General features: G+C 48.3%; 1 protein-coding gene across 1 annotated transcript; it reads right to left on the reverse strand.

Moving 5' to 3' along the window:
• Positions 1 to 15281: 15281 nt before the first annotated feature.
• LOC119397884 (uncharacterized) lies at positions 15282 to 37823 on the reverse strand. The gene is made up of 5 exons (XM_037665203.2): positions 37653 to 37823; positions 34416 to 34567; positions 33672 to 33739; positions 23230 to 23313; positions 15282 to 15421 (listed from the first exon to the last, which is right to left on the reverse strand). Exons 1-5 carry the CDS (start codon positions 37767 to 37769, stop codon positions 15282 to 15284), a joined length of 561 nt encoding a protein of 186 aa, XP_037521131.1. The 5' UTR covers positions 37770 to 37823.
• Between the last annotated feature and the right edge of the window lie 34266 nt (positions 37824 to 72089).

Consider the following 72089-nt stretch of genomic DNA (forward strand, 5'->3'; position numbering starts at 1 on the left):
AGGCACCTCTTGGCCTATGTTGAGGTTGACCCACTTAGCTGCCGCCGCTCCTCTGACGAAGGTCAAGTCAGGAGAAGTGTCCCTGCTAGCCGACGTACCACATCTAGTGCGGAATTACGGGTCGGTGACAAGCATCTGGTCCCGGTTGAGCGCCTCTCTCCAGAGATCCTCCCCCTTGTGTGTATCATATGGATAGCCCCAGGTGTGATACGGAGCATTAAAGTCGCCAGCAATGACCAGCGGGTAGTCTCTGGCGAGCTGTGATGCCCTGGAGACGAGGGTCTTAAAGCGCTGCCTCAAGTCTTTTGGGCTGCTGTAGACATTCAAGATGAAGATGCTCCCCCTACTCACGGGTCCAGGAATGATTTCTATCATTATGTATTCGATTTTACTTGAAGCCACTTGCAGGTCGTGGGTGATATGTGTCAGCCTCTTGCTTATGAAGACACCGACGCCTCTTCTTTCATCGTGCTTTGCAACAGATCGGTAGCCGCGTAGACCTACGCTTTCGGTTAGTGTTTCTTGCAGGAGTACCACGTGTGGTTTCTCCTCGTGTGTGCAAATAAATTGCTGCAAGGGGGCCCTCTTGTGGAAAAACCCCCTGCAGTTCCATTGCCATATTCTAAAACAATTAGTTTGCGTGGCCATCATGTGGCTGTTGCTGAATTGGTTCACTGACCATCTCGAAAGCCCTCACGTTAAATAACGACCGGGCGTCACACAATATGAATTACGTAACTAGTGGGTCGTTTAAAGCGTCCAACCCATTACAAAGGGCTCAGGCATAATTCTTCAACGTCATCAACCACCACAATAACAAAGTACACATAATGCCTCACAGATGGTGGTACCTCGCTTCTCCGCAGAATAACGAATAATGTCGTGGTGGGTGCTTCCCAACTTCCAAAAATGTCACAGTTTCGCCGCAACGGCGAAGCAATGAATGCGATAGCAATAAATTGTAATGTAACGTGAAGAACGGAAAGCAGCTCGAAATTTCCAGCGCGTCACTCGAGCCCAAAGGAAGCACGTAAAGAACGCACACAGGACGAGCGCGAACTAATGTGTCACAGCTCGACACTTGAAGCGCACTGCTCAAACATAAAGCAGGAGGCACGAAACGAACGAACAGGTACACACAAGACGAGCGCGAACTAATTGTAACAGTTGTTGCTTATTTCTGTTTGAACAGCGCGCTCCTTTCGCAAACGCGGCCGCTGCAGCGAGCGAAGCGAAGCACCCCACCGGCCGACCCTTTTTAAGCGCACGAAATCACACGAAAGATAAGCGCACGAAAGCGACCACGCACTGTAGAGCGAAGAGCAACGGCGTTCGCAAAAGCGCGGCGACGATCTGTGAAGGGCGCCTCACGCGCGCACGTCGCGCCATCTATGTGGCCACTAAGAAAGCATGCTGAATTACATGGTGTATATAAATAGCTCGCCGTTAGCAGGTTGAAAGACGGTGCTGTCGTGGCCTAACGTCTGACGCGGCGGGCTGCAAAGCGAGAGGTCGCCCGTTCGATTCCACGCGTCGGAAAGAATTTCTGAATGACTTTTCTTTGTGGCTTTTCTATATATATATACATACTTATACATATACGGTGAATGACGGCGACGGGGACGGACATTTTCCAGCCGAGACTGTCCATACAATTCTATCGCAATAAAATTATGATTTGTGGCGTAGTGGGTACGTTGCTAATGAACTTCTATTAGCAGCCACAAGAGAGTTTATAACGGGCTCTACAAATGTCGCTCTTCCAGCTTTCGCTGCGACTGTGCTGCGCTTTCCGCGCAGGCCTGGCGTTTGTTTCCTCTGGCGCAAGCTTTTCTTGATTTCATTGTTTCAATAGTTCAGCAGCTTTCTTCTTGACGCTGTGTAAGTTGACCTCAGAACGTCTCAAGCACTTCCCTGTCGCCGTGACGCCTTGTCAATATACATGGCATTTGGGAGAACAACAAAGATACCTTATTTATCCGCCTGCACAACACGAAGATTGTTGTCAAGGAAATATTTGGCAGTCCTCCCTTGCGTTTGGTCCAGTCCTCGCACGCACTGATGGCTGGTAACCGCGTCGACACATTCAGTCACACATCTGTCTTGTTCTTTTTCAGCTGCATGTCTTGCATGTCCCTTGCAAACGTCAGTTTGTCAACGGTGTTAGCTGGAGGCTCCGCGCTGAACTTTGGTCCTAAATTCAATATCTCCTCTTGGATTTTTTCTAACACCACATCGCCTAGTACCAGAAGTTGTCCATCAGGACTCGTTTTCTTCTTATGTTTCTTCGGTAGATAATGACGCGCGTTGTTCCATAGCAATTCAGTCAGATGGTCGTTTGCATACACCATTCTCGGAAGTTTTTTTTACGTTCAGTTGTCCATGATGCTTGTAATGCAAGCTAGCTGCAATAAGCTGCAGTCCCTTGATGTCAACTTGAACTTCCAACCGGGTCACATTTGTTGGGCTTATTCGCCTCGTGCAGAGAAAGCACTTTTAAGCTATGTGAACAATGCTTTTGCATCCCAAATTGGCCGGCTGAAGGATGCTGGGTACCCTCACTCCATTTCGCAAGCATCTTGCGGGCGAATTCTGAAGAGTTTTAAACTTGACAAGCAACCAGCAAGAGAAACCGACAGGCATATTGGTTCCTTTTGAAAAGTGTGTGTAATTCTGTACGCACATGGCCTTTCCCATCGATTAAAAAAGTTGCATGCAAATATGATGTAAAGGTGATATTTTCGGCAAAAAACAAAAACTGCAGTGTGTGCTCCAGAGTAAAGAAAAAATATGAAATCGAGCAAAGTAGGAAAGACTGCAACATAGCACACAAAAACAAGTATGTGGAATGCAACAATGAGATCGAATATAGGATTCCCATGACGTGTGGGCATGTATATGTAGGTCAAACGGGCAGCTGTGTGAACACCAGATTAAGGGAGCCCATGAGAAGTTTGAAAGGACGTCCTAACACACACCTGGCCCTTCACTGCAACGAATGCGAGTGCACACCTCTCGTTGAAAACACTTACACTGTTTATAAACATGATAACCAAACATCGAGGGAAATCGTAGAAGCTATTTTTTTATTTCACAGCACAATCACCACTGTGTAAGTCATCCTTCCGTTTCCGCATCTGACAAAGAGACATCACTGTTATGTGCTTTTTTACAGCGAAAGCTGTTATGAGATCATTTCACCGGCCGTTTTCGGCGCCGTAGTTGTCCGCCGCCGCCGCCGCCGGGGTCCGTAACCAGTATCGCTCGAAATAAGAAAAAAAAAATTGGCCGCGTATCTGCGTGCTTCGCTGCAAATGTCGTCTAAAGACGATAGAAGAGGCGCTGCGTGAGATATGGACGCCATCTAGCAATACGTCGAGAAACACGAGTGCAGTGTTGCGGGCTGCTTTGCAAAAAGGTCCTATACAGGCTTCATGTCGGGAAGGAACCACATTAGCACATGCAATATAGCGTGGTAGAAGAGTAAAATAAGCACCAAGCGTCGCACAACGCGAATTCTATAACCAGGCGTCACACAATGCGAATTGCGCAACGAGTAGGTTGTTGAATGCTTCCAACCCATTACAAAGGGCTCTGCCATAATTCTTAATCGTCATCAGGCACAGCATCAACAAAGTGCGCATAATGCTTTACATGCGTTTAGCAGGTACCAACGCTTTCCGTAGAATGACGAAAAATGACACAGTGCCTGCTGCCCTACTTCTCAAAAATTACAATGATTTATAGCGCAGTGGGTTCCTCGCAAGTGCACTTGTATTGGTTGCCAAGGAAGCCCATAAGCGCGTGATTCATTTCTTCGGGGTCTCAGTAAAGTTCTTCGTCCCCCCCCCCACGTCGCTCTCCCACGTCAACGTATGTTATAAAGCATGACGGGAGAGGGAAATAGCGACCGGGCGACACCCAATGAAAATTACATAACTGGTGGGCCGTTTAAAGATTCCAACCCATTACAAAGGGCTGAGCCATAATTCTTCATCGTCATCAGTCGTCGCGTCAACAAAGTGCACATAATGCCTTACAGACGTGTAGCTGGCGTCTCGCTTCTCCGCAGAATGACGAATAATAGCTTAGTAGGTGCTTCCCAACTTCGCAAAAATTGTGATTTATGGCGTAGTGGGTACCTTTCTAGTGTACTTGTATTGTAGCCCCAAGAGTGCTTAACGGGCTCTAGAAACGCCGCTCTTCCAGCTTTCGCTGTGACTGTGCTGCGGTTTCAGCGCAGGCCTGGCGTTTTTTTGTGATCGTTTAGCCATTTTCACAAGTGTCACTATGCGCGCTGATATGTTCATGTACTTTGCGCATTTCTGTTAGAAGAAGTCTGAGTTTTCTTCAATAAAAGTAGTTGTTAGGAAGCGATTGTTCGGTGTGTATCTCTTCTTAGTCCCTGTGTTTCTTTCGCGCTTCTCAAGGATGAACCGTTTCGAACTAGGCCAAATAGATGTGTAACCTTGGTGCGACCCATACTGTGGCGCTATTGCGGCAACACGCTCAACTAGGCGGCTCCCGACTCGTTTGGGACGCTCAGCAGGCCACACATGTTCTTAATCGACCAGCTGTGGTCCATCTGTGATCATTCTTACTTCGCGGTTGTCCTTTGTGTGCTCTTTTCGCGAGTCATATGCGCTTGAGCGGCGTGCGGCAAGCATTGAGCTGCTTGCCGTTCTTCGTGTGAAATTCTAATTGGCTGCTATCGCAATCATTGCTTCGCCCTTGCGGTGAGACTGTGACTATTCATATCCAGACTCTCCATAAGGATTAATAGGAAAAAGAAGCGGCGGCGCGCCGCAATTTTGGGGTGGCGGCGTGGTCACTCTTGGGACTTTGGTAGCGGCTCAGAGCGGCGTGAGCATAAAGGCACGTGCACACTGGCAGAAAGCATGCCGCGGCGCCGCCTCTAATCGGCAAGCAGCGGCATGCTGTCAATATTGCCAGCGCGAGAGTCGCGAGACATGAATGGAAATGCCGAGGCGCGCACGCCCGAAGGCTCGCTGCCGTATCGGGGTTTCTTCACGACGGCCGGAGAGAGGAGGCGTGGGTGAGGGGAACAATGTCCAGTTGCTATGACGATGCCCATGTGAGGAGGAAGAGATGGAAAAGCATGCGCTGATTGGTGGTTTGCTTGCGCGGCAGCCGGTGGCAGCGGCAAAAATGGGTCAGGGAGCGATTCTGTCGGCGGGAGTTATATTTTGACGCTACACAGGCGAAAGAGAGAAAAGCGGCTTCTCGCGAGTGGTACGGAGCGCGCGGCGCCGCGGCGCACATATCTAAGTGGTGGTCTACGGAAATTTAGACCATCTGGTGCACTTTAACTTGCACTAACATTGCAAAGGACACAGGTATCTAGCATTTCGCCTGCACCGAAACATGACCGCCGCCGCCGGGATCGAACCCGCGACCCTCGGGTCGACAGTCGTCCACTGTAGCCACTGTTCGACTGCGGCAAACCACATTCCAAGCACTACATGTGTGGCTTTGTTTCCAGCCGACGTACACTTTTCAGTGGTTACCCACGTATTTCACGTGAAACTATCTCCTAGAGGTGATGCACTTACCGCAATTGCCTGCGTTTCGTGGATATCCCTGAAAGGCAGCGGCGCTACTGAATCTTTGCCTGCAGGAGAAACTTCCAGTAGTGCAGCAGCCTTTCAGGGACGTTTAATCCGGCTTTGAAAATAGCACATCGGTTACAAAGAACGCAAGAGTATCCTTGCCCCATTCCTTCTGGTACAGAGTGGTGGTGCCGAGGTTCAGGACTGTTTTCAATAAAGTTATTCAATCAATCAAAGTATGAACGATACTCGCATGAAAGCATTTATTTCTTCCAAATTATTCCTTACGTGTACTGTGCACTGTGGACAAGAACTGCTTAAGGGCCTCAACGTCGAGGGAGGTTGCGTATAAGATTCTTGAAGCAGACACTTCTCTCTTCCGGAAAAGGTAATGGGTTGTTCTGAAACGAGTATCGATTAGAGCAGTTTTAGGAAGGTGAGCATGCCACACATTGAAACAGTTCGATGATATAACAGAACATTCCAGGCTTGTGCGGTCAAAAGACCAATGGGCAGCGATGAATTTCGCATCATGCCCGGATGCACAGAACGACCGCAATGTTCATTATTTCAAATCAATGACTGAAAATGAATACTTGCATCTTGTATTCCACAGCTTTCTGTATATTTTGCTGTAGCAGCCTTCTCAAAGCAACCCTCGCACCCTTTTTGAATATTGCCTGAAAACGTTGCCGATCTCTCGTTAAAGATTCGCGTAACTTCAGCGCAATGATAATGCGCAACATCGAATTTACCGTGTCTTGTCAAAAGCAGTGGAACATTGCTTTTGTCTCTTCTGCGAGTTAGGCGCAACCATGAGCGAGCCGACGGGCAATGCTGAACGTTACTTAAGGCGCTGCGTCGGCATCGCGGTCGCCCACGGGGTGTCACAGCCTACCTGCGCCACACGATTACCAGAAGTACCTTGCAGCACTATGGAAGCTGCAGGGCTTGTTAGCCCAGAGGCTCGCCTGCTTTTTTGATGTTTGCTCCCTGCAGTTAATATAGCACTCAAAACCTTCTTCGGAAACGCCACCTCACCGTTTCTTTAGTGCTTAGTAACCCACTTCTACAAGGCGCGTTCGCTGGCGTTTGCGGGGGGGAACGTGGTTCCTTTTATAACAGCCTTCATACTGGTGCTTTCATCGACTTCCCTTTTGACCGCAGCAAAACCTTTCTCGTTCACTAGAAACAAATGCATTTCGAGGTACTAACCTTGCGTCTTTCAAAAAATACTCAATCTTTGACCTGTAGCGCTCTGGTGATTCACTAGACGCGCTTTCCGCGACCTTTACGTACCGTTCTTGAGCGGAACGGTAAATTATTCACGCAGTAAGCAGATATAGGCATTCAGGGCGTTTCGCATTATCAGCGCATCACCGGCGTTAATGCTGTGACGCCATCTGCTCAGTTGAGATCAAACCACTTTTACGGCTCGGAACCACCTCAGTAGTCCTAGCAGCATCAAAAGAAAAAAATTATCTAAATAACTGCGACATAATATGCCTGATAATTTTCCCTCAGCGTTAGATGGGACTAAGCGATGACAGATTATACCACTTATTTCATGGTGTGCGGGCAGAGTGCCAGTAAAAATGATGAATTCGGACGGAAGCGGATGGTATGGCTGTATGGGGCTGCCATGTTGATGTATACCATCGCTGTTAGCGTGGCTGTTACGGTTACCAGCTGGTAATCGCTGCAATATTTGAAGAAACGCGGGGTGCATACTAGGGGGGCCTAACGTACCAGGTATCTCTGTAATGCGCCATGCAAGAAGCACAGCTAAAACACTTGTATCTCCTCATAGCTTGGGCAGTGATGCAAGGTAGTTGTGAGATGAGATGGAGAATAGGGGAATGTGACTCCGCACTGAAATCCACTAACGTATAAATAGAATCTGGGCAGCTGGACGCCACCCTAGCGCGCCTCGCCTTACCCCTGGTCTCACCTACCCTTTACCTCTGTTTTCAAAAATGTTAATTTACCCTCTCCTTCCTGAAATTGAAGTAATGACCAATGCGGTGAAAGAAAATATTTGAACATGCTCAAGGCCATGACGCACCGCTACGGAAAATTCGGACGGTACATCCTCCCCTTGTCATACCTATTCTGTCGTGAAAATACTTTTAAGGATATGGTAAACCTCTCTGGAGACATGCCATCTTGTGCGAACCCCTGTATGACGTCAAATCTCTTGTTCGTTGCAGTGAGGGTGTATACCTCTACCCCGTAATGGTTTGGTTTCCGTTGGCTAAAAACGAAATGCCATGCCCCGAAACCACCAACACGTGCTCGCGAGCTCGCGTGCCTCTCTGCTTTACTCGCGGAGAAGTTTTCTTGACAATGAAGCGAAGGCTACAGAACCTAATCGCGCGTATCCTACGACCAATGAATGTAGTTCCCCAATTGCGCTGTATTTTATAAAATATAGATATAAAAGATACTCCTTTATTTTCTACAGGGAGCTGTTTGAGACAGGACGCAGCTCGCATCAGTAAGATAATTTTATTTTGTTTCAATTTATACGTTGTCACTTTGCGTTTTTGCACGCGACAGGAAGTCGCGCATTTTACGTGTACCTCCAACGCTAAGCGGCGTCTGCGTCGATATCAAACGCTGAGTGCGTGCAGCCATCACTTTCTACAGCGGTGCCAAACGCGCGCCATACGGGACTACTTCGCGTAGGAGTATATCTGCAGAAGCTCCGCCCTCGTGGCTTCCCCTTCATTGCGAAGAAAGGAAGGAAGAAATACAAAACGGAGAAGGCAGGGAGGTTAACCAGACAGAGTTCGGTTGGCTACCCTACGCCGGGGAAAAGGGAAGGGGAGTGGAAAGATGGGAGTGGAAAGTTGTCCGCGAGTATAGCAGATGCGCGCGTTCCTTGCGTTTACACCTCGGATGCTCAGGAAGGGCATTCGAATATGGGAACAGAGCAGCCGACGAACTCGTTGGCTGTAGACTCGTACAGAACAGGAACGCCACAAATAAATTTCCACCTCTGGGTGGTGTAGGGGACATTTAATAATTGCAGGCACACGGCATATCGTTCTTTGCAATCAGGCATACAACAAAGAGCTCAGTATTCGTTTCAATAAAGAAAACCACAAAACTAGCAACTTGTTCAGTTTATTCTCAGACTGCAATGGGTAGACCACGGAGAAATAAGACACCAAAAGAACAGTGTCAATACAATGCTCTACGAAAGGAACTAATTCTTCGTGCTGAAGATGGTCGCGGAACCAATAACGGCCTACCACAGCTACCGCAAAGCGATTAATAATGCCATTACACTAGAGTGATAATAATACTGTCACGTGGTCGTGACGTCGACGAAGACAGCAGTCCGCACGTCCGAGATGAAACTGTTTATTTGGCCGAACTTGTGGCCGGGAAACTGAAGGTCAAACTACAGCAATACACTGATAGCGTCGAACAGAGCGTCGACCGTCGATCAACTGACAAGCGGTGAAGCGCGTCGGCATTTAAACACGTGCCGTCGAATATTCCAGCGTTATCGCTGGCTGTCCTGCAAATTCTAGAATAAGCTCGAGTGTGCGCGTCTTGCGCGCAATCTTAACAAAACAATCTACAATGATCGGGAAGCTTCGCGAACAATGTGGCGCGGTTTGCGCTGAGCGTTGCTGACAGTCTTGGGGGGTGTAGCTTCAGCTCATGAAACATAAGACACGCGGCAATGCCCCCCTCTGAAAAAGCATCGTCCCGATGCTTAAAAACAGAACATGAATACATGCAATACTAAAGAAAACTAATAAAGAAAGCAGACATTAGTGTCCTCTGGTGCGGTAACGTGCATAGTACGGTTTAAGGTGCACCACATGCACGACCTCGGGTCGAGCTCGGCGCCTCTGAGTGTTCGTGATGCCGTCGGGGACAACCTCGTAGTCGAGTGCGCCGAGACGTCGAAGTACCCTGTACGGTCCGAAGTATCGTCGCAGAAGCTTCTCGCTCAGTCCGCGTCGTCGTAGTGGTGTCCAGACCCAGACACGGTCGCCGGGCTGTTACTCCACGGAGCGTCGTCGAAGATAGTAGCGACGGCTGTCGGTGTTCTGCTGGGTCTTGATGAGCAGGCGGGCGAGGCGTCGAGCTTCTTCGGCTCGTTGTAAGTAAGCGGCGGCGTCGACATTTTCTTCGTCGGTGACGTTCGGTAGCATGGCGTCGAGCGTCGTCGCCGGGTTCCTTCCGTAGACCAACTTGTACGGGGTCATCTGCGTCGTTTCTTGGACGGCCGTGTTGTAAGCGAAGGTCACGTACGGAAGGACGGCGTCCCACGTCTTGTGCTCAACGTCGTCGTACATGGCCAGCATGTCGGCGATGGTCTTATTTAGACGCTCGGTGAGGCCATTGGTCTGCGGGTGGTAGGCGGTGGTGCGACGGTGGCTCGTCTCGCTGTATTTGAAGATCGCCTGAGTGAGGTCCGCAGTAAATGCGGTACCTCTGTCTGTGATGAGGACCTCTGGGGCGCCATGACGCAATACGATGTTCTCCACGAAGAACTTGGCTACCTCGGCCGCACTGCCTTTGGGCAAGGCCTTTGTCTCGGCGTAGCGGGTGAGGTAGTCAGTTGCTACGACGATCCACTTGTTGCCGGAAGTCGACGTCGGGAACGGCCCCAGTAGGTCCATCCCGATTAGCTGGAACGGCCGGTGAGGTGGTTCGATTGGCTGCAGAAGTCCCGCTGGCCTAGTCGGCGGTGTCTTCCGTCGCCGGCAATCTCGGCAAGTCTTAACGTAGTGGGTGACGTCGGCAGCAAGGCGTGGCCAGTAGTATTTTTCTTGTATTCTGGCGAGTGTGCGGGAAACACCGAGGTGTCCAGCCGTCGGGTCGTCGTGTAGGGCCTGGAGGACTTCTAGTCGCAATGATGAGGGCACGACAAGAAGGCAGTCGGCTCGAAGAGGCGAGAAGTTCTTCTTCAGGAGAACGCCGTTCCGCAAGAAAAACGACGGCAGTCCTCGCTTGAATACCTTCGGAACATCGGCGGTCTTGCACTCGAGGTACTCCATGAGGCCCCCAACTTCCGCGTCGGCTCGTTGCCTTTCGGCGAAGTCATCGGCACTTATAGTTCCGAGGAAGCAGTCATCGTCGTCGTCTTGCGGCGGCGCGTCGACGGGGGCACGAGACAGGCAATCGGCGTCAGAGTGTTTTCGTCCGGACTTGTACACGACGGTAATGTCGAATTCTTGCAGTCGTAGGCTCCACCGTGCGAGGCGACCTGAAGGGTCCTTCAAGTTAGCTAGCCAACACAAGGCGTGGTGGTCGCTCACAACTTTGAAGGGCCGGCCGTAGAGATAGGGGCGAAACTTCGATGTAGCCCAGATTATGGCCAGGCACTCCTTTTCTGTTGTGGAATAGTTGATTTCTGCCTTTGATAGCGACCGGCTAGCATAACTGATGACCCTTCCCAGCCCGTCAGTCTTCTGCACGAGGACGGCGCCGAGCCCAACGCAGCTTGCGTCGGTGTGGATTTCCGTATCGGCGTCTTCGTCGAAATGCGCTAGTATCGGAGGCATCTGAAGGCGTCGTTTAAGTTCTTGAAAGGCTTTGATTTGCGCCGTTTCCCACTTGAATGGCACGTCGGTCTTCGTGAGGTGCGTTAGTGGCTCGGCTATTCGTGAAAATTCCTTGACGAAGCGTCTGTAGTAGGCGCACAAGCCGAGAAAACGGCGTACGGCCTTCTTATCGGTGGGTGGCGGGAAGGCAGCGATGGCAGCTGTTTTGCGCGGGTCCGGGCGAACACCATCTTTGGAGATCACGTGACCCAAAAACAAGAGCTCCTCGTACGCGAAGCGGCACTTTTCAGGCTTCAGGGTGAGTCCGGAGGTCCTGACTGCTTGAAGTACAGCTTCAAGGCGCCGAAGGTGTTCGTCGAAGTTTGAAGAAAACACAACGACGTCGTCCAGGTACACGAGGCACGTCTGCCACTTCAAGCCGGCCAGTACTGTATCCATAAAGCGTTGAAATGTCGCCAGTGCCGAGCAAAGACCAAAGGGCAAGACTTTGAACTCGAACAGGCCGTCTGGTGTTATAAAGGCAGTCTTTTCTCGGTCTCTCTCGTCGACTTCGATTTGCCAGTAACCGGTCTTCAGGTCCATCGACGAAAAGTACTTTGCGTTGTGTAATCGATCCAGGGCGTCGTCTATCCGGGGAAGGGGATACACGTCCTTCTTCGTCACTTTGTTCAGGCGATGATAATCGACGCAAAAACGTAGAGTTCCATCCTTCTTCTTCACTAGCACCACGGGGGATGCCCACGGACTCTTCGACGGCTGGATGATGTCGTCGCGTAGCATTTCGTCGACCTGTTTCTTAACAGCCTCGCGTTCTCGCGTCGAAACTCGGTACGGGCTCTGACGGATGGGTCGGGCACCTTCTTCTGTTATGATGCGATGTTTCGCGACTGGGGTCTGTCGAATTTTTGACGACGACGAAAAGCAGTCCTTGAATTGCAGGAGCAGGGCTTGAAGCTGGTCTTGCTTGTGCTTCGGGAGGCTCGGGTTGACGTCGAAATCTGTTTGGGGATCTCGATCCTTCGAAGCAGGTTCGGTAGCATCGAAGAAGGCGAAAGCATTGCTGGCGTTCACGAAGTCGTCGATGTAGGCGACCGTCGTACCAATGTTCAGGTGCCTATATTCGTGGCTGAAGTTTGTCAGCACTACCTTTCCTTTGCCATCGCGCAGCTCGGCTATGCCTCTTGCGACGCAAATCTGACGGTTCAGAAGCAGGTGCTGATCGCCCTCGACGACGCCTTCCAGGTCTGCTGATTTCTGAGTGCCGACGGAAATGATGACGCTGGAGCGAGGGGGAATGGTGACCTGGTCTTCCAGCACATTCAAGGCGTGTTTTTCTGGCGGCGTGTACGGCGGTAGTGCTTTTTCTGTGGATAGTGTTATCGACTTGGATCTCAGATCGATGACTGCACCATGAAGGCTTAAGAAGTCCATACCAAGAATGACCTCTCTCGAGCAACGCTGCAGGACTACGAAGTTCGCGGGATAAATCCGGTTGTTAATGGTGAGTCTCGCTGTGCAGATTCCCTTCGGTGTTACTAGATGACCTCCGGCTGTCCGGATTTCGGGGCCTTCCCAGGCTGTCCTAACTTTCTTCAGCTTCGCGGCGAACGGTCCACTGATGACAGAACAGTCGGCTCCGGTGTCGACGAGAGCTGTGACGCTGTGGCCGTCGATAAGGACGTCGAGGTCGCTAGTTCGTCGTCTTGCATTGCAGTTAGGTCGTGGCGTCGGGTCACGGCTACGTCGGTTTGTTCCGCTGCCTCCCCGTTGCGTTGTCAGGTCGACTTCGGTCCGCGAGGCGTCGTCGTCAGGGCTCTGTCTGGTTCGCGTCGGGTCTTCAAGGTTTCGTCGTGGCGTCGTCGTCGGCGGCGGAGGATCTTCGATGTTTCGTCGTACAGCAACCGCACCTCCATCGGTTGCTGCCCTTAGTTTTCCGGATACGGGCTAGGCGACCGGCCCCGGAATGGGCCAGTGTACTGGCGGCGTTGGGGAGAGGCGTAGCGGCCTGGCGACGGCGATCGGGAAGGTCCTCGGGGGGTCCACTGCGCTCCTGCCAGATAGTCGGCGATGTCACGTGGTCGTTCACCCTGCTGTGGACGCGGCGCGTCGATGGCGAACCCGCGCAGTCCTATCCGTCGATACTGGCAGCGGCGGTAGGTGTGGCCGGCTTCTCCGCAGTGGTAGCAGAGTGGACGATGGTCGGGGGCGCGCCAAACGTCGGTCTTCCTCGGCATGTATCGCTGGCCGGTTGGCGGGCAGTATGGCGTCGGTGGTGGCGGCGGTGGTGCCTGGCGGCGGAACTGCTGGGCCGGCGCGGCGTCTTGACGCGGGAGAGGAGGGGGGGCGTTGCGTCGGGCTGCAGCAGCATAACTCACTGCTTGAAGATGCGGCGGTGCCGGCTGAGAAACACCCAGTGACTCTTTGATTTCCTCGTGGACAATGTCTGCGATCGAATCCACTTGAGGCTGCGGCGAAGGTAACAGCTTGCGCAACTCCTCCCGCACGATCGCTCGGATGGTTTCGCGCAAGTCGTCGGTGGCTAGTGAGTGCACTCCGGAATAGGTTGCAGACAGCGGCGAGCGGTTGTACTGTTTCGTCCGCATGTCCAGTGTCTTTTCAATAGTCGTAGCCTCGGCGAGGAATTCGGCGACCGTCGTGGGCGGGTTGCGGACAAGTCCCGCGAAAAGTTCTTGTTTGACACCCCGCATGAGCAGGCGAACTTTTTTGTCTTCTGCCATCGCAGCGTCGGCCTGACGGAAAAGTCGAGTCATCTCTTCCGTGAAAATGGTGACGCTTTCATTTGGCAGCTGCACCCGGGTCTCCAGCAAAGCAGCGGCCTTTTCCTTGCGGACGATGCTCGCGAAGGTATTGAGGAACGTCGTCCGAAAGAGCTCCCAGGATTGAAGGCTCGATTCATGGTTTTCGAACCACGTCTTCGCGGCGTCTTCTAAGTAGAAATAGACGTGGCGCAGCTTCTCTTCAGTGTCCCAGTGGTTGAAGGCGGCGACTCGCTCGTACGTCTCCAGCCAGCTCTCCGGGTCTTCAAACGACGATCCACGGAAAGTTGGCGGCTCCCTTGGCTGTCGCATCACTACCGTTGTAGGTGGCAGGGGGTCTGTCATCGTCTCAGTGGCAGATGTGACGGTCTTCGGCTGCCTGGCGTTTTCGGGAAGGAGCCCGTACTCTGGTTGTAGTCCCTTCTGCCGGCGGCTGGTTCGAGGATCCGGGTAGACCTTAGAGTCGTCTTCTTCGCGGCTTGGGCTAGGGTCAGCGCTCCGCGGTGGCGTCCGGATCATGAAGCAGCACCTCCACCGGATGTCACGTGGTCGTGACGTCGACGAAGACAGCAGTCCGCACGTCCGAGATGAAACTGTTTAGTTGGCCGAACTTGTGGCCGGGAAACTGAAGGTCAAACTACAGCAATACACTGATAGCGTCGAACAGAGCGTCGACCGTCGATCAACTGACAAGCGGTGAAGCGCGTCGGCATTTAAACACGTGCCGTCGAATATTCCAGCGTTATCGCTGGCTGTCCTGCAAATTCTAGAATAAGCTCGAGTGTGCGCGTCTTGCGCGCAATCTTAACAAAACAATCTACAATGATCGGGCAGCTTCGCGAACAATGTGGCGAGGTTTGCGTTGAGCGTTGCTGAATTCTTGGGGGGTGTAGCTTCAGCTCATGAAACATAAGACACGCGGCAATACATACCCCCCCCCCTCGCCATCAGCATGCATGGTGTTTGATAAAGCTTCGCTGGGCCTTCACGTTCCCAGCGCGGTATAGCGCACAATTTTTTGTGGAGTGGAAACCTTATTGAGTTCATGCGTATTTATGGTAATTTATACGGCTCGGGGCATCCAGAAGGGAAAGAAAGTGCATGGCATATACGATAACCTTGCGTATAGTTTAGAGATTCTACAAATTTTTGCCAATACATTTGCATGTAAACATTGTCCGACAGTTAGCTGAGTTTATGACGACATATACAATCGTTACGCGCCGTGCCAAGGCTTTCTGCACTGCTCTGGGCATTCGGTTGTGGCTTTTGTAAAACGCGAGCGGTGCGTTGTGGAGAATGGAAAGATTACTAAAAAATAACGTTTAAAATGGAACAATCCTTTCATTGCTGATTAGTATGGCGTGATATCTAGGGCTAGAAGCCTTAAAGTGGAACTTACATCACCAGTTCGTGACTTCGCTCTCTGCACAGAGGTCCTTTTGGTAAAGGGGAATGCCTACGCCGCAGTGCTTTTTGAATTGATCCAGACATTCCTGAGGAAGTTCGTCTTTCATTGTTTCTTCTGCCCACAATATGCATTCTGAAATTGTACGTGAGATGTTGTTGCTATAGCTGCTACTGTATACCCGCAAACATGCGCCCATTCGCAAGGCTGCGACATAAACGCGACATACATACATACATACATATATAAATGCATACATATATACACATATATATATATATATATATATATATATATATATATATATATATATATATATATATATATATATATATGTATTTGAATTCAGATACATACATAGATACATCCAATGAAATCTATGTGCGCAGCACGGACTCTAGACACTTCGTATAACACGTGAATAATACTTCATACAAGGCACTCTTTTTACTCACCGTCATTTACGTTTACCGATACTAGTACAGTTTTTGCGCAGGGGGAATAACTATGGCTATGTCAATGTTCATACAAGGTTGCTATGAAATCCAATGTTTTAAAGAAAGCAGTAATATATCCTTGCATTCTTGTAGAAGTGTGACAAGCATGACAACTGTTTATCGTCAACATTGTCTGTCATGGCAGAGTCGCTAATTATGGAACAAATAGGGTAGCAGAAAACCATGCATGTAAATATGAGTTATAGGTTATTCTATTATTCCCCATTTTATTCATCAGAAAGGTGAGCGGAGTTGTTTATTATAGCGCAGAATGAAAGTTCGTGAAATCACGTACGCCTAAAAACAGCATATAATGCCTTGCACGATAATTCGTTGAAGGTTTCTCCGTACATTTTGTGTTACTGTAGCCCAAGGTTATATTCAGTTGACATCAATCACTTTAGTGAACCTATGCTTTCTGGTAATGGCGTCTCCTGTGCTTTACTCCTTCATTTCCTAGCCTATCAATGCTTACTGACGTGCCCTTACAGCGCTGATTGTCATCTGCTTTGTTATTCATAATCTTGAAGGATGCCTTCGGTCAGCACATAAGCATACCTTGTAGAGAAATGTGTGAGGGTCACGTGTGCACACTGTGCGCGTCCTTGCATAAGAAGGACGGACAAGCACTGCTTTCATTGATAAGAAAAAGAGCCTTGCCATAAGTGCTCCTTTCATATCAGCTATGACGCGGCCACATACACGAACACAGCCATTGAAGAAATGGATGCCATTTAGGTGGCCCTAATTCGCATCAACATTGTGACATCAGTATTTGAGTTATGAATCCAGTACTTCCCAGGCAACGATAGAAAACTACAGAGGATATAACTCACTCTGCTAGCGCTTTGCTTTATCTCAACTCGGACCACATAACTACACAGACGTATCACATTACAACTTCTTGACCAAGTTTGTTGATGAATTATTGCAATGCATCATGAAGGGTGGCGAACATTGAAACTATCACTACGTTCAGCTGCACACAGAGGAACAAAGCAAGCGAAAGTAGAGAGGGCGCGCCGTGGTCTCAAAGATGAAATTTTATTCGGAGTATTACTGAAACCGTCACTGCCGCGCTCCAGCCGGTGCTCCAATCCTGCATCATGTCTAGCAGCACGAACAGTTTGCTGGAATTCTGGACGCTGCTTTGAGTCATTTGCTTCTGCTCGTTTGGTTTATTGCGATAGTGATTCTATGGATAGCCGAGGAATATTTTGCGTCGCTGTGAGATTCCGTAAAAAGTCTAAGGTCGATAACGTCGCCCCACACATTCTTCGTTCAACCTGCGAATGAAAGCGTGCTAGGGCAACCCGCGATCGCGAATCAAGCAGTGAGAAAACGCGCCGGCCGTCTCTCGGCGCGTGAAGTGGCCATTGGTTAGTCATGGAGGGGAGACTGCGCAGGTTCAGCAGGAACACCGTACCTTGAGCCGCCGGGTGCAGGCGCGCGTACTATATCTCGCAAGGGATCCGCAGACGGCTTACACCCTAGTACAGTCGCAATCTCTTTGAGAGTGAACATAGGAGCGAGTGGCTTTCTGTACTGCTAGCGCCGTTAAGCGACACATCACAGTATCTGCATGCATGCTTGAGGAGGATAGCTTCCCTTCGACCGCATCACGTCACCGGAGGGCTCGTGTGCCGGCTGCTAGGTGTTCTTTTGGCCTCGGTGGTGATCGTATAATGACGGCAAATAAAATTTGTATGCTTTCAGTTTAAACGGTAACCTTGCTATCCTTGGCGTGTAACCTAGTTTTCGCTTGTTTCTTCCGAATGTGTTCGTGTAGTCGTACAACGAACAGGAAAAGAAACACAGAAATCCGAACTGTTATTTGGTGCACGTTTCACAAAAGAGTATAATACGCTTAAGGAAGTAGTATTAGTAAAATGTTATAATTTTGCTTGATATTATATTAATATTTCTTTATGTCCCCCATTGCAAAAGCACTGCTGCTATTCTTGAGGGTAGTGACTAGTACAGCGCTGGTACAAAGCCATGATGTGCTGGACGATTCTCCCATCTTCGCGAACGGCTCGTGCACTGTCTTCCCGTGTACATGCTGTCGTACCATAGCCGCTTTTATGTATATTCCCATATATTTTCACAAATGTCCATTCTTGCCAGAAGAGCACAGTGATCCTGCGATTTTCTATGTGCTCTTTTGCAGCTTTTTAAGTGTGTACCGGCACCAGGTCATGCTGGACCACAAAATGTTTGTTGAAGCAAACGCCTGGCAACGATAATTTTGAGAATGAGAGCAAAAGATCACATAGATTTTTTCAAGTTTCTTCGTGTATCGTGTGGAACGTATTTGAAAGTTCCACATTGTTACCACTGTGAAGCACAAGCTTTTCTTACTGCAGTACGCGTGTAGCAGACAACACGCACCTGCTTGCCTGACGCAATGCGCGCGATGGAAGAAATCTTGCATGCCGGACACACTGCGAATGAGCTGCGAATGAGCAATGTTTCTCGCTGCCGCCGCTAAATGACCTGGGAGCTCGGAAAGCTGGCTCCCGTGTTTGAAGCAACGCAGGACTATTTCGTTGAAGAAATGAAGAAGTGCTTCGGGGACTCTGACATTTAGAAGAAACGAGCGGAAGCAACTTGAGCTCAGAGAGCTCAGGTCATTGGGGATACTTGCACTATGTACATTTAGGAGGTTCTCAAACTGTGCAGGACTATCAACCCTCGAATGTCAGAGGAATATAAAGTGGGTCACCTTTTAAAAGAAATTGCGGAAGACGTCTACAAGTTCCTCATTGGAAAAAGACGGCCTCAACACCGTATCAGACGTTATAAGGCAATGCCGCACATTCAAGGCGCTGAAAAGTCGCAAAATCGTGCCAAAGATTGGACGCCTGGCAAATGTCACAACTGTGGCTAACGTTGATACAATTCCGCAGACATACCTCTCAGCCATGTTTCGGCAGATTGTCCGCGAAGAGCTGCTGCAGCCCGAACAACAAACACAATATGCGGCGCCACGTTCCACGTCCTCCGCTTTCCGGGACGCCGTTTGCACATCTCATTTACCTACTAGGCAGCATTCGGGGAATGTTGCGGATTGTAACAGCTACCGAAACGACGTACGTTATCATCATACTGAACCACGCCAATACGACTCGACTGACCGGCACCCACGCAACATTCGTCCACGAAGGCACATCATTGCCTACAATTCCAAGGGGAGAAGCTGCGTTACTCCCGGCCTGTAGGCACTGTAGACTACTTCAGTTAGAGTCCAAAAGTTTGCCCTTTACCGCGTTTTATAGATGTGGCATGCCTGGACACATAGCTAGGTATTGTAGCCGACGTCTGGCATCGAGCAATGGACAGTCGGGATCGTGTATGCGACACAGTGGTCGTATCCCGGGCACTCAGTGGCTAAGGAAATCCACTTTCGAAGGCAACTTTTGAGAAGAAAGAAGCCGCAACTGCGCTCTGGAAGGCTATTCTGAATAAGAAGAAAGGTATCGGAATCATTACCGTTCTCCTGCCTCCGATCGTACTCTGACGCCACCACCACTTTTCTTAGCGCCCCGATATCCATCCCTCATACGGAGTGTTTCGTCACCGTCTCCTCGACGCCGCTTCACGTCACCTCAGCCAGGAAACTAGCCAGCGCGGTCGATGGAGGTGAGGTCGCTGGAAAATCTTCGCTACCTACTCAGACACATCAAACTCTCTTCATGTTGAAGAGTAAGGTTAACTACTTGTTATGGCGTTTCTACCAAGGATTTTGTTGACACGAGAGAAACTGTTTCTCTCATGAGTGTGGTATTTAAAGGTCTACTGGAACGAAAGGTCGTGTTTTGTTGCGACCAGAGCGCAAGTTTTCGTGGAGTGAGTGGGGAATCATTACACCCGGTTCGTTTGGGTAATTTGTATGTCACTTTGAGTGATCAAGTTTTTTTACATGGAAGTTACTTAGTTCGCCGTTTCACATACGGCGTAATTCTCGGGATTGAGTTTTTTGAAATTGTGTCGCAAATGTTGACTGCCCAACAGGAGAACTGAGTTTCCCAGGAAGTGTGTTGCCTACGCTCTTGCAAGAAGCATCCCATCAGGTGCTCATGCCATCAAGTGCGTTGCGTTTCAGCAGATACACTTGTCCTCGCTTTATCCGCTATGCGTGTTCCTGTCGTCAGTTTGTATTCTAAAACCATCCCGTTCGATGCACTAGTGGAAGGTGTACATAGAAACTGTCTTAACGAAAACGTGCTGGTTCCGCATTAGATGATGTCTGTTATCAATAGATACACGGAGCTATGAGCGATAAATTGCTTCAGTGAAGCTGCAGTGCTGCCTCAAGGCCTAAAGCTCGCCACATTTCAGGAACACTCGTCGATACCTATGGCAGTGCTCACAGAACTACCGGATGCGGGATAAACCAGTGGCTCGCGCTCCACGCACGAGCACATTATCCGAATTGCTAAATCACTGAGCGATCATGACCGTCGTGCATTGGTGGCCCTCCTTTCGAAACACTCCTCAATATTCGGATTTGGCCAGCACGACGGTCCGCCACCGAGTCCTGCCGCCAGCACTCACCATCGCACCAACACAAGATCCGCTCAACCGATTAGACAAAAACTATACAGGGTGTTTCAAGAAATGTGTCCAGTATTTTTTAAAAATCACAGAAAGGAGGTATCTGGGTGCTACCTGCAGAGTTAGGTTTACTGTGGGAGAGGGCATTTTGAGATGCGTACAAACAATAATTACGGCAGTAATTATAGAAATCAAGAAATTAAACTTTTTAACCAGTCGAAATAAGTGGTCGAGTCAAATGGGCGAATTGAAGCCCTTCCTGAGAATAGCCCATAGCCGCTTTGAAATTTTTGAAAGGAGGCCACTGGTAATCACCGCGGAGCGATGAAATCTGGCTAATTTTGCTGGCGGTACCGAAACCATCCGCACCAAAAAGCGCGTCTGCCACTCACTGCGGAAACGCCCGCAGTGACGACACTGTTTTACCTCGCACGGGGGGGGGGGGGGAGGAGGATAAGCGAGCGCCGTTATCATCCGCTGAGCTAGATACTCCGTTTCGTTGCTGAGCGAGCCGCACAACCTCACCCCCCCCCCCCCCCCTGCGAGGGAAACAGTGTCGTCACGGGGGGCGTTTCCGCAGTGAATGGCAGACACGCTTTTTGGTGCGTAGGTTTCGGTATCGCCAGCAAAATTAGCCAGATTTCATCGCTCCGAGGCACCTCGATCTGCAAAGCCGTTACGACGTTTTTTTAGGTTTATGCTCCTACTTTGACCGATTCATTCCGACGTTTGCTGACATGGCCCATCTCCTTACACACCTTCTCAAAAAGGGCATTCGTTTGAGTGGAGCTCAGCATGCGACTCATAGTTTCGACAACTGAAGTTCCTGTCCACGTCCCAGCCTATCTTTCGCCACACCGATCCCTCGTCACCAGCAGAGCTTCCTACCAATGATAGTGGTGTCGACATCTGCTGTACTAGTTCAGTGTGTCCGCGACAGCGAGCGTGTGAAATCTTACGCCAGCCGCACATTGAGTCGCTCCGGGCGCAGTTATACGGTGACCGAACAAGAGTGCCTGGTGGTCGTCTTCTCTGTGCAACGGTTTCGATCGTATATCTATGGCACCCATTTCTTTAGTCACGGATCATCATTCGCTATGCTGGCTTGTGAATCTTCAGGATTCCTCTGGTCGACGAGCACGCTGGTTCCTAAGTCCGCAGGTGAATGTTTTCGCTGTTTGCTAAAAGAGCGGCCGACGACATGCTGATGCGGATTGTCTCTCTTGCACGCCACTTCCGACGAAAGAATCCAACGCGATTGAATGGACATGGATGCCTTCATATCCGCGCAGCAAAACGAGTACAGTTGCAGCCGCTTTCGCCGCCACGCAGTAGTCCGCTGCAGACAGTCATTTTCGCCGACGTGACGGTGTCCTGTATACGGACAACTACTCGACTACCGACGCGTGCTACCTTTTGGTTGTCCCCGAGAGTCTTCGCAATCATGTAATATGCGCTGTACTCGATGAACCAACTTCCGACCATCTTGGGTGCACGAGGACACTCTACCGTGTTCAGGAACGCTCTTACTGGCCCGGGATGCGCAACAATACTGTGCGGTACGTCGCCAGCTGCACCCAATGTCGCGCTACAAGCGTCCTCCTGATGCGCCGTCTGATCACGTTCAGCTAGTTTCGCCTCCCAGCACCCCATTTGAACAGTTTGGAATGTGCCCGTGTTCGTAACGACAAATGGCAATCTTTGGCTTATCATTTTCGTTGATTACCTGACCCATTATTGTGAGACGGCAACACCGCCATCGGGCACAGCAAAATGCATTTCCATCGTCTTGCTGTTTCACCTTATCCTCACACATGAAACTCCTCGCATCGCAATTGGTGACCGTGGACGGCAGTTCACCGCGGATGTAGTCAAGCTTCCGCCATTCCAGGACATACCATCCACATCAAATGCTCTAGTCAAACGCACGAACACAACGCTTGCCAACAAGCTGTCCATGTACGTCGACTCCGCACACAGGAACTGGGACAGTATCTGGCCTTTCGTCACTTATGCCTTCAACACCGCAAGACACGAGAGCACTGGTTGCTCACCTTTCGTTCTCCTTCATGCTCGTCCACCGCGCTATAATCTCAACACCATGCTCCCTTATTCCGCTCATCACAGGCAGCCGTTTAGCGTGATACTTTGTAGATCAGGAAGAATCTCGACGCCTCGCTCGGCTTCGCACCGTCGCCTCACAGGGCCGGTCAAAGACCCGCTATGACGACCACTGCCGACATGGTTACTTCGATCCTGGTGACCATGTGTAGCTCTGGACAAATTTGCGGAAGCGTGGCTTGTGCCAGAAGTTTCTCGCTCACTATGTCGGGCCCTAGAGTATCCCTGAACGCCTTAGTGAGGTCAACTATCGCATATCGCGGATTACAAGCACAGGACGACGGTCGGCCAGAACAGAAGTGACGCACACGTCGCACATATCTACGGCGTTTGGCGATATATTACGACATTAGAACGCCAGTTGGAAGTTCAGTAAGCAGTGCATCAGCAAACTGTGGCAATGATGTGTGCTTCGTAACGCAGTTTTTGATATGATGTCTACACCTCATAACGATCGCTATATTTGACGGTAAACTACTCCAGAGTCCAAGTGGTCAATAAATACACAGTTTCTACATATTTTATGTATAAATAATTCGTGGAAGCAAATTGCGACAAGATTACAAGAAGCAGTGATATTCCCGCAGAATCTTTATGCTAGGAAAATACTTAGCACCGCAATGCGCATACATCAGTATTGAGGTACGGCCGCCAAATGACGAGAAACACTACTGAAAGACTGGAACTTTGCATGTGATCTGACGGTAACAAACTCTTCTCGCGAGCTAAAATTAAACAAATGCGCAAGCATTTGGAACGTATACTTACGGCGTCCATTGTAAGGGACGTCAAGGACCCCGCAGCTTTTGTAGTCAGCGTAGTAGAACTTCCCAACCTTCGCTGGAGCGTCGTCTGTTAAAAAAATGCATTTGTGGATTTTGTTTCAAGAACCACGGATTGTTCTTGTTTGTGGTTGCCTACTTTAAGAATTTCCCTTGCCGCGGCGTTACGCAGAAGTTGTGATGAGCGGCTACAGTGATTGCCGTTCTGCTACGCCATAGTTGATCGTATATCGCGCCCGTGCGTATATCAGAACTTAACAGTAGATAAAAAAATGTACAGCATGTGCAAGTATTTACCGTATTAATGTGAAAGTTGCCTGCACTCCGGGATACTCGCTTTCTCTTTGTCGATGGGAATTTCTCAACGACCACCGTGCCAAACCCCGACAATTTCGAATACATTCAGAAGAACACGTGACCACTCAACACACAGAGAAAGCTCTTTTTGAGAATGGTTGCTCACGATGGATTATACCCATGTAATCCATCAAGTAAACTGGAATTCTGCCGGGTACAACAAAAATACTATTTGTTGTTCTTAATGAGCACGAAAACCCATTTGGTTCAGCATAGGTACTAGCAGTTCTTATTGGCGTTAAATCGTGAAGCAGGACAAGAAACATTTTAAGTACCCTAACTGACATATATCAGGACTGCAGAGATGCTCGGTTTGTTTACGTGTGAAAATATTGCCACGTGCGTTCCTTTATCACTTTTGCTGTATTCGGCTTTCGGCCACAAAGACTGTCAGCAACGCTCAGCGCGAACCGCGCCTCATTGTTCGAGAACCTTCGCGATCATTGTAGATCGTTTTGTTAAGATTGCGCGCAAGACGCGCACACTCGAGCTTATTATAGAATGTGCACGACAGCCAGCGATAACGCTGGGATATTCTACGGCACATGTTTAAATGCCGACGCGCTTCACCGCTTGTCAGTTGATCGACGGTCGACGCTCTATTCGCCGCTATCAGTGTATTGCTGTAGTTTGACTTTCAGTTTCTCGGCCACAAGTTCGGCCAAATAAACAGTTTCATCTCAGACGGGCTGACTGTTGTCTTCGTCGACGTCACGACCACGTGACATCTGGTGGAGGTGCTGCTTCTTCCATGATCCGAACGCCCCCGCGAAGCGCTGACCCAAGCCCAAGCCGCGAGGAGGACGACGGCAAAGAAAACCCGGATCGTCGAACAAGCCGCAGGCAGAAGGGACTGCAGCCAGAGCACGGGCTCCTTCCCGAACAAACCAGGCAGCCCCAGGTCCCAACACCGACCGCAGCGACGATGACCGACACCGTGCAGCCTGCGCCGATCCTACTCTGGCAGCCCAAGGAACCGCCAACCTTCCGCGGGTCGTCATTCGAAGACCCGGAAACCTGGCTCGAGACCTTCGAAAGGGTCTCAGCTTTCAACAACTGGGACTCCGAGGACAAGCTGCGCCACGTTTACTTTTACCTTGAAGACGCAGCAAGGACCTGGTTCGAGGATCGGGAGTCCACTCTTCGAACTTGGGACGCCTTTCGCAGCGCTTTCCTGCAGACGTTTGCAAGCGTCGTCAGAAAAGCAAGGGCCGCAGCCTTGCTAGAGACGCGGGTACAACTTCCTAATGAAGGCGTTGCCATCTTTGGAGAAGAAATGGCCGGACTGTTCCGCCACGCTGACCCTGCCATGCCTGAAGACAAGAAAGTCAGGTTGCTCATGCGAGGGGTAAAGCAAGAACTCTTCGCTGGGCTGATGCGGAACCCACCCTCGACAGTCCAAGAATTCATCTCAGAGGCGACGACGATTGAGAAGACACTGGAAATGCGCAACCGCCAGTATAATCCCCATCGATTCAAGACAGCCTAGCTGTTCATGCCGTCGGCTCCGACGATCTGCCTGAAACGATCCGAGCGATCGTGCGGGAAGAACTGCGCAAGCTGTTACCCTTACCACAGCCTGAAGCTGCCTCGATCGCCTACATCGTCCGAGAGGAAATCCAGCAGTCTCTGGGCACCCCCGAGTCAGCGCAGCCGCAGCTGCAAGCAGTGAGCTATGCTGCTGGAGCCCGACGCAACGCCCTCCCCCTCCTCGCCCACGTCAAGACGCCGCGCCGCCCCAGCAGTCCCGCCGCCAGGCACCACCTCCGCCGCCACCAACGTCATACCGCCCACCAGCCGGCCAGCGATACACGCCAAGGAAGGCCGACGTTTGGCGCGCCCCTGACAACCTCCCGCTCTGCTACCACTGCGAGGAGGCCGGCCACACGAACCGCCGCTGTCAGTACCGACAGATGGGGCTTCGAGGATTCGCAGTCAACGCGCCGCGCCCAGAGCCAGGCGAACGGCCTCGCGACATCGACGACTACCTCACCGGAACACAGTGGCAAGAACGACGACCTTCCCGCTCGCCTTCGCCGGGCCGCTACATGTCACCGCACCGCCGGCAGTACACTGGCCCAAATCGGGGCCGGTCGCCTAGCCCGTATCCGGGAAACAAAGGGCAGCAACGGATGGAGGTGCGGTTGCTGTACGACGAACTACCTAAGATCCTCCGCCGCCGACGACAACGCCGCAACGAAATCTAAAGAATACGCCGCAAGCCGAACGAAACCCTGACGTCGAAATTTCACGGCCTGAGGAAGACCTGACGACGCCACGTCGAAGCAGCGGAACAAACCGACGCAGCCGTGACCCGACGCCGCGACCCAACCGCAACGCAAGACGACGAACTAGCGACCTCGACGTTCTCATTGACGGCCGCAATGTCACCGCTCTCGTCGACACTGGAGCCGACTATTGCGTCATCAGTGGGCCTTTCGCCACGAAGTTGAAGAAAGTTAAGACTGCTTGAAAAGGCCCCGAAATCCGTACCGCCGGAGCCCATCTAATAACGCCGTCTGGAGTCTGCACAGCAAGAGTAACAATCAATAATCGCACGTATCCTGCGAGTTTCATAATCTTGCAACACTGCTCCAGGGACGTCATACTTGGCATGGATTGCTTAAACCATCATGGCGCCGTCACTGACTTAAGAACCAAGTCGATAACCCTATCGTCGGACAAAACGACACCGCCGGATACGAATCCATGTCACCATGCCCTGAACGTGCTCGAGGATCAAGTTACCATCCCGCCTCGCTCCAGCGTCATGATTCCCGTCAGCACCGAAAAAGCGGAAGACATCGAAGGTGTCATCGAGAGCGATCAGCGTTTGCTACTAGACCGTGACATCTGCGTTGCATGGGGCATTGCTCGGTTGCACGAAGGAAAAGGAAGCGTGATGCTAACGAACTTCAGCCAAGAATACAGACACCTGAGCAGGGGCACGACGATTGCATACATCGAAGAAATCTTGGCCGTCAGCGATGCATTTGCCTTTTCGGATTACGACGAAGCTACGACGACTACCCCAACAGCTGAGCCACCCTTCGACGTAAAGCCAAAGGTTCCCGCTCGCCATCAGCAACAGCTTCGATGCCTTCTGCAGAAAAACAAGGACTGTTTCTCGTCGTCATCGCGGGTCCGACAAACGCCCCTTGCTAAGCACCGCATTATGCTCGACCACTCCGTCAGAGTCGCTACCCGGTTTCGACGCGGGAACGGGAGGCTGTGAAGAAACAAGTCGACGAAGTGCTACGCGACGACATCATCCAGCCGTCGAAGAGTCCGTGGGCATTCCCCGTGGTGTTATTGAAGAAGGATGGGACTCTCCGTTTTTGCGTCGATTATCGTCGCCTGAACAAAGTCACGAAGAACGACGTGTATCCCCTTCCCCGGATAGACGACACCCTGGATCGATTACACACCACAAAGTACTTTTCGTGGATTGACCTCAAGACCGGTTACTGGCAAATAAAAGTTGACGAAAGAGACCGAGAAAAGACTGCCTTTATAACGCCAGACGGCCTGTTTGAGTTCGAGGTCATGCCTTTTGGTCTTTGCTCGGCACCTGCGACTTTTCAACGGGTTATGGATAGAGTACTGGCCGGCTTGAAGCGGCAGACGTGCCTCGTGTACTTGGACGACGTCGTTGTGTTTTCCTCAAACTTCGACGAACACCTTCGGCGCCTTGAAGCTGTACTTCAAGCAATCAAGACCTCCGGACTCACTTTGAAGCGTGAAAAGTGCCGCTTCGCGTACGAGGAGCTCTTGCTCTTGGGTCATGTGATCAGCAAGGATGGTGTTCGCCCGGACCCGCAAAAAAAAGCTGCCATCGCTGACTTCCCGACGCCCACCGACAAGAAGGCCGTACGCCGTTTTCTCGGCTTGTGCGCCTATTACAGACGTTTCGTCAAGGAATTTTCACGGATGGCCGAGCCACTGACGCAACTCACGAAGGCCGACGTCGAATTCAGGTGGGAAACGTCGCAAGTTCAGGCATTTCAAGAATTGAAACGACGCCTGCAGGCGCCTCCGATACTTGCGCATTTCGACGAGCACGGCGATACGGAAATCCACACCGACGCAAGCAGCGTAGGACTCGGCGCCGTCCTTGTGCAGAAGACCGACGAATTGGAAAGGGTCATCAATTATGCTAGCCGATCGCTATCAAAGGCAGAAATCAACTATTCCACAACAGAAAAGGAGCGTCTGGCCATCATCTGGGCCCCTACAGTAGTTGTAGTTGTAGTTTGTAGTTTCGCCCCTACATCTACGGCCGGCCCTTCAAAGTTGTCAGCGACAACCACGCTTTGTGTTGGCTAGCCAACTTGAAGGACTCTTCAGGCCGCCTCGCACGGTGGAGCCTAAGACTTCAAGGATTCGACATTACCGTCGTTTACAAGTCCGGAAGAAAACACTCCGACGCCGACTGCTTGTCTCGTGCCCCCGTCGACGCACCGCCGCAGGATGACCACGATGATGACTGCTTCTTGGGAACCATAAGTGCCGACGACTTCGCTGAACGACAGCAAGCCGACCCGGAACTCAGGGGCCTTGTGGAATACCTCAAGGGCAAAACCGCCGTTGTTCCAAAAGTATTCAGGCGGGGATTGGCGTCATTTCTCTTGAAAAACGACGTCCTCGTAAAAAAGAACTTCTCTCCGGCCCGGGCCGACTACCTCATCGTTGTACCTTCGGCACTGCGACCAGAGGTTCTGCAGGCCCTGCACGACGACCCGACGGCTAGCCACCTCGGCTTTTCCCGCACGCTCGCGAGGATACAGGAAAAATACTACTGGCCACGCCTTCCTGCCGACGTCGCCCACTACGTTAAGACTTGCCGAGATTGCCAGCGACGGAAGACACCGCCCACTAGGCCAGCGGGACTTCTGCAGCCAATCGAACCACCTCACCGGCCGTTCCAGCAAATCGGGATGGACCTACTGGGGCCGTTCCTGACGTCGACTCCCGACAACAAGTGTATCGTCGTAGCAACTGACTACCTCACCCGTTACGCCGAGACAAAGGCCTTGCCCAAAGGCAGTGCCGCCGAGGTAGCCAAGTTCTTCGTGGAGCACATCGTCTTGCGTCATGGCGCCCCAGAGGTCCTCTTAACAGACAGAGGTACCGCCTTTACTGCGGACCTAACTCAGGCGATCTTCAAATACAGCGAGACGAGCCACCGCCGCACCACCGCCTACCACCCACAGACCAATGGCCTCACCCAGTGTCTAAATAGGACCATCGCCGACATGCTGGCCATGTACGTCGACGTTGAGCACAAGACGTGGAATGCCGTCCTTCCGTACGTGACCTTCGCTTACAACAAGGCCGTCCAAGAAACGACGCAGATGACGCCGTACAAGGTGGTCTACGGAAGAAGCCCGGCGACGACGCTCGACGCCATGCTACCCAACGTCACCGACGAAGAATATTTCGACGACGCCGCTTACTTACAGCGCGCCGAAGAAGCACGACAGCTCGCCCGCCTACGGATCAAGACCCAGCAGACGACTGACAGCCGCCGCTACAACCTTCGACGACGCCACATGGAATACCAACCCGGTGACCGTGTATGGGTATGGACGCCAATACGCCGACGGGGACTCATTCAGAAGCTTCTGCGACGATACTTGGGACCGTACAGGGTACTTCGACGCCTCGGCGCACTTGACTACAAGGTTGTCCCTGATGGCATTACGAACTCTCAGCGGTGCCGTGAACTACCTGAATTCGTCCATGTCGTGCGCCTCAAACCATATTACGCACGTTAGCGAATGTGAGGACTGTCATTTTGCTTTATTATTGTGCTTATTTATTGCACTTTGTTGCTTTATTCTTGTTATATATTGTTGCATGCATTGGCCTGTTCTGTTTTAAGAATCGGGACGATGCTTTTTCAGAGGAGGGCATTGCCACGTGCGTTTCTTTATCACTTTTGCTGTATTCGGTTTTCGGCCACAAAGACTGTGAGCAACGCTCAGCGCGAACCGCGCCTCGTTGTTCGAGAGCCTTCGCGATCATTGTAGATCGTTTTGTTAAAATTGCGCGCAAGACGCGCATACTCGAGCTTCTTCTACAATTTGCACGACAGCCAACGATAACGCTGGAATATTCTACGGCACATGTTTAAATGCCGACGCGCTTCCCCGCTTGTCAGTTGATCGACGGTCGACGCTCTATTCGCCGCTATCAGTGTATTGCTCTAGTTTGACTTTCAGTTTCTCGGCCACAAGTTCGGCCAAATAAACAGTTTCATCTCGGATGGGCTGACTGTTGTCTTCGTCGACGTCACGACCACGTGACAATATAAATAATGATCGAGAAAGGGGTCAGAAAGGAGACAACTTATGCAACGCTCTTCAGTGTATGCTTAGGAAAATTACTCAAACCTCGAGATTGAGAAAAGCTACGAATAAAATTAAACGACAGTTTTCAACTGATGGTGGGCCGATAGCATGGTGCGTTTCAGCAATACAGGCAACAAATTGCAGTAAATAAATTATCAGGGGAATTGTAAATTGGTGTTGCAGGCAAATATGCAGAAAACAAAAGTAATGGTCAGTAGCCTGGTGACAGAACTAGGTCTCATGATTATTGGCAACTATCCGCTAGAATCTCCACCAGAATATTTAAGTCTAGATCAACTGCGAAATCGACGTCAACTCTTGAAAAAGAAATTGATGAAAGAATGGGGGCTAAACTGCATACGGCAGACATGTTATATTTATTCAGCATGACCTTTCAGTGGTCTTAAAAGCTTAAATTCTGCATCTACTAAATATTTTCAATAGTAAGGTACGGGTCACGAAAATGGAACATAAGGGGTCAGCTGAATAATCTCGCTAAGCTGCGTGCGAAATAAAGGACAACGATAGGCGTAGCATTGCAGGGGTGCAAAAGCTACGCCTATTGCCAATTTTATGCCAATTTGATGCAGTTCTATGTATTGCGCCAAGCTTAACCAAAACCGTGAAATTTGTTGAACTTGCGCCACGCTCGCCAAAGTGCCCGACCAGCGTCAAAATTTTCTCAGTACCGTTAATTTTAAGCAATAAATGGAGGCCACGTTGACCACCTGCTGTTTTCGCATCATCATCTTATCCAATCCAGTCCAGACGCTCAAAAACGGCTAGGCGTGCTTCGTGTGGGGCGCCAGAAAACTTCCCTTTTCTCCTGGTTGCAGTGCTGCCCTATATGGACATTTGAAAATGAAAGCGGAATCTCCGCTTAAAAATTGTTAACCAAGTGCCGCTGGTGTATTACATGACAGAATTGGCCATCTTCCTGCCTGCCCACTCTCCCTGTTTGCGCAGGAGACTCCCGAATTTTGAGCAAACTGCCCGATTGTGCGGATATGGCCATAACGCTCCCGATAAATAACCCTATTTTCACCGTGAAAGAAAAGGGAAAAAAAGTAAAGCGGTTCTAGAATTTCTTGACCTTCTTCTACCCCTTGCAGGACACCTTTCAAGCCGCTTTCGTCATAGCACACCAATGTCTTGCGGAAAAGTGTACTATGACTTAGAAGGGGACTGTAGTGCTAGTTCTCATGGGACAGAGTACATTTTGTTCCTGAATTACTCATCCGTGCACGTGCCGAATAACTACGAGTGATGTCTGAAAATTATGATTGCTGACGTGTAAAGAAATTACTGGACATCATTCAGAACTGTGTATGACCTTTCAACGGCCCTGAGAAACAATAATAAAGAAAAACGTCCGCCAATTCTGTATTTTCGACACCCCCCATCTCCCTCCTGCTTTACGAAACTCCCGAGTATAGGGGTCGCCAGGTTGACACGTCCGCATTAGCATTTGCAGCGCCCGTCAAATGATTTGGCAGGCGCTGCCAATGCTAACGTGGACTTCGGCATTCACTCATGTGTGTGGTGGTTCATCACATTGGTTTTTATTGAATAGAAGTGCTCACGTGCAGTGTGTACGAGTTAGCTGACATCGAAGCGTTTGTACATATTATTGTTTTCTTTTCTAAAACTAAGTTAGCTTTGTTATATTGCTCCAAAATTGGGATTTCATGCTGAAAAATACAGGTTTTTTTCCCGTCATCTCCTCCAAATTTTGATTTTTCTGCTCCAAAAATCGCTCATATCTTTATTTCGCTGTTGCACCTCTGATTTAAGGGGAGCAACAGGAAGAAGGCATGATAGCACAAGTAGGGTTAGTCGATTTTACAGCTGAGAGTAATAGAGAAATTGTAAGCTGAGCCGGGCGCGCAATACATAGGGCAGATAACCTGCCGGCATTCATAGCGATAATAACTTCGAGAACGCTTGAGCTTCGCTTTGTAGGGTAGAACGCGATAGCATAATCGGTACGTGTTCGTATCTCTTTCCCAATCGCTAGCCAGGCTTCCCTTCTCGGTGAAGACCTAAGCCATGCCGCAAAGAAAGCCAAAGCGCGGACGCCCTCCGGCTTCAAATTCCAAGCATGCGGCTCGACAAAGCACGGCCCCATGGCTGGGTAATGCCGTTTGAAAGCGCGCCCGTGGGCCCTTTGTGCCATCTCGCTGGTAATAGTCAATCCGCTGAAGAACTTCCGAGATGTGCGCGCCACCAATGCTAAATTGTGTATAAAAATAGCTCACCGTCAGTATGCTATTGGATGTATGCGCGGTGGCCTAGCGACTAAATGAATCGGGCGCGAAGCAAGGGGTAGTTGGTTCGAATCCCCGATCCCATTCGAACCGAAGATTTTTTAAATATTTCTCTATGTGCACCTACCTCTAATAATCGCTCACAGAAACGGCTGATTTTCCGAATACAACCAAAGGAGCCGTCCCCTACACTGGAATTTCTGCGAAACAAGCTGTTTCACGCTATCGCGTTCAAAGGTGTGTTAAGAGATGGGGAACTCAGCTGACCTCAGTGTAAGGTTATGTGCAATGGTAAAGTTTAAAAAATAATTCACAAAAGAATCATTCATATCACCTCGAAAGGCGGTTGTGCTGCAGTGTACAAAAAAGGCTGATGATTGTTATGATAAATTATGATTATGATATGACAGCGAAACGTTTTCGCGACAACCACTAGGCCTGGATGAACGATTGTGTAAAGCAATGCAATATTTTTGTATGTACTTCTGCTTCGTTGCATTAAGTATAATACTTATATGTAACCATGTTAACTCCTATCCGTTTGTTTTATGCTATATTCAGCCTGTCTTATTCCCAGTCTACAGGTCCAGCCATTTCAGCCATTTTTCTTAGATCGCATAACTGGCAACGTCAGCCTCCTTACAATAAAATTTCCTTGGACCACTGCGTACGTCCTGAATGGCATTTTTCAGCGCAAAAACTGAAAAAGAAAGACTAGAAGGCAGACAGGAGCAGAGAGATAGTGCTACACTCATTACTGCTTGGAAAGGAAACGTTTGTGAGTGTAGCGCTGTCTTTCTTTTGAGTATTAAGATAACAATCCTGGCATTAACATAAGCATAGGGTTCAAAGTGTTATAATTTCGGAAGTGGGTGCTTTAGAAAGCCGGCGTTCTGGGTTACGGTGCGAAATACCTGATAACGAAGGCCGTACTACGCTTCTAAACTCCCTTTTGAATGTAGCGCATTCATTTATTTAATAAAATCCGTTTTATAGCAATAGCGGTCATGGAATACAATGCTTTGGAAACACAATGGTGAATGATTCGTCACATTAATATACAGCATGGCCTGTATTTTGACGACGAAAGAAAAATAAAAACGAATGGTAAAAAACAATAGGCAGACAACTCTATTCACTTAGCCGTTCACTCTGTTTTATTATGCTATAAATCGAAATTTTTAAAGCATAGCCAAATATCAGTTATACAACTCGACCACCGTGGCAATGAGATCAAGATGCGAAGGGTTAATGCAAATAAAGTTAGCGATGTTACCTAAAATTATCAATCACAACTTTTTCGTCGGACAAAAGACGTTCTGGGCATTTCATGCGCGTAGAAGGCCATGTTTCTTCCATCGAAGTTCTTTAGAGTGTTCACTTTTTTATCGTATCGGTGTTTTATTAGTGCTGGAGATTTACGGGGTCCAAAAAGAGGCCTTTTTCCTTACCTGAGCCCTCCATGAATAGGAATGTGTCGGGGCTTTGTCCTTCGGCTACATAGAAGGGAATGGTTTTTCTGTAAAGTATAAGTATTAGTTGAAAACTCCTTCATGTATTTTATGGCCAACGTTTATCACTAGGATTCTTAGCACGTTTTAACAAATCTTCTGCTCTGACTGAACTCATTGACGCAATTTTCCGCGCAAAACTCCTCAGTTAAAAACTGGTAAGAATAGGCAATGTTATCTTCATGTACGGTCTGACTACTATAAAAGTGACGTGAAACCATTGTAAAATGATAATATAATCGTTTGTTCATTCTGTATTAGTACTAGGACATTGTTAATAACGATTGAAGCTGGATATTTGTGCTAACATGTATGAGTTTCTGCAGTGGGTGTTGGTTATGACTATGCTGTCATACGGCGGAAGACGCTCTTTCCTGTCATTTCAGTGCCGAAGTGCGAGCATATCAAGTTTTGTTTTAGAGAATTTGTTTGGTTACGAAAGATCGTGAAACAATTCTGCATTTTTTTCCTGAACCTAGGAATATTTCACAGCTATACGCTAGAAGCAATTTTGTGGCTAACGCATGAAACTTTTGCAAAACCAACCGCAATTGAGACTGGATTTCGATAAACTTGGTCACACATAGTGGAATGCAATCTGTTACTTATTTCCTAGCACACGCGAGGAACCGTAGACAAGCGCCTTTATGCTTCGAATATTTCGAGAATATAAAGACATCTTACTTCGGGTTGTCATTGTGACCCTTCAACAGCCAGATATATTCACCCGTCTTGGTATCCATGTCAATCCAAGCTCTTTTGGCCGTGAGGCATTCAAAGATGCTGTCGTTGTCGCTATCAGAGATCGCTACAGCGAAAGGAAATTGTTGAAAGATCTGTAGGAAGAAGAGTATCACGTTACATTGTTAAGTGCTTCGTCGCAATGGCTCTGGAAAATTCTCTAGTGTGGCGCTTATTCTTGATCATTTTGCTCTTCAATTCAGAATTCATATCGAAGTCGTCGATATCACACTCTCGGCTAGAAGGCGCGGTATTATTTCGTCGAACGGATGTCGGTCGTCGAAATGATCGAGTGCTTTGCAAAGCTGTGGTCTATGGGCCATTCCCACACTATACCAAATCCTTTCTTCATCGTCACATTGGTCACAAACTATGCTGTCTACCATTGTAATGTGACTGCGTTAAGCGGCCGAAGAGGCGCGTCCCCAAGCGGAAAAAATGTGCTCCAATCCGTAAAATACATACTGCTTAGTTACACGATTTTTCTTGAAATTGATGGCGAGCAAAAAAAACCGACACCAGTGAGAAGGTAACAATTCTGTTGCCGCCTCGCGAATGCGCTAAAAAAACATAACGAACGCAAAGCTAGGACAGACAGTTCTAGATGTGAGTCGAGTTAGGATTATCTGTTCAAGATTATCCAGATCAATTGTGTAGTCGATTAAAGTGGAGCGTCATTCTGATATTGCAATGCAGGCAAGGCCGCCCGAGGCCTATTTATTTGACGGTGATTATTTCCACACAGGGCGGTATAGAATAGGTACATGTCAATACCTAACTGCAACACAAAATAAGCAGGCAGAAACGCTACGAAAAAGCAAGTGAGGGAACTCTTGATGCGAAGGTCTTAAATTAAATGCCCCACTCAAGCGACCTCGGCAGGCAAAGTGAAGTCTTTCCTTGAAAGTGCGTACTCCGCAGTGTTGTACGGAACGGCGTTCGAAGGAACGACGTTCCAGGAGCTAGTTCCTCTTGGGAGCAACGCAAGAACGCCACCTTTCCGTTAAAGATCGGTGCAACTGTAACAGTAACTCGTTACGTTTGCGCAGGAACGGCAGAGGGAATGGCGTTCCTTCTGTACACGTTCCATGGCATTTAAAAGACGCGTACACGCAACAGGTCATGCAGAGCAGCGCGAATGGGCGACCGCGCGAGGCGCAAAAAACTGCCGCTCGCCTGTCACGTGAGAACGCTGTTCCTGGTTTTCACTTCAAGGCCCCGGGGACCCAAGAAAGTGCGTGCCGCGAGACCGACCACGTGCAGGAGGGGCAACTATTATCATTTTTTTGTCGAAGCCAGTCTGGCGGATACCTAGGGCCGTTATGGAGGCTGGACGCACCGTGGAGAAGATTTACACGACATTCGAGAATCATCGAACCCTGATGCGAGGCCGGCGCAGGGTGCGCTATTAATATTTTTTTGTATACCTTGCTGACTTTCTTGTTCGGCCAACTCGAGAGTCGCTTTTTGTTTTATATTTTGCTGCGCATTTAGCTGGAATATTGCTACGTGTCCGCCAAGCCGTCCCGGCATAGTGAAAAAAAGGTGGGTGGTTCGCGAGGCGAACTACAGGAGCTGAGGCGCCTACGCGGGATTCCACGAAGTCTTCGAGCGCCAGAGATAGCAGAGCCACGGCCGCAGGATGAAAATGAACAGGGTGGCAGAGCGAATCAGGTGTTTGACTCACCCGGAACCGAGGAACCTGCCACAATGCTCACAGCAGCAGAAAGTGAGCGAGACGCCTACGTGCTAACCACCGAAACTCATGAACAGGCATCACGTGGATATTATGCATGACGTGCGAACATTCCTTTTAAAAGGACATTGCCGGGAGTGAGTCTACTTTTATTTATAAGTTCGTGGCGATAATTAATAAGCAAGGGAACAGGAGTAGCCGGAGCCATGTATAGGCACCAATCTCTCCTTAAACATATTCATTAAAAAAAACAGGCTCATGAAGAGGCTTCTTTACAGGCCCCAATGTAATGGCGGCGAAGTTGCTCTTTGGTTCAGCCCAGTTCCTGGGAGTGTCTTGTCGCGTGGTCTTCAGGAGTTGGTTCAATATTTCGTGCTTGCCGCCGGTAGCTGTGGACAAATATCACCCTTTTGATACGCGGTAGCGTAGATGACGCGTGTGCATGCCGGCGAAGAGGCCCTCAACGCAGTGTACATGGGCGCCTCAGTGGTGCCTGCCTGGTGCCATCTATGTTTGCGCTGGAGTTGGCACTCCTTCAACATGCGTGTTATCTTGGTGGATATTGGTCAAGTCCAGTTCGACAGCCATCGCACCACGAACGTCTGTCATGCAATAAACGATACGCGTACATTCAGCGTAGCAATCTTCACGCACCCGCTGAGCCTGCATTCGCCACTACTATACTGTTCTTATTTGTGTGAGTACATACACAGCCGTTCCCTCAAGCGCTTCGGTATAACGGCTCTTGAATATTAGCAACAAAGCGCAGACAAGAAAACGGGGTTGTGTGTCGGACACCAACGACGAGATGCAACTCTTGCCGAGTTGCAACAAGGGACCGTAATAAGTCGCGACTATATATCAACGACATTATTTTTCCCCTCATATAACAACATTGAATCACTACTGATTGAACTCCTACGCGTTGTCCCTTTCGATGCGGTTTCCTGTGTAAGAAATGTAATTGTATTGGTCCATATGAGGAAATTTGTATTTAAACATCTTAATCACAGCATCCTGACTGCGCATTTGAAGGCTGATGTTGAAAGTTCCGCCTGTGTTGCACTCGTAATTGGCCAGCATCAAAGTTGCAGTTAGACATGTCTGAAGGATGGCCGGCACTCTCTAAAAATTGTCTGATACTTTTGATTCTTTTTATCTCCATATAACTAGCTGCCGGTGATGTTCAAATTCGTATAATATGCGTAGTTAAACGTGAGTTTCAAACTGCTCACTCGATTTCGCCTCATCCAACACTATATAATTTAATTTGAAAATAAAATGTAACGTTAATGTAACGAGACGTTCCAATGCTGGAAATGTAACTGGAAGGCATTTCTTTAGCATTAACGGAACTTGTAACGGGAACTCGTTTCTAATTTGGGAAGGAACGAGGACCGAGCTTTCGTTCCGCCTTTAGAGGAACGTGTACAACACTGAATTACTTTGAAACAATCACCTGTGTTGTACAAAGAGTTACGCACCTTAAAGCTATCTGGCACATCGCTGCTTTCCTGCGATGCAGCGAGAGATAGCGGCAGCAAGGCGATGACTGTTGCGCTAAAGGAAGCACGAGCCATAACGTGAAAGAACACAAGCATTGTGAATGTCTGGGAGAAGTGCTCAATTCACCCTTTAACTGCTGCCTAAATCACAGCAAACCCCCTGTGGCCTGCTGAAAAAAAAACGCATGAGCGTAAACTTCTAGTTTCGACCTTTAAGCTGCATGTCATAAAATGAAATGCAGGGTTGTATACATTTTCGTACAGATAATAACAACAAAACGATAGCTGAGGCTATATCAAACCGAGAGCTTTCAAAGATGTCAGGGAAATGTCAGTGGAGGTGGTGTAATATGTTTTTTCAGTCGAGTTCCACGAGAAATAACTTCATTACTTGAATTCTGTACGTGTAGTTATAGCCTCCACGCTGGGGACTAAATGCAATTTAGAATATAACCGGGCCCCCTGTGGTGATAAAAATTGCGCAGCTGGATGTGTCAGTCAGGAAGGCAAATGTTTCTTTATTCCAGAAAAAACTCGGACACTCACTCGGTACTGGTACGACTGAGCGTCATCTGTGTAAATATGACCCATGTATGTGTTCTGTGGATCACTGTAAACGAAAGTCCCTCGCGTTTAATATTTAGCTCAGCAATGTGGCTTTTGCTTGGTTACGTAGAAGCAAGATTAACGAAGCTGAGTAAACTAAACAAGTACCTTGGAGCAGTGTACGCGAGCTTTTGTATAGGAGACAACGCCTACGAAATTAACTTCACAGCGTATTTATAAATGGTAGTTTCTCTGCAGGCCACAGGTGCCTGTTGGATGCACAACACAAAAATGCCATCCAAAGTCAAGTCATAGGCCTTTCCTGGTATGCCAAATTAACATTTATAAAGAAGCAAGTGCACTTTTAGTGGCACATGCCGTAGATATAAGTTCAGTGGCCAGAAGCATACTGCGGAGCGAGTGTGACATGTGGTTTACCAGCCACACTGTCTGAAGTGTACAAGCGAGCTACTTTATGCGGTTTGCTTCGAAAAAGTAACCGCTATGCAGAAACAAAAGCCACGAAAATTTTTACACCCAAAATTGGCGCACGACAAAAGTGCTCATCAGCTTTTCGAAATTGCTTGAAGTACATATACACACATAAACACTCACGCGCACACACGCACAGACACGTACACAAACACACGCAGGCACGGACACAGGCGCACACTGTAGCCCGAAAGGCAAAGCGCCGACAGTGATATGATCGCACTAAAGAGCCATACAAAGCAGCGTTCCAAGATTTCTGGTCTCACAACATTGCAGTAAATAGTCACAGTAGAAATTCACAAACGTAGTGTCAAATGCGCCCGAAGGAAAAAGTGAACACATTTCTGTGCGACCGGCAACAGTAGTTTTCACAACCCTTACATTATCAGCCATGCAAACGTGCAAACGCAAGTCACCGAACGCATCGCCTTAACTCCCGGTTTTCTGACGAAATGCGTGCTGCAACATTTAACGCCAACACCTGACAAATAAGTGTTAAATACAAAATAATCAAATTAAATCTGCTAGACGAATGCTCCTTATTACACGCCTTTAGGTCTGATAAAGTCACGGCTATATACGACGGTAATCTACATCTAACTCCTCCTACACGCCTCAACTGACACTCTGAGAGCGATACGTTCCAAGGCCGCCCACTAGTTATGGTTTTGAGGCATTGTGTTTTTGCTTGCGAAATGCACTAAATAATCCCGAAATTACTCGTGAAAAGTGTACGTACTCTCTCTAGTATTTCTCTTTTAATATGATTTGCTTTGTTATATATGCCCGCAGTAATATTTCTTTGTATACCTTTGTTTCATTGTATAGCATGTGTATTGCTTGTTTGAATAGTCCTGAAATTTATTTTACTTTTGCCGTCTTGTTGCCACAGTGAACCTGGGGAGTGCGAAGCTGTTTGATGCAATTTTTTTCTTCTGTTCCAACCACTTACTGTGAAACTGTGTATGGTATACAAACTCAAACTCACGCTCTAAACATATATTGGCCAAATTCGTTACATGTCTTCGGCGGAGCATCGGCGAAAAATGTCTACACGCTGCCCAGCCTTGCCTGTTTGCTTACTGGTGCTTCCTTGTCTTCAGTCGGGCTGCACGAAGCCACCTCCTTATTTTTAGTATCTTCATGTGGTGCCACTTGTCCAACAACTAGGGTGTCCCTCCTTATTCGTCTTTTTAGCAACGGAGCTGTTTAAGCTCACGGTTAGTCCGTGCAGATCGAACAGAAAAGTATTATCATCATGAACCGGAAGGCGCTCTCATCGTCCTGTTCTTCATCTTCGTCATCTTCTTCATCTTCTGCTTCGCTCCCGGACCACGTGCATCGATTGCTCCGGTATGGGATCCAATAACTCTGATGGGCGAGCGAACAAGAAAGACAGAAAGCAATAGAATGACACAGAAAAAGTAGTCAAGATTGAATGATATAGAAAGAAACAGACACAAAAAGAGATAAAAAAGATACAGCAAGATAGAAAAAGAAAGAAAGAGAGAGAATAAAAAAGTAGAGAAAGAAATAGAGAAATAGAATGAATACAGACAAAAAAGAGATAGAATGAAGAGAGAGAAAAAGGAAAAGAATGAAATAAAGAACATGATAAAAAGATACATGGCAGCCCGCCCAGCTCAGCTCTTTCTTCCGGCTTGGCACCACTAGTACGAAGCTGCCTTATTTTAAGTGCGGAGCACATTAGGGGTCCGGGCTTTCGTGTGCTGTCGTCGTCTCTTTTCACAAAATGGTGGATTTATTGAGTGCCCAGAATATCCTCTCGCACCCCAGGGCTCGAACGCAGTGACGGCATTCATAGAGTGCAGTTAGCATATTACGTCGTCACCCCTATTGTCTGTAGACTGCATCAAATGGCGCTCGTAAATCGAGCAGCTACAGCTGTCAGCATATTTTACTTCAAGATGTCGCGGCCTCAATCAATTTTTTTTTATTTTCGTCAGTACGTTCTTCCGTTGGGTGATCCCATTCTCGAATATGTGTAGTGTGGACAGTTCCTCTACATTCCTATAAAAAATTCTTGCATAAGCACTGTCTCGTGTGCCCCTTTTATTTCTTTCGCGTTGGCGTTCGTCTTTTAAAAGGGCCCTCTAACACTTTCAAGACCTCATTGTTTTAAATGTCTTTACTTGCGGGTTGCCTAGACTGAAGGCTGTAATGATTAGCCCAGCAAGAACGACAGTGATAGGGGCACGCAATCTGAAGTTATTCAGCGTAGAAAATTCAAAATACAATAAAAATCACAGCATATCCACGGAGTGAATGATGATGAGTGGGCGAAGCTGCGGAGGTTCATCGGTAAACCGTGAATCTTCCGTGAATTCTGCCCAGTACATCATCACCGACGTGAGATCGGGCGCGTTTATACTAAAGGTTCGATGAGTTATGACGACTTGCAGCTCACTTTAATTTTACATGTACGCTGTGAATTTTCATTGTTTAGAAAACCATTGCTTTAGAAAACACCTGGCGTCTTTCGTTAAGCAGCTGGCGTCTTTTCGTTTTGCTTTAGAAACATCTGGCGTTCTTTCGTTTTGCTTTTACAAAACAACTGGCGTCTTTCGTTGGTTTATTTCATCAATCAACGGCGTTTTGAACAAAATTTGTATTGTTTAATCACGCACAGGAGAAATCTCACCAGGCACTACCTTGGAGGTAAACAATGGCTGCTAATGGGAGTGAGAGAGAGAAGTCGGCTTTTAGCTAACACTTACACTTCTACTTCTACTAACGTTTCCTACTGGAACATGCCAATGGCTGCTAATGGGGAATGAGAGACAGAAGAATTCGGCTTTTAGTTAATGCGCACGCTGCGAATGTTTTATTGTTCAGCAACGCACAGGAAAAATCTCCCACCGGCACCACCTTGGAGGTCAAAGCGTAAGACTGGTTACGCACTACGACTACTACGACTACTACGAGGGACGAACGGGTGCCGCCTTAAGGAGCTTCGCCCCTAAAAACGCCAGGCCTGCGCGGAAACCGCAGCACAGTCACAGCGAAAGCTGGAAGAGCGCCGTTTCTAGATCCCATTGTAAGCTCTCTTGGGGCTACAGTACAAGTACACTAGAAAGGTACCCACTACACCATAAATCACAATTTTTGTGAAGTTGGGAAGCACCTACTAAGCCATTATTCGTCATTCTGCGGAGAAGCGAGGCACCAGCTACACGTCTGTAAGGCATTATGTGCACTTTGTTGACACAAAGTGCACATAGCAAAAGAGCACATAGTGACATAGCGACGAATGTTGACGATAAAGAATTATGGCTCAGCCCTTTGGAATGGGTTGGAAGTTTTAAACGGCCCACCAGTTATGTAATTTGCATTGGGTGACGCCCGGTCGCTATTTCCCTCTCCCGTCATGCTGTTAACATACGTTGACATGGGAGAGAGACGGGGGGGGGAGGGAGTCGAAGAACTTTACTGAGACCCCGAGGAAATGGATCATGTGCTTATGGGCTTCCTTGGCAACCATTACAAGTGCACTTGCGAGGAACCCACTACGCTCTAAATCATTGTAATTTTACAGAGACCCCGAGTAAATGGATCATGCGCTTATGGGCTTCCTTGGCAACCAATACAAGTGCATTTGCGAGGAACCCACTACGCTCTAAATCATTGTAATTTTACTGAGACCCCGAGTAAATGGATCATGCGCTTATGGGCTTCCTTGGCAAACAATACAAGTGCACTTGCGAGGAACCCACTAGGCTATAAATCATTGTAATTTTTGAGAAGTAGGGCAGCAGGCACTGTGCCATTTTTTGTCATTCTACGGAGAGCCGTGGTACCTTCTAAACGCATGTAAGGCATTATGCGCACTTTGTTTATGCTGTGCCTGATGACGACGACGAATTATGGCTGATCCCTTTCTAATGGGTTGGAAGCATTCAACAACCTACTCGTTGCGCAACTCGCATTGTGTGACGCCTGGTTACAGAATTCGCGTTGTGTGACGCTTGGTGCTTATTTTACTCTTCTACCACGCTATATTGCATATGCTAATGTGGTTCATTCCCGACATGAAGCCTGTATAGGACCTTTTTGCAGAGCAGTTTCAAGCACCGGCATGGCTCAGAGTCTTTATATAACTTTTTACGGGACACAGTGTAAAATATAAAGACTTATGTGATGTTGTTCTCCCCATTCCCTTGTACCGCTCTCAGTACTGTGGTGGAAAATGGAGCAAAGTGCTAAAACGCGTAAAAGGCCTGCCTGTGCGTCCGGGGGTTAAAACTTTCTTCTTTAAGCTTCATGCTGGTGTCTTGCCAGTTAAGACGTGGTTGTCTGAAAAGGGGTTGTTCGTTCCGTGGGGTGACCAGTGCTTTTTATGTCGCAAACCAGAAACCATTGAGCATGTCTTTCTGGAATGCTGGGACGGGGTGTTCTTCTGGGACGTCCTGCAAAGGACACTAAAGAAAGATTTCCCATTGGACGCACAAGGCATAAGGTATTTGATGATTGAAAATGATGATGGATTTCCTTATGATATCACAAAGTTATTGGCGCTTTAGAGCATTTGGAGGTCCCGAATGGCTGTACGTAACGCTGATGTTGACGCTCGGCGAGCCATAGATTACTTTTGTGAGACACTGACTTCGTTTCTTGAATTGCAAGAAATGCAAAAGGATGTACCCGATTGGGTACCTCGCATGGAATTGCTGTTGCACATGAAACAATTGTAGACAGGATGTACTCTCTTCTCACGGTTGAAAACTGAAGCCCTGCAATAAAGACAAAAAAAAAACCGGCATGGCTCAGAGGTTGAATACTGGGCTCCCACGCAGAGGGCCCAGGTTCGAACCTCGTTCCATTCTGGAATTTTTTTCTTATTTCGTTTTTTTCTTATTTCGAGCGATACTGGTTACGGACACCGGCGGCGGCGGCGGCGGCGGCAGCGGCGGCGGCGGCGGCGGCGGCAGCGGCGGCGGCGGCAGCGGCGGCGGCGGCGGCGGACAACTACGGCGCCAAAAACGGCCGGTGAAATGATCTCATAACAGCTTTCGCTGTAATTTCGCTGTAAAATGGCGACTACCCTCAACTCCATCTTCACGGAGTCACCTGACACATACCACTCCCTCTGTGACGTTTGAGAGCACCCCACTGAGGGTCCCGCACCCCAATGAAATTAGCTAGCTCTTACATACGGGAACCTTGCATGCTATTTCGGCCGTTATTTCCAACGTTATGATGACGCCGTTGCGATAGCAACATACAATGTGGTGCTTGAATAGTCAACCGAACGTGCGAAACGAGGCTGCTCCGGAAGGCCTCTATCGTATTTTGCAGTTTTAGTCATATTTTTTGTGGCGACTGCGTCTATAGCAACGCTATTACATTTTTTTTGCCTTCAGTTTCTTCAAACAACGGCGCCTGCACTGTCCCCAGCGGGTTTCCTTTAGCTCCGTGGCGTTCGGCGCATTCTTTGCACGGGGTTGCTGTTTTCAAGCGGAAAAAGTCTAAGGTCGTTTGTCTGTTTCGCGTTCAGTGAAAAGACATGCTAAACAAAAACCAAACCCAATAATATTTCCTTTTTTTGATGCTATGTCGCGATCACTTCTAACATTACATTTATCCGATCATAGGCCTGCGCTCTAACTCGTAACTTCCGCCAGCAATATTTCTGTCTTGCACTGAATCACTGAATCTTTACTTTTACGGAAAGCAGGCCCAATATATGAGACGTAACCATTGAAAGCCTGCCAGAAAACACACCTCGACATTTTTCACTATAAAGAATAGGTACACGCCACGTAATCTCAAGGCAATCAGCAAGAGGCAATTGTCGACTTACATCCACACATCTCCGCTGTGAAACCTGCTTCTTTTCATCCCGCTTTGGAAATGGCATACACATTACAGATACCTCAGCGTTTTAGCTGCCGTGTTGCTTCAGGTACAATAAAATGTGAAGAATATTCTCATAAAAGTGTTTATATTTTCCATTTTATTGCTTCGTCACAACCGTGCACTGGAGTTTTGACGTTCTGGAGGACTGCACAACCGATGCTGGTTATGAAGAGATTGCAAGTGCACACTTCGCTGTTCTGAAAAATGTAGCGGGTTGTAATGGAACAATCAATGGCTCAAGCAGTTTTAGCAAGGCACATATTGGAAGACATTTGAGCACCTTTAAGATATAACCCGTCATTTCCAACCTCGTGAAATAAAGAGAACACTGAGCAGTTATAAATGCCGCATCCGGTTCGCGGCCCACAGAGACAGCAATGAAAAGAAGCTTGAGGTATTACTGTAATCCACAGCTTTGTATGTACTTTCCTAGAGCGCAATTCTAAACACAGAAAATGTTGTGAATACGTGAGCAAAATATTGTTGCGTTACATGCAGCAGCTAATTTTTACAAAACCGCTTGATCTCGCATATGCGATCTCGCCGCAAGCGGATGATCTTGAAGGTCGCATGCCGCGTTTTTATAGTAATGCTGCGGCCCATTGGTTGCTGTCACTTCCCGGTGCCATGCGCGGCTCAATCCCGATGTAGCGATGATCACGGTCAAACCAAAAAAAGTGAACTTGCTTATGCCATGACATGGAGCTGCGTAACTTTTGAGCGGTGCATCGTCCTTTGGTCAGTGTTCTTGCCTCCCCCCCCCCCTATATTTTATGTATTACTCCGGTTACTTGTTGAGATAATGCAAGGTTAGTTGTTCTCCGGTGTTACTCCGGTTAGTTGTTGAGTTAATGCAAGGCAACATTTAAAGCTCCTAGCTCCGAAAAGAGAGAGAAAGGGCAAGGAAAGTACCGTGACGTTGTGTATACTTTAGGGATTAGAACTTTTAAATGTGAAGCATTTCATAGTAAACCTCTGGCATTTCGAGCGTTTCTATCTATCTATCTATCTATCTATCTATCTATCTATCTATGTGTCTGGAGGAAAGGGTCAAACCCTTTCCTCCAGACACGTGTGGCACATACTCGTTTAGCACGAGCGACGCTGTACGGATAGTGGCCACAGGTGAGTGACAGTTTATATCTACACACGAACAGCGAGAGCAGACATTCGCAATTTATTCGCAAAAACCGACATTGGCAGCGTTGACCCGACGAACGAAAAGAAAAACAATTAGCATCCTAGCTGGAATCGAACCCAGGCATTCTGCGTGGCAATCAGGTATTCTACTACAGAGCCACGCGAGGTCTACAAACTGGTTTAGAAATACAACCTATGCAGGTGTAATGCCGGTGAAACGCGGATTGTGGTTATGATGGCTATCTAAGTTTACAAGAAAGCAATAAGCACTACATATGTAGTCCTACGATACAGGCGTCATATCAGATTAAGTTGTGTGGTTGCAGCGTTGGCTACGCTTTTATAGCAGTCTAATAAACACTACATTTGTATTCCTCTGATTCAGCAAGCTATACTAAGGCATTGCTTGAACCAGGAGGAACACGCTAACGAAACTTACGTAGTATATCCTCTACATCGCACCGTAAAGTGCACTTAGTTTCGATAATACTGACGTACGCACCCTAACGTGAGGGCTGACGCTATGCCGCACCATAAGTTACACTTTAAACGCCAGTGATGTCATTACACACGTGTCTGGTAAGCCCACGATGTGCACACAGCTACTACACTTCCAAAAACACGTCGATCCAGCTCGTAACGCTTGGCTCAAAGACAAAAATTACAGCATAGAAGTAGTCGTTGACTGCTTCGCATAAAACCAATTCCTACTACGCGTGGGATCTGCTGAAGTTTTTCCACCGAAAATCCGTGATGCAATATAGTCCAACAGCAGGTTTATTCTATCACGACTCGAACAAGGGCTGCACGGTCCAATCAATGCAGTTTGCACTGTGCGAGGCATGCGGTCGCGGCTTTAGCCAAACGCCTTCGGTGAGTGCAAACATCTTCGAATGAGCCATTATTACAACATGGTTACTGTTGACGTGGAACCTAATCTTACTAACCACGACACATTGCAACATTTTTTTGTGGTTAAAAGCCTTAATGTGCAACTTACATCACCAGTTCATCACTTCACTTTCCGCGCACAGATCCTTGTTGTACAGGGGTATGCCTACGCCGCAATGGTCTCTGAACTGATCCAGGCATTCTTGAGGAATGTTATCTTTCATTGTTTCTGCTGCCCACAGTGTGCACACTGAAATTGCAGATGAGACGCAGTTGTCGTAGCTTGGAGAATACACACATCAATAGGGGCTCGCGCGAAACCTTCCGATACAGCTAGCAGTACGTGTACAGGCAATAAGTACACGGATAAGCACAAGTGACTGCGCATACTTCTGTGATCAATGAATCACGCAGGCTGTTGATTCGGTCAAATCCTTTACGTCCACACACACCTACTACAGCTCGATCGCAGCATGGATAATAATGGTGCCAATGTTCACGCATGGCCTCTACCAAACGGAAAAATGAGGCGTCGTATTACCTCAAGTTTCAACCATCTTTTGTGAGAGATATTTGTCCCTGTATTCTTTTATTGTGAACGTCTCAAGAAATGCAAAACGAATAAGGAAACCAGAAAATTGTGGACGTAAAATCCCGTATGGCGATATTCGGGTCTGGCTATACGTTATTCGTTCTGCAACTCTTGAGTATGTGCCCCAGAAACCCATTTTATACCTCAGAAAAATATGTGCAGTTATCCATTGTGATGCACAGTGAAACTTGGTCGATTCTCTAAAGCCCCAAAAAAACATAATCTACCGGCAAAAGAAGTTCAGCGAAATTTTGCTCCAGTTATACGTTGATTTCATGCTACAACAGCCCATGACTATTTTGAGTTGGCGCCCGTCACGTCAGCCAACTCCTCCCTTCCAATAATAACGTCTAGTGGACCGCGTTGTTTCTTTTTTGTCAGAAACACCTGACTGAACTTGATGCATTTTTCTCTGCACTGGAACTTGAATTGTTCGCGTTGTGCTAAAACCGGCACGTCCGTATACCGTGTGGATCAATGAGTCAGACGCCACACGTGAATGCTATGTGCGTCCTTGTATCGGAAGTTACCAGGAGCACTGGTTTCATCAATTAGCGAAAAAGGCGTGGCACTAAGCGCCACATTATATGATGCGGTCATGTATACGAGAACAAACGTTGAATAAATAGGCACAATTTTAGTGGCAAGAAGCTTCATTAGTATCTTGACTTCTATAACGTAATAATGAATTCAGCAGTGGTCAGGAAAAAACGAAACATCACGTGGCCTTCACTGATTTTCTGAAGGCTAGGTCGACACTACTCCTTTTTATTTTTTTTTTTCTGAAATGTAACTGCAGAACCTCCCAGAGGTACCGCAGTAGAAGTTCTCGGGCAAGTTGGCCTTCGAAATTCGTATGCATCAGGATTTAAAGGTGGGAGGGCTTCTAGCTATCACTTTATTCAGAAGCGTACAGAGCAACTAAGCTATAGAAAATTGACAGGACAAGCACGTGTCTGAGAACTTGGATTCTACACAATATGTGAACGATGATCCCGAAAGGCATGTCGGCCCCGTATTAATCGTCACACATTTGTGAGCAGTCAGTGAAGGCGATCTCAGTATTGTAAAATAAGGCAGGCATGCGTAATCCGGACAACGGCTGGGACGATGAAGCTGCACTGCTCCTGGCACGATGAAACGGCACGTTCATGCGGTCATAGGTTAGCACATCGGCCGTAAGACATCGACCCGGCGTATACTCTACCGCACTTCAAGAGAATTATTCAGGGCACAAATTGAGAATCGCAATCAGAGCTCTTGCTAACTTCGTGAACAAAAATATCATATATACTCGCACTCGCATAATTTCTGAATGTTCTTCAGTCACGGCTCATAGACTACCGGCCCGCTTGCCAATGAAAAAATAACATCAACACCGTAATGGCCCGCAGCAGTCTTGAACCAGTGCTCAATAGTGCCCATGTGGAAATACGGAGTTTTTTTTTTCCGCGCGCAATTTCAACCGCACAAGAATGAATGCTGGAAGACGACTTAGTCTTCGAAATTTTGAAGACGCTCAGATGTAGTGGCACGGAAAAAGAAATTAAACTTGCTTTGGAAGTGGCACGATGTCGCACAAACTATGGGAAGCAAATGGTCCGCTACCAGCTACCATCACTGTTAAACCAGTTGCAGAAAACAAATGGCGTCGATATTTAAAGTTAACAGTGAAAGAGCTCCGCGATATATGTATATAAATAAGCCAAAATACTGTTTGTATTATTAAACACTTTATTTGTATACATCCTTTCAAGGTTCGCGATGGGTGTGTATGTTACCTTATTTCGTTGTTTTTTTCTTTTTGAATGCTGTTTTCTTCACCTAGCCAACACTCTTTCACACTTGGGTTTTCTTTTCTTCGTTATATCCTGTTATACCAGTGTTCTACAGTTGCCGCTAATATGTATCAATAACTCTTGTGTACCTTCTCAATCTGTTGCATGTTATTAATATTTGTCCTGTTCCCTGCCTGCTGCTGTTCTATCAAGGAGGGGCTGTCACCTCGTCAAGCGCTACTCACTGTAGTAGCGTTTTGTGACATCTCCTATCTTTCATTTCTTCGAAAGATGAATAAACTTGATTTGATTTGATTGGAGTATTTAGTTGGTCAATCCGCTTGCCAATGCTTTCTTCGGGGGGCACATGAACATGATATTATCGAGCGTCACTTGCAGACATGACGTTGTAATCCCATTCCTACCCACTTTAGAACACGGATATCTGTTGAACAAGGGCTTGGTTGGTTTTGAAGTCTGTTCATTCCGCTGTGCGCGTTTTTGTGCGTTTTGTCTACCTTAAGAAGAAGGGACTTTCAGTCATGGGCTGTTGTGACTAACACAGGAGCATGTGGCACAAGGCTATCCGATGTTGTTTAAGCATCTGAGCACAACGAAGAATGATTTGTATGTATTTTGAAGTCGCAGTGAGGAGTGCTGCAGGAAACAGTGGCGCTGTTGTGTCAATATTGATACAGTTCTCGGTATCACCACTCCGCAGTAACATAATCACCAAATCTTTTGTTTCGGTGAATGCGTATAAGGCCGCGTAGGTGCCGAGTATAATTCTCCAAAGAACTTTGAAGGGCGAAAGCAAAGCTAATGCGAAAAGTTTTCATAAAGCACTGATTTTACTTGCATCAGGTTCAGGGGCGCAGTAAAAACATTTTTTTCGGTTGAGGGGGTTCAAACATACCGTAGGAATGTTCGTGCCTGCGTATGTGGGCGTGCTTTTATATGTACACATGCAAAAATGAAATGTTTCGGGCAGGAAGTTTTGAACCCCCAGCTCCCCTCCAGCCACCTGGCCACGCAGTGAGAAGGTTTGCCGTACGATAATACCTAATACTGCATGGCTCAAACATGAATACTGAAGATTGCAGACAAATGACTGCAGACACTACTCAAGCATTTTGCTCTGACAAATTGATGCACAGGAGTGGCTATTGTTAAGGTTGAAAGAGAAAGCGCTCATCCTTATTGCGTACTTACGGCGTCCATTGTAAGGCATTTCCACGACCGCGCAGTTTTTGTAGTCTGAATAGTAGAACTTTCCCACTTTCGCTGGTGCGTCCTCTGTTAAGAAAAAGTGCGTTCGTGTATTTCCTCTAGCAACACTGGATATTCTCCGTTTGTGGTTGGCCTCGGGAACATTTTTTTTGCAGCTAAATGCACAATTTGTAATCAGCCTACTCACCGACTGCCACTCCTCTCGCACGCTACCACAACTTATATGGCTTGGATTGCACTGATGAGCTTGGCAATTAAGTGCAGGAAAAGAACCAAATATACTTGAGTTGCAGTCGACATCCTGACATCGCTTTTTGCGAAAGACCCAATTTAATATGAACGTAAAATTAGGCGATGGTTGAAACTGCTTACTGCGAACGTTTACGCTAACCGTGGTCCGGACTGAAGTTTTCAAGCTCAGCGCAGTGACGTCACGATCTACAGGGGCAGATTCGTTAGTGGCACCTGAGCCTACAGAATGCTTTGAATAGTTGCGCTTTAAGTACTACGTTATCCGCTATTCGAATGCTGGCTCACTTTCCAAGCACATACTGAAAAAGCCGCATGCGCCGAACGAGCACAGCTTGAGACGGCAGGAAGTGGCCTCTGTCCAGCCTCCTCTCGAAGCTGAATTTCACAGACAAGCGCGCGCCAAAACCTGCACAATTGCGCGAGTGCTCTCGGCGTATTTTGCCGCCCGCAAGGCGCGGTGTGCCATATATCTTTCTGTATCACATCATAAACAGGAGTTATAAAAATCATGGAAGCTTGACAAGATCAAAAATCCTCAGCGTTTCGACAGCGTTTCGACAAGTGACCTTGTTTTCTTCAAGGAAGAAAACAAGGTCAAGAAGAAGACAACTCAAGTTGTTTTAAAGGTTTCTGTTTTGAAGAAGACAAGACCACTTGTCTAAACGTTGGATCCAGTGACCCCTCGTGTTCAAGAATTTTTCATCCTACGTAGAGTCATTCGTGGTGCATGGAGGGTAACATCTCATTTCCAATTTAATAGCCCTCATGGGTCGTACAGCTCGTAATCTTTTTGTTCAAAATGTTACCTACATCCTCTGCCAGCCATCTACCACAGCCACATTATTTACTAGAGGTGATGGCGCCGCCTGACGGGAAGAAAGTTCACCGGTGCCAGTAAGCTCGCAACATATCCATGCAACCATTCGTGATCGCTAAGAACTCCACCCCGGTAACAGCTTAGCGCGCAGCGAACCGTACTACATGCGAGTGCACACGAGCAAACAGGCGGGAACTTTATCGGGGCATAGCACGATAAGGTTACCGGTTAAATCAGCGGAAGTTGAAATATTGCAAAGGTTATATTTTCTTAGGTCACCCACGAGATATTTCTGGATCACGCATGTTTCAATATACACCAGGCTTGGAGTGCCGTCTGATAATGGCAAACAACGTCGATGTCGATTGAGACAATCCTGATCCAGCTGCTACATGGGAACAACTGCTACATGGAAACACCAGTTGCAACATGGGAACACTAACAAGAAGACTCATTGTATTCCTACAAGACACAACATCACAAAAACAGGAATTGGCGTCCATCGTGCAATATCTGGCAGCCACCTCCCACCGCTGTAGCGTCCGGCTATTATCACAGTATTCTGACAGTCACAGGCAACTAAATCATACAATCTTACAAAGACGAGAATTGTGAAATAAAACTACATTAGCGCTGCTTCTTAAAGAATTTCCGGGCGTTAACTCACGATATGATTGATGTTGCGAGGCTACATGAACTGGGTAAGCATGTATGTTGGTCCCTAACGACCGTGTCTCATGCTGCGTGTGACGCAGGCCTTACAAATGTTTAAAACATAGCGGAGAACATTGATGAATTTCGGCTCATCAGTGAAAGGGTTTTTTGAGCCAAGAATAAGCTAAATTGGAGGTATAAATTTCATGTACCATTGTGATGGGCCCCAAGGTCCAATCATGATGAAGGAGAATTTAACACTGCTATGAGACTCTTAAATTACCAAACGAGAAAGGTCATGGGTCTCGTGCGTGCGAAAGCGAGAAGGTGAGGCAGTTGGCCACAATGGCATCGACTCTTGAAGGAGAAAACGAACAAGAATTTGTTCACACATATTTTGACTCCATACTATGAGAAACACGTAGCGGCGAGGAAATTACGTTCAGCCTGAAGCTGCTAACGATATACTAAAGTAGCTTTAATAACGCTCCTTTGACCATGTCTCATTTCTTGAAAGCACCAGCGTAGTCTTCTTCAAGCACAAAGAGACTACGGATGCGCGAGCCAGCGCTCCGGAGTTGCCGCGGAAAGAGCAAGCGTGGCGATGTTCATGCCATTAACCAATTGACACTAAAGAAAGCATAAGCAAAGTACATGCGACCATTCAATATGGCTCTCGACAGTCCTGAATAATGTAGCGTTGTCATAGAAGGCCAAATTAAATTATCGCTGAAAATATTTTTGCCTGACAGAGCACACATGTTCGCTGGTGCCGGCTTTTAATGCCCATTGAGTTTCCGTAGAAGTCTATAGTAGGTCCAATCTTTCAGATTTTGTCTCTCGCTGCCTTGTTGTTTGACTACGGTTGAATGAATATATATTAAAAGAAACATTTTTGCTTACCTGAGCCTTTCATGAATCGGAAAGTATCGGGGCTGTCACCTTCGGCTACATAGAAAGCAATCGTCTTTCTGTAAAGTTAGGCAACAATTAGAAACCATTAGGTACGCATGTTTTTTTTTTCCAAGCACTTTCCACAGACATATTTTGTTCAAAGATTTATTCGTGAATTTGCGGTATAAAATACCCCACTTCTAAACGTGCCTAAAGTAGTAAAGACACCATTGTTCGGAGATGAGTTTACTCTGCAATATAAATATCCTGCAAGAAATAAGCGCGTGACCACGGTCGACCACGCTCTGTATGTCAAAGTACAAGTCGGAGGCACACATCCGAACTCCGGCGAAACACCAGAGAGCTTTAGAATTGGGGACCCAAGAAAGTTGCGGGCCGACAGGGTGCATGAGCAAAACGCAAGCCACTCTCCTACTCTTACGCTCGCATTGTCCCAATACCCTGTAGCGTCCTCTTTTGAACGGCGAACAAAACCGGAGAGCGCGCGACCTCAAGAGAACAAAGTTACAGCATATCCACGGGTGAATGATGAAGAGCTTGGGCGAAGCTCCTGAAGCAATCATGGTTACACCGTGAAATGTTCAGTGGTTTCGCCCAGCAGTAATCAAAGCGATACGCCGCTTTGATTATTTTTCCTTTTTCCTCTTTTGTTTTCTATTATTATTTTTCTTAATTTTTATTTAATTTATTTTTGTTGTTATTTATATTTTTATGTTTTATTTTTTATTTTTATTATTCATTTATTTTATTTTTATTTTTTATTTTATTTTTTCTATCTTTATGGGAGAGCGCCATCTATTGAATGATACGGGAGACGCGACAGCGGGGACACGCCGGATGGAGCGACGACCGACGAGGTGATGCTATAAGGAGCTCCGCTCCTAAAATAAATACGGCGCTAGGCGGCATCGGCAGGTGATGCCACGGCTCGCGTTTTATGCTGGCTTCGATTCTGGTCACTAAAAAGAAACTTGATTTGAGTCTAGTTGGTACATATTACTGAGGCCAAAAGTACCGCGCAAATGTACTTCCTTGTCCTTTTAACTTGTTTACTTCTTTATCCAGCACCCACCTGAATATGATTTCATGTGTTCGCGTATATAATACACTATCATCCTTGTTACACCTTTTGGTTTAGAGATATTGTTCTGTGCGTATGTGCACTAAGGTTGCCTTGATCTCATATGTAATATTATATGGGGTTTAACATTCTAAAACCACAATATTATTATGACAGACGCCGTAGTGGAGGGCTCCGGAAATTCGACCACCTGGAGTTCTTTAACGTGCACCTAAATCTAAGTACAGGGGCCTCAAACATTTTGCCTCCATCGAAAATGCAGCCGCCGCGGCCGCGATTCCGTCCCGCGGCATTCGGGTCAGCAGTCGAGCGCCATAACCACTAGACCACCGTGGCTTGATCTTATATATACATTGGCATATGAAAAAATAAAGGAGTTGTTAGCGCTTGTGTCGTATATTTCTTTCCTTCATGGTTTTCGTGTGCGTTTGCGCTGTAAATTTAGCCTCAGGATTCAGCATATTGTGATTCTGGCTCAGCCATCTCGTATCTCCCCTCCTGCTACGAGTGGCGCGGCGCTACTACCACAAAATGGAAAACTACCGTGGGTCGCCAGCGATGCGACGCAAACGCAGCGCGGGTAACGATGCAGCACGGCCCGCGTCTCGCGTCATTCTAATTTCGCCACGTGTGGCGTCCCGTGCGTTTCACCCAACGGTGCGTGCCTTTGTATTCTCTGTTAGCATCCTGGGGAACGAATGACGCATGGCGTAACTGTCTAAGGCAGAACGCTGCGGAGCCAGGGGTGCGCGCTCCTGAAATTTTTTCTTCTGATTTATTTTGTTTGTGGCTCTTATCAATATATACATATATATATACGCAGGAGATGACAGCGACGGCAAATGTTCGACGAGAGCGTCCATATAATTGCTATTGCAGTAATCACATAATAATCTTGTCGTGTACGTCATAAAATTGAACCAAGGAATACTGCGTGTAAGTTATGTATTCTACCCCAGAGCCCAACCAGCTCTTAAAGCTGCTTTGGAAAAAGATTCTATGCAGTACTCACGTAGGTACAAGCTCAACTGGGGTTGAAGTATTGGTTATCTAATTTTATACCAAGGCATAAACATTACATGTGTACTTATATGATACAGGCGTCATGTCGGGTTAATGTCGGCTATGGTCCCAGTGTTGCGTCCGCTTTTATAAGTCTAATAAACATTACATATGCATTCCTACGACTGAGCAAGGTATATTGAAGCGTTGCTCGACCCCGGAAGAATACGCTACCGAATACGACGTATGATATTCACATCATCGTACCGTAGCGTGCATTTCGTTTTGATAAAATTGACATCTGCCTTCTAACGTGATCGCTAAAGTTACGTCAGACCATAAATGACCCTTTAAACACCACTGTAGCCGACGTACCTGCTAAGGCCACAATGTGTACACAACTTCTACATTTCATCAATATATATATATATATATATATATATATATATATATATATATATGTATATATATATTGTTAAGACGTTTATTGACGGCGACGATGCACAACGACAGAGCGCAGACTCTCACGAGCACGAGCACGAGGGGCGTGCTCCCCGAGAATAGGCGAAGAGGGTGGCCCACTAGGAGGCGCTTGAGAGGACAACCCATTAGAACGTTCCAATGCTTCAATACAATTACCCCGGGTACGAAAAGGGAGCCGCCTGGCGACCTAACAGCTGGTCACTATGAGTGGGTCATGGTAGGGCTTGAGGCGCTCCACGTTGACAATGTCGCGCCCTCGACGGCGCATGTCCGAAGATGGTTCAATAGGTTAAATCTGGTAGTTGACCGGGGATGTGCGTTCGACGACATTGTAGGGGCCTTCGTATTTGGGTAGTAGTTTGGAAGAGAGGCCAGTTGCAGTGGTAGGAACCGAGAGCCATAAGAGCGCTCCAGGGAGGAACGTGAGTGCAGAAGTGTTGGTGGCACTGCGAATGCTCTTCTGCTCTTGGTCCTGCGTAGTAAAGGTCCTGGCAAGCTCGCGACACTCCTCAGCAAGTCTGGCTGTGGCAGAAATAGGCGCACACTCCGATCGATCCGGCGTGTATGGAAGGATTGTGTCGATTGTGTGCGACGGGTGCCTGCCGTACAATAAGAAAAAGGGTGAGAAACCAGTGGTGCTTTGAGGGGTGGTATTGTAGGCGTAGGTGACGAAAGGCAGAATCGAATCCCAATTTGTGTGATCGGCGGCGACGTACATCGATAGCATGTCGCCGAGCGTGCTGTTAAAGCGTTCGGTGAGGCCATTCGTCTGCGGGTGGTAAGCAGTAGTTTTGCGGTGAACAACGTTGCACTCTTTGAGGATGGCTTCGACGACTTCCGACAGGAAAACACGGCCTCGATCGCTGAGCAGCTCCTGGGGTGGACCGTGGCGCAGCATGAACCGGTGGAGCAGGAAGGAGGCTACATCGCGCGCTGTAGCCGCTGGGAGGGCGGCAGTTTCGGCGTATCGCGTAAGGTGGTCTACAGCGACGATGGCCCAGCGGTTACCAGCCGACGTCAGAGGAAGTGGCCCATACAAATCAATGCCAACGCACCCAAACGGCCGGTCAGGGCAAGGTAAAGGCTGTAGACCTGCTGGTGACTGGTGCGCTGAAGCTTTGCGGCGCTGACAATCGATCCAGGAGCGAACGAACTTCTGCACGTAGCGGTACATCCCTCGCCAAAAGTACCGTTGGCGAATGCGGTGGTATGTTTTCGATACCCCAGAGTGCGCACACTGCGGATCAGCGTGGAACAATTCGCATATGTCAGAACGGAGACTGCGGGGTAGTGCTAGTAGCCACTGGCGGCCGTCGGCGTTGTAATTGCGTCGGTGAAGGAGGTCGTCGCGAATGGCGAAATGATGGGCCTGACGACGCAACGCGCGAGTGGATGGTGTTGCCGATGGATCAGTGAGCAAGTCTATCAGTGAAGCGATCCACTGATCCTTGCGCTGTTCGGTAGCGATGGTGTGAATGTCGATGGAAGAAACGGCATTGTGAGACTTTGAGCTGTGGGTATTGTCGTCAGGCAAGGGGGAGCGCGAGAGTGCGTCGGCGTCAGCAAGCTGGCGTCCGTTGCGGTACAGCACGCGGATGTCGTAGTCCTGTAGGCGAAGTGCCCAGCGGGCGAGGCGGCCTGATGGATCCTTCAATGATGACAGCCTGCATAGTGCATGGTGGTCGGTGATGACATCAAATGGGTGACCATACAAATAAGGTCGGAACTTCGTAAGGGCCCAGATAATTGCCAGGCATTCCTTTTCGGTGACGGTGTAATTCAACTCGGCATTGGTAAGCGTACGACTTGCATATGCCACGACATATTCAGGGAACCCTGGCTTGCGCTGCGCAAGGACAGCGCCAAGACCAACACCGCTGGCGTCTGTGTGTACCTCTGTAGGGGCCGTAGGGTCGTAGTGGCGTAGTATGGGAGGCGACGTCAACAAACGACGGAGCTTCGCGAAAGCTTCGTCGCACTCTGACGACCACGAAGTGAGCGGCCCATTACTTCCGAGGAGCTTCGTCAGAGGCGATATGATGGTCGCGAAGTTTCGAATGAAGCGCCGAAAGTAGGAACACAGTCCTACGAAACTGCGCAGTTCCTTGACGGACGTAGGTTTGGGGAACTCGGTCACGGCCCGAAGCTTGGCTGAATCGGGGAGAATACCGTCCTTGGACACGACGTAACCGATTATTGTCAGCTGCCGTGCTGCAAATCGGCACTTCTTTGGATTCAGTTGCAGACCGGCCTCGCTCAAACGCGTCAAAACATGCCGCAGGCGTTGAAGATGCGTGGAGAAGTCCGGAGCGAAAAAAACGACGTTGTCGAGGTAGCACAAGCATGTGTGCCATTTCAGGTTGCGCAGAACGGTATCCATCATGCGCTCAAAGGTGGCGGGCGCATTACACAGCCCAAACGGCATGACGTTGAATTCGTACAAGCCGTCCGGCGTGACAAAGGCGGTCTTCGGTCGAGCGTCATCAGCCATAGGTACTTGCCATAGCCTGAGCGCAAATCGAGAGATGAAAAGAATTCTGCGCCTTGCAGGCTGTCAATCGCGTCGTCTATTCGTGGTAGTGGATACACGTCCTTGCGAGTGATCTTGTTAAGTCGTCGGTAGTCCACACAGAACCACACAGAACCGTCCTTCTTCGCCACAAGAACGACAGGAGACGCCCAGGGGCTGTTAGAAGGTCGAATAACATCGCGGCGAAGCATCTCGTCGACTTGCTCGTTGATTACACGGCGTTCTGTGGGAGACACGCGATATGGACGTTGCCGCAGTGGCGGCTGGGTGCCAGTGTCGATGCGATGCGTAACGGCGGACGTGCGGCCGAGAGAAGTTTGAGCGACATCGAAAGAAGAGCGAAATTCTTCCAACAGGCCCAGAAGCTGGGAACGCTGGACTGGCGTAAGGTTGTCAGCAATGGAGGAACCAAATACATCAGCGGGTGATGAACCAGACGTGGAATTAGCACCGAGCGTACTGGAACTGTGGCAGTGCATTTCATCTGGTTCGTCCATAACTTGTGCGTCTTCGAGGGGTCCACGCTACCGAGACATTCCCCTTGCACCAACGTGACACTGTACGGGAATGGATTGATAACAAAAATAGAGGTGCTGCCCTGGGTGACTTGCACGGTCGCGAAAGGCACCAGCAAGCCTTTCCTCGTGCAAACACGGTCAGATGGCGGGAGGAGTGCAACGGTGTCGGAAAGACTTGCACAGTAGACTGACACCGCCGTTGACGAGTTTGCAGGCACCTTGGTGTCGTCTTTAACATGTACCTTGCCCGCAGCCGATGGACTGTCTGCCGGCATCCAATCAGGGAACGGTGAGAGCTCTATTTCGGCTGGTGCGCAATGAATGACGGCGTCGTGGAGGGAGAGAAAATCCCATCCTAGGATGACGTCGTGAGAGCAGGCGGGAATTATGATCAATTCGACGGCGTACAGAGCATCCTGAATAATGACGCGGGAGGTGCACACCGCTGTAGGATGAATACTTTGGGCGCTAGCTGTACGGAGGGAGAGACTGGAAAATGGCGTCGTCAATTTTCGCAGTAATCGGCTAAGTTTGGCGTCCATGACGGATACGGCGGCTCCAGTGTCGATAAGGGCAGATGCGCGAACACCGTCCACAAACACGTCTATCACGTTCGATGGGCTTCGCTGAGGGCTTTCGCAGTTCGATAGCGTCGCAGCCCTTGCCTCGTGGACTGCGGCGACTAGTTTTCCTGGTCACGTGAGACCGGACGTGGCCGCATGGGCGACAGTGAGCGACGTTGTGGAGACGGTGACCGGCGGGTAGATGTTGCGGCGCGGGACGTCGGTGACATAGGCGGCGCTTGGTCATAATAAGGTCGGCTTGATTGGCTGGGGAGGGCTGATGCGACCCGAGGCGGCTCCATGCGATTGCAGTAGCGTGCGACGTGACCGGCGCAACCGCACGCGAAGCAGATGGGGCGGTTGTCGGAAGTGCGCCAGCGGTTCGCGGGTCCCATCCATGTCGCAGAACGGGACGGACGAGACGCCTGCTGATATGAGGGCATTGTGGGCAGAAGTCGGGGCCTGGGTACGACGTCGACGTACGTAGGCGGCACAGCCGTGTCGAAGGCCTGGGGTCCGACGACGGCTTCGGCGTAACTTCGTGGTGCAGCCACAGGAATCGCTGGGGGCGGCCTGGCTACAGCTTGCGCGTAGCTTAGTGGCGCATGCACTGGAGGCGGTTGGTGGTATTCAGGAATGACCTCTGCGATTTCCTGCTGAATCGCTTTCGGAGAGGAGGCAGGAGGGTAGTGGGCGGCTGGTCAACACGCTGCGGTGGAGCGAAAGCCAGTAGAGAGATCTGTCGAGCAATTTCCTCACGCAAGAACGACTTGATTTCGGCGAGCAAGGTGGAGTGGTCGGAAATGGCCGTCAAGCCCGCGAGATCAGCATCGCGTGATGGCGGTCGACGGATCATCAAGCGCTGCCGGCGCAGCTCCTCGTAGCTTTGGTAGAGCGTGATGACCTCTGCCACTGTGCGAGGGTTTTTGGCCAGCAGCATGGTGAAGGCATCGTCGTCGATGCCTTTCATAACATTCCTGATTCTGTCAGACTCTGATTCCTCATTCTGTCATTAGGAATGTCATAACATTCCTGATTCTGTCAGATTCTGACAGCGCGCATGTCGCCTTTTGTTCGTGAAGGCGAAGATCAAGCGTCCTCCGCGTTTCTGTTTCACTTCAGTTCAGTGCGAACAATAAGGCAATGGTGTCTGAATATGTAACTTGTGATGTGGTTTTTTGAAGTGATCGCACAGATGACCATATGGTTTTCGGTCCTTGAACACATAATGAGTCGTGAGCGCATAACTTGAAGCACAGCGCGCTGCTCTGGCCAAGTGGTGGATCCGAATTCGCAGTAAAAGTCAAGGCTCTTGTGGGCGCTTCCTCCAGGTTGGGATCCGCTTGCAGGTGGTATGACGGTGTGCACACGCGACTAAAGCACTGCGCTCGGGCCAGACCTGCTTGACAACGTGGCTCGGCTCCAGCCCCGTTCCCTTGAAGAAGCAGAAGTCGTGTGTCCCGCATGGAGAATTGGCGGACTGATGTTGTTGTCTGATCAACATTTACTTTACTCATATTTATTTTACTCATACATGCGCTTCTTTCTTATATTTTGTTTGTTTATGTCTCTTGAATTTCACTGTTTGTTTTTTTAATTTTGTTGATGCCTTTTTTCTTCAGAAATCACACACCGCACATCACCATATCCCGCTAGAGAATACGAACGGAAGCTGCCGATGAATTTATTGTCGTAAAATAAAGTGAAGTAAATGCAGGCCCCATCGACGTGTCAAATCATTGTCTGTTAACCAAATACATAAAACACAGCAGCCATATAAAGCTGTGGTGATTAGGTCACTACCACACTCTTCTGTTAAGAGCGAAGCTGTTCTTGGTCCAGGATTTGATGGAATAAATTATGGTGGTCGTAACGCGGCGCCGCGAAGTGCAGAGGGCATAGCTTAGGGAGGGAGAGAGCAAGCGCCGAGCACATATGCAGGTTACTGGGAAGACGGGAACGGGCGCCAAGCGCAGGTGGGCGGAGCAAAGGTGCGGGTGAGAGCACGTGCCAAGCGCACGTGCCGCAGTCAAGAAGAGGAGGAGAGGAGTCGGCCTATTGTGGAGCGCGCCTCCGTGAGATGGTTCGGAGACGCGCGCATGTATAGGAAACCACCACTCGACAGGTGGCGCGCCGTAAAAGCACGCCTGTCGTTGAGACGCGTCATACCTCAGTCACCCGCCCAGACAACAGGCCGCAGTGTGCCGCGGCGTGGCGCACGCGCGGGCGCCGTTCCCGTGCTTGTCCTTGGCACAAACAGCTCGAGCTGCCATTGCACTAGTCATGCCGCGCCATCGTGCAAAAAAAAAAGCTTTGCCTGAAGGTTACATTCACAGGAACGCGCTCGAAAACTGAGAGAAGGTCTGCAACGCGGACTACGTCTGTTCATACGGTGTAGAAGAGCCAGTGCTGTGCCATGGTGGCGATTCCCTCGTCAACATGTTCTGGCTCCGAGCTGCGATTTGTGTGAAACTGTGCAGATGAACAGGTCTCCATTGACAAGTCCGTGCTGATTCGATCCCGTGCTGCCCACTTTTGCAGTACGAAAAAAGAATGAAAAAGGCACGGGGGAGCTCCGTCAATCTTTCCCTGATGCTCTGGCAGTTCGCGGTATGTATGCACGCGGACGCTGATCAAGCAAAGCACCGATGTAGCATAGCACGTTGGGTGTCGCGCTGCTTAGCTCGAGGGCTTGGGTTAGATTCCTGGTCACGGTGGCCACATTTCGATGGGGCTAGATATAAAGAACACCCTTGTAGTTAAATTTAGGTGCACATAATTAAAGAACTCCAGGTGGTCACAATTATTCCAGGGTGCCTACTACGTCGTGCCTCACAATCATATCTTGTTTGGCACGTAAATCTGCAGCAAATATACAGGTTCTTTAAACAATTTTTTTCTAAGCAGACACAGGCAAGCAAGAAAACTAGAACAATACGTTAAGCGAATTAAATGACGAGGAAAAATTCAAGAAACTTGACATTTTCCTAGTGAGGCACAAATTTCGTTGTCACTTCACTATGACATTCAATACAGAAGGAAGCGTTACTGCATCAATTAACTCCCGAAAGGTAAGCTTCGAGTAGCCTGCTGGTTTAATCATAACAAGAAACATGTATGTAGCGCTATTAAGTTTGACGGAGGCATCTCAGGATCGATTATCCATCGTGTGAAAACTTTTATGACAGTTCAGCGGCAAGTCGTACGTGCCCGATTTCGGCGGGAGTTTCTCGAGCGTCACTTCGGCTACGGCTGCGACGTCTGCGACTACCTGTGTTCCGGCAACAACCTGGCTACGATCGACGGGATCCGGTCTCAACAACAACGGAACAATGCCATAGAGGTATTGACGCGGTGCTTTCCCATATGCTACCGATATCGGTCAGTTTCGGGTCTGTGGTACATTCAAGGAATGGCTAATGAAAGGCGTATGCCAAGTTTAAGCCCCGTTAACGGCTACGTTTACCCACCGATGTCTTCACATTTGCCCAGGCTCAACGTCGTCGAGGCCCCGCGTCTGCCCAAACACGGTGCATTGCTTTCAGGAACGTAAGAAGGAGGTGTTCGCAATCACAACGGAACTCGGCAAGCCAGCGGCATTTCCATTTTTGTCTGCCCCCGCAGTTCATTGGGACAGCTTAACCCATATATGACCAGTGTCATACATATAGGACGCTTATTTGATCAATAAGATTGAGAGCTGGGCTAGTTGGTGACTGATCATTATACCTATATGGTTAGGTAGCGCACTTTCGACGGCGAATTTGATGCACTCTGACATCGCTATTTCTTTAGCTGATGACTAGCGCCACCTGCAGCACATTAGGCAGGCCTCATTCTGAACGTGTGCAAGCCTAGACATTGCTTGCTTTTCATGCTGCCACGTGCCGACCGCTTTCTCCGGGCAACCGCGTGCTTTGTGTGAAAGACGCCTTGCAGAGGAACAAGTGCGCGTGAAATGCCAACCGTTTTCTCCGGACAAACGCGTGCTTTGTGCAAAATAGGTCATGGAGGGGAAGAAGTGCAATGTCGGTGTACACGTGAAGTGTTTCAAGCCTTACCACACCCGCATATAGCACCCCTAACGCCCAGTGTCCTATATGTATAGGACGGCTTGAAAAAAAGTGTTGAGTTTACCTGGCAGTAAACAAAAAATTTGTGTTTTTAAAGACGATAGTCATTCTTGGGATACTTAAACGGAGAAATTTTGGTCTGTCTCTCTGTTTGTCGGCACGTCCCTCGATTCAGCCACTCGGCCAAAGTTGAACCACTTGCCCAAGGGCCAGCCATCTTGAACGGCTGACTAGGTTCATACTTGTGTACATTTTCGATTAAAAAGCAAACATTACGTATATCTGAGGCGCCACATAACTAGGTAAGTATTAGGTAGTGTGTTTCTTTAATAGAAAATGCATACATACGCAATTCTAAAGCCCCTAGTTTCTTAAGCTGCGCTGAAAATGCGACTGCGCTGAAACTTGCCTTTCTCCGTGGCCTCTACACGAGCTCATTGTTGTGTTTCGGTTTCGGTTCTGTATGGCGCAGTACGAATGCCATGGGGCGCCGCACTGGCATTCCTGTTTTACCCAGGCGACGTGTAAATAAAAGAGTGTGTGGAGAGTACTCGTTGAGCGATGAAGAAAACATTCCTTTCTTAAAGTTCAAAGAAAACGGGGAGGGTCCCTATTCCGGGAGTCCTATGGAAACCTCTGCGATAGCCCGGGCCCGCTGGATGAGCGCCCGACAGACCTCGGGGGCGCCTACGCGAAGGATGCCTTCCCACTGCTCTGGGGTACGGGTGGACCGAAGGATTTGTGGGAGGGGAGGGAAGTAGGCAGCGGTGCACTCTAGGGTGACGTGAAATGTTGTGGGGATGGCGCCACATCCTGGACAGGCGTTGGTATAGCGCGTTGGATATAATTTGTGCAGGAAGTGCAGATTTGGAAAAGTTCGGGTCTGCAGTCGGCGAAGTGCGACAGCCTCCTCTCGTGTGAAGGGCGCTGGTGTGTGTTGGTATCGCTGTCGTTGGCTTATGCAATGCGGACGTTTCATCTGCTTCAGCGCTTCGCGCCAAAGCGCGTGTTCGGGCTGACTGGCGTCCCCGTCGGTCGCGTTGGTCACCGCCAGAGCCATATATTCCCTTTGGAATATACGGCTCTGGTCACCCCCGGTCTTCGCCTGCTGCTGTGCCGGGACTACCAGCCCGCAACACAGCACTCATGTTTCCCGACGTATTGCCAGACGGAGTCCATATCTCACGCAGCGCCTCTTCTATTGTCTTTAGATGACATTTGCAGCGAAGCACGCAGATACGCGGCCAATTTTTTTGAGGGTACAAGCACGGCCGCTACATAAAAAAAAAACAGGTGCGGCCTGCTGCGTAGCGTCGCCGTCAATGGGCGAGCGCGGATCGGCTGAGCGGCAGCTGTTTTGGGTGAGGGCGCCACTAGCACGGTCCTCAAGGTAGACGCCTGTTCGTGTTACTATGTGGTCGCCTCAGGATTTATGCGTGTCTGTGTGCATTTTCGTGTGCTTTCTCGTGTCTTTCTTGCGTGTGACCGCGCATTAGAGCAGCTTGCCTCATGTTTCCTGCGCCTGAGTACGGTTTCTTGGTGCGCGCGTGTGTGGCTGACGGTTTTTTCTAACGGTTTGATGACGCGAAGCTGTTGCGTGCCGGTGTGCAACTCCAACGTGTGAAAAGACGCTACTGTGAAGTACCACGTATTCCCATGCTCTCTACAGTGTCGGGAAGCGTAATATTCGTAACAGAGCACTTCTTTCTGTCACAAACGAGCGCTAAGACAGGCGCGCGCCGCCGCATCCTGACGACAGCATCAAGCCACTGCGCCGAAAAAAAAGAAGACGAGCATCAAAAGGCGCCCAAGGCGAACCCCTACCCTCTCCACCGAAGACACCGTCGCGGTCGCGACAGCCTAACACCCGCGCAGATCGGGAGAATTCAAGAAATCAAAGTGGAACCGACCGATTCCGCAGACGAACCAGCGAGACGAATTCCTTTCTCCTAGCTGTCGCTGCGTTACGTGCTACGAGCCGAACAATCACTTGGAATGTTCGCGAAACTGGGAATGATCGAAACGAGAGATGACGGAGAGTAGGACGGTATGGTGAAGACGGCGAAGAAGTTATGTCGTTATGTTGTTCGTGTGAGTCGTGTAGTGCGGTCAGTCGATCGTGGATGATCTAGTGATGACACCATGGTAGCACTGTTTAGAAGGGTGCCGCCGAATGACGGTGACCAGAGCTGGAGTTCGTTTGAGTGTTTCCTGGAAGAGAAATATTCCAGAAACGTTCGAAGAATTGTGGGCTGCACACGTTTGGTGAATATTCAAGGCCTTTAGGCTTTCTTGGATAGTTTCTAATCGATGAGATGGCATTTGTAGTACGGTAAGTTTGTTCCCGTTGTTTTAAAGAACGCTAAGCGATGTTGTGAGTTGTAATTGATACCTGCCGAGTGTGGATGTTTGCGTAATGCTTGTACTGCCTTAACTGAGAATATATTTTGTTTGTTTTGTCCACTCTTGGCTCTTACTCTTGCTTTGGACCGCAACCGGCATTTCTTGGCTCACTAACAGGACCTACAATTAAATTTTGTGTGCTTTCGTGGTGCGTTTCGGTGGACCGATAAGTCAGCCCTTGGAACTTTCCCGGCGACTGCCTGCCCATTAACGGGATCAGTGACTGAGTGACACTTTTCATTTCAGTTGAGTCAAACGGGCAGCATTCATGGAGAGTATTGAGGCCCACTCTACAAAATACTGGTACTCCTAGGGAAAACTGTTCCCATATGTGGGGTAATCGGCAGTTCTAATAACGACTTCAATATACAGCCTGTAATGTGCAACTATAAAACGCGTTATCTACGGCCTGATTGGAGTAAGTGTCGGGCGTGCAAACGCGGCTGTCGAAGCGCTTCTCCGTGAACAGTTGTACCAGTGTGGTGGCGCCAGTGCGGGCGCAAGGAAAACTAGGCCCCGGACGCCGTTTCGGCGCCACGCAGCAGGCCGCATCTGTTTTTTTTTTATGTAGCGGCCGTGGTACAAGTACACTTTCTGTGTCAAAAAATATTTGTTTTGTCATTTTTTCTGACTTTGGGCATATATTTGGGTTAATTCAGCTGCTCGAACGCATCATGGTACACGGCGACGATACGCAGTGCTCTGCAGTGCGTGAGGTGGCATTCCTCGAACGCGTCGAACTTTGAAACAATGATCCTGAGGCGTGTGCGATGTACTTCAACTAGCTCCTCTACGGGCCGCACGCTTCAGTTTCGCTGGTTATTCATATGTACGGAGTGCTTGGACGGTGATTTTTATTCATATTACTTAGAAGGAAAAATGCAGAATGATACATCCTCCCTCATACCTACGTAGTTGTGGCACTTGAATAAACAACAGTACCGCCAGCCTTCTTTTGTTTTTCTTCGGCGTTCCGTGACAGCGTCGCCTCTGCCAGTCGCCATTCTCATCCGCGGGAGCGACTGAGATGTGCGCGCTGTGCCCGCCAGGGCGGCTCTGCACACACCGTGAAAACTGTAGCGCTGGTTCTCTTCACGAATATTCAGAAAATGGGTAAGGTCCCGCTCTCTCCTGAAGACGTCACGCGTCGGGAGCGCCAACAAAAGTTGGCGCGTGAACGCGCACGGCGTCGTCGGGCTAATCGACAAGTCCTCGCGACAGATACCGAGGAGGACGAGAAGAAAGGACGTTATTTCCGCAACCCTAAATGGGAAGAAATCTGAGTGTCTGAAGGGGAATGGGAAGAGGGTAACAAGGACACGAAGAGGAAAGCGGCGTCCATGGCCGAGGACGCGGCGGGCGGCTTCTGCAGACGGTTGAAGTTCACTGAAGGTTAACCTTGCGATTAAAGAATGCCAAACATCTTCACTGCACTAACAAGTGATTCATGCCAGCAAAAGTTAAATTTATTTCCTCCGTGCTCTGCACGAGTAGAACGTGTGAGCTGGCGTCCACATCAGCCCAATCGCGGGTGCTAGTTATTCAGCCTGAAGTGCACGCTCCTAACGTCAAGAAGTTGAGCTTGCGATCATTGCGCCTTATAGTGTAGAAGCAGTAACGTAATGCAGCAAGAACTCTAACGAGCGCTGACGGAGCGTCACAGCGCTAACAAGAGTGCACCCCATTAAGCGGCAGGTAAAGAAATAACAAGATGCAAAGAGGCTCGCTGCATGGGCAGTGAATCACACTTGTTTGGAAAGGCCAGACCGTTGACCCGCTGCTGTTTTTTTATGAATATTCGGAGAACGACGCCGCAGTGACACTGATCACAGTCATACGGCATGCTACGTTCTTGTTCTGTAATAAAAGCATCAACGGAACCTTGTAGCTAAAGCAAGGCAGAACGATGCGGACGGCGCCAGCGCCCACAGCCACGCTCTTCACCACCCGAGACAAGTGTTAATTCGACTGCACATTCCAGAAGGGTGCGTTAGATATGCTACAATGTTTATAACTGCCATCAACTTTACATTAGGTAGTATTTTAGAAAGAGCACTCATTTTCCATACGCGCACATTTCAGACCTGGGAAAGGGAAACTTCATACTTTCGCCTGGCATGATGTAAAGCAAAGCCACTACCACCAAGACACTGTGAATGCTTTATGTCCTACAGGTATTTCACAGTACATTGTGTATGAAAACTACACCTGTGCAGACACTTCTTAGGCCCAAAAAGCTATTCATAAAAGTGTTGCTACCATCATGTTTCGCTGCCCTACTGTATCGAACTGAGTGTGTTTTTTCGTTTGTAAGCGACCGCTGCTGGGCTGACGACAGACGTTTCACCGTCACTACAGCGTGACAATTAACGCTACGAATTTCTTGAAGCAAGAACAGGATCATATGAACAAATTTATTTTAAACAGGTGTTCTTTATCAGCGTAGAATGAATATCTAAATTTCCAACTGTTTCAACGTTGATGTCGTTTATGCACAGCACATTGAGCTTTCCACTCCGTTGTCCTGCAAAGCGAGAAGGGAACGAGGATGAGGCATAGTTCATATGAATTGGAGTGCGCGACACCAATGTATACGGCAGCATCAGCGAAATTTGGAATGATGGTTAAGCGAATGACAACTGTATCCAACAGTACCTCATAGGTTCTAGCTTCCCTCTGCACTGAAGTTAAGTGGGAGGTGACGCAATGAAAACGCGCAAGGTAGCGCTTGTTATTAGCGCTCTTTGCTCATTTAGGAGCAACAACAATGAGAGGGTGGAGAGTACTTTTTTTGTTATAGTCGCTTCAACTACTTAGATAGTTATTGCAACCTTAATGCAAAAAGTCAATCTTAAAAACGTTTACTCATTCTTTTGTAATTCTGCTCAATCGTGTTACTTATATACAAAAAGGTTTCCGACTTCACTTGCAACATTGACGTTTTAGGGGGTCAAATAATCAGCTCGAACAAGCCAGCACACGTGGCATACTCGAGGATTCAAAAGTCGCAGGGTCCTTTATGCATTTGCCTAAGGCGACTGGAACGTGAAAGCCATCTTCGTTTCCTTCCAATTCAATGGTAACGCATCCGCCCCCCCCCCTTCAGACACACACATTAAATCTTTCTCCACCAAACGTCATTTTCCCCTGGTAGCTTTCTTCAACTCACAATGTTTTGCAGTGCCGCCGGCATTGGACCACCTTTGACTTAACCACGATGTCATGTGATTACGCGATCATGTGACGTCATGTTATGGGACGTTATATTGACGTCACGATAACGTCTCACATTTGGCAAAATGTGAGGTCGAGATGACGCCATATGGTGAGTTCATTGCATGACGTATGTTTTTTGCAGCACTCATGTTGTCGCTAATGGTCACATTTCGCGTTTGATGCGGCATCTAAGGCTTTCGCGATAAAGCAGTGCAGCAAACAAATTGTTTTCGCCCCTCAGTGATAGTTCAGCAACTTAGGTGTAGCGCTGCTAAGCTTCAGGGCGTGGATTTCACTCCCGGACACGGCGGCCAGAGAGAGAGAGAGAAATGTTTTAATGAAAAGCTGGAGATGTTTGCCTGGCTATTCGCCTGACATGCTACTCCAGGTGCTCCAGGGTGATGATTATGATATATACACTGACAACCACACACACATACACACACATACACACACGGCGGCCAGATTTCCGTGGGGGGCGATATGAAAGAACACTCGTGCACCTAAGTACTGGTGTTCTACTATATACTGGCGTACTTAGGTGCTCATACAAGTAGCCCAGGTTGTTTGATTTATTCCGCAATCCGCAACTATGGCACGCCTCCGCCTCAGGTCTTGGTTTGGGCACACGGAGCTGCACAAATATTTTAATTTTTTTTCTCACAGCCTACCCGCAAAGCTGAGACATCACGATAGCGAGCAAGAAAAAGAAGTACCTTACAGAGCGCTGCCCTTTTCACTTGTACTGCGGCGCCGTTTTGCGATTAGGCAAGGAAAATGTACAAGCGTGTATGAACACGCTGTTCACATTATCACGCATGTTCTGCATCCTTTAAAGCATCTGTGCAAGACCTATGTAAGCCGGCAGTAAATCATGATGACAAGCCAAATAATTACGCCATAGGTAAGCGATGAAATGACCTTATGACCTTCATTTATGTTCGCCATACAGTCATGTTATGCCATACCAATTTTGGTATACATACCATTAAAGAAACGGCCAGGAGACCACAAAGTCGTATGCAGCTATATAGATAGATAGATAGATAGATAGATAGATAGATAGATAGATAGATAGATAGATAGATAGATAGATAGATAGATAGATAGATAGATAGATAGATAGATAGATAGATAGATAGATAGATAGATAGATAGATAGATAGATAGATAGATAGATACGCTCAAAGTCGCAGAAGTTCGCTAATAAATGCTTCGCATTTAAAACAAAGTACCTTTCTGCCTCCTATGACATGTCTCTCATTCATGTTTTCCTTTATGAGAGGAACTGCAGTACATGTGATGAGGATAGATGAAATAATGAACAGTTTTCAAAACTTACATCACCAGTTAGTCATTTCACTGTCCGCACATGCCTCTTTGTTGTACAGTGACACTCCTTCACCGCAATGTTTGTGGAACTGGTCCAGGCATTCTTGAGGAGGTGAATTCTTGCATTTTTCTGCTACCCACAATATGCAATCTGAAATTATGTACACATTATATGCAGTTAAATAGACTAGTACGTGCGAATTGTGTTTATAAAAGTTGCATGACAAACAATTTATAATTATGCAACCGCCATTCCTGCAGCTATGCACACACAGATTAGACGTGAGTTGTCGTTAGCGTATCGATTACTTTATGTTAACCTAAAAAGAAACCAATTAATGGCAGGATGTTATTTTTTTTCTCTGACATTTTGAAATACTGCAACCTCACATACCGACTAGTGATCTCTCTCGAAGCCTCAGAAAACAACACATAAACTAGTAATAAACGGTCCATTTCCATTTGAGCTAAGGGTCCAATGTGTTTTCTCGTCGAACTAATGAGCAAGAGCGCATTTGCAAGACGAGCGTGTTTGGTTGTCTTACCCTGCGTGTTCAAAACTTCTTTTGGCTGTGATCGTTCTGCGTGCGTCCCTTCTGAAGATAACAAACACATATGTTTGTCGTGCGATAGGTGTTTTTAAAGTACTTCATATTGAGTATCTGAATGAACTATCAACACCAACGTACTCAATCGTTCTGGAAGTCTGAAATCGCAATCATTGATTTCGTTCAAAAGTGCTTCAACTGGGGTTAGTTGGAATGGTATTCTGAAGGGTAGTGATGTGTTATTCGTCTCTGTGGATCTATGCAGCGCATCGTTATCCTTCAATATTCATTTATATCGCCTTGCTCACTTTGTTATATTTGCCTACTCTGCTATCAGCTAAATAAAGCGCACGCAAATTTAACCCTTCATAGGATGCTTACACGGACACGCGTACTCATTTTTTTTTATTGTAACCGCGTTTGATGGACTATAAATATAACACTCCACACCATAATGTACCGATATATTCTCGAATAGTTTCGATTATTCGGATGAGTACAGTAGGTGAGGCTCCAGGTAGACGAGGATTAAGAAATGACAGGAAACAAAATAAACGACCATGCCTTGACCCTGACTCTGTCCTCGTTTACTTGGCGTCGCACATTTTCGACTAAAGTAATGGAAAAACTAGCTCAGCAACATCCCCGTTATACTGACGAGGATGCACGCCATTCGAAAAATGGATTACACTAGACCTTGTGCCGCTGTATACGAGCGCTTATACACCAATAGACAAGGCGTAGATCGGAAAATCAGATTCTTTGCTGAGCACAAGTTCACTCAATAATTCCTTCTTTATCTTGTCGCCTTGAGTCCCCGCGTTCTTTAGGACAGACGCCATGATTTTTAAAGAACGTGATTTCAAGGATGTACAGCCACTTTCAGGTAAAATAGAGTGCGGTACTGGTTGACAAAAAGAGGGTTAATCGATATTACCCTTTACCGCTCTACCGTTACACACCGGAAGCTGCTTTGTCATCACTGCATCAGTAAACGTTAAACAAACTAAACAACGAGACAACCTGCGTAATTGCTGATTGTTAATCGCATAAAAAGTGTTGTTTTTTTTGTCTAAACAGACTCAGATCATTACACGTATTCAAAGATGTCATTCAAGTTCACAGCATAACATTATCCGATTGGTGCAGCCTAAAAATAGTCTGCACTATGATTCACTCTATTCGCACAGATTGATGCCGAGAACACAAGACATTAAATCTGCAAAAAAAAACAACAACAGCCATAACGATTTTCTGTTGGAATGCATTGCTTCAATAATCATATTTTCCGCATCTAGGACTAAATATTACTCTCTATGAACTACTCACAAACTAACAAAAGGAACAGAATCCGCCGATTACTATTCCAGGTCTCAGTCTAGAAACTTGTTCATTCGATCGCTGAGGCTATGCGAACCGATCGAATTTCACCGGTCATTCAATTCTTACATTGAAGTTTCGCCGAAAACCAAAATAAGTACAG

Source organism: Rhipicephalus sanguineus, chromosome 6, assembly GCF_013339695.2.
Source record: "Rhipicephalus sanguineus isolate Rsan-2018 chromosome 6, BIME_Rsan_1.4, whole genome shotgun sequence".
Classification (NCBI taxonomy): domain Eukaryota; kingdom Metazoa; phylum Arthropoda; class Arachnida; order Ixodida; family Ixodidae; genus Rhipicephalus; species Rhipicephalus sanguineus.

Bases quoted from the DNA above. Each gene is read 5' to 3' on its own strand.
- LOC119397884 (XM_037665203.2), bottom strand. From the start codon at position 37,769: ATGCTTGTGTTCTTTCACGTTATGGCTCGTGCTTCCTTTAGCGCAACA. The intron at 34,568-37,652 runs GTGCGTAACTCT...TTCTTCCTACAG, and splicing joins ATGTGCCAGATAGCTTTAAG to ATCTTTCAACAATTTCCTTT. The intron at 15,422-23,229 runs GTAAGTATACGT...GTACAATTTCAG, and splicing joins CGTCCCTTACAATGGACGCC to AATGCATATTGTGGGCAGAA.